Here is a 71,468-nt window from a genome sequence, read left to right as displayed (position 1 = left end):
CATTCACTGTCAGTAAGCATGTGTGACCCTAGGGTACAGGGTTTGCACTGTCATTGTCCACACAAGTATTGATCTCCTGGAAAAGAAGCATCAGTATACTGGAAAGCTTCCTAAGCAAGGGATTTTGGTGTATTCAGTAAAATAAACCTCCTCCCTCTCTCAACATTATGTACGTTGATTAACATATATATATTTCTAAGGATGTGCACATGTGACTGTTTCTTTACTATGTGTGGAAAGAGTAAGCTTCATAGCTTTCTTTACTTCAATATTATACTTTTTTCTCACCTCTTCCCTCCTCTTCCCAAAAGAGACAAATGGCTGATATTAACCAGGCCTTACATTTCCTCTGGAGGGACCCAAGAAGTAGAGAATTCAAAAAAAAAAAAAAAAAAGGAAAAAAAAGGGAGGGGGAAGACCCAACAAACTACTTCAAGAATTAGATTTAAATTAGTATTTGTGGACTGTAAGATAAATCACCCAAAGTCATAATCATCTCTCTCACACACACACAAGCCTCTCCTTCCATCTTCTATTATTTCTTTTAATGAAAAAGAAAAAAAAATGTTCTCTATTCACCCACAAACTCTTTCAACAAATTTAAGTAGAATATATTGAGAAAACAAATGTTTAAAGCACTCATGGGATACAGGAATACAATTGTGTGGGTTTGCATCCCAATTCCTCAAAGCAATCCATGCACAAAAAAACTTAAAACTCATGTGACACTGCAGGTACGATGAAGCTTTTGTCAGCCCAGATCCTCACTGAGAAATTTGGAGGAAAGCCCTAAGTATTCAACATGCCAGACAAAGCTGGACATTGTGCTGTGCTGAATGCTCCACAAATTCCACCAAAGCTACAAATGGGTTTCATCTTGCTGAGAATCCTACCGAGAAACAGAACCCCCTGAGTTTTCTTGCTTGCTCCATCCAGTTCACTTGGCAACTGCTGCCAAGTGCCTAACTACTGACAGAGCTCTGATATGCAGAGTGCCCTCAGCTACAACTCATGTTGCTGAAGGCAGCTGACCTACGTATAAAAAGGCAGTGTTTTCCTACTTGGAAAGTATTTGACTCAGGACCCAGACTTTCTGAAGAAGCACACAGCTGTAAGTAAGGTTTAACTACCAGCCTTTTTCAGCCCAGGTGGCAATAATTGTTCTTTCCTGACTCTTTCTCCATATCCCCTTTACTCCAATACAACATTCCTAAATCTCATACTGACCTAATTGCCGAAACAGGACTCTACACCCATTCACTGAGCTTGCAGCAGAGTTTTAAAGTCAACAGCATTTTCACATATGAAGCATGTCTTTCTGTTGTAACCCAGGGATGAAGGCAATCACCTCAGTATCACGTTTTGCTTAGGCTACTATACAGCAATTTCTAGGAAAGCCAAGCTTAGAGTCCTCTACCAAGATTGTTTCAGACCATATAAACATGCATTTCCACCTGTGAAGTTCTTAGAACCCCTGTAAGGCAAAACAATGGTCAAAGAGCCACACTCCTAATCTGTAAGCGAGGATCCAAGCCTTAAATCCTGTATAAAATGATTCCCTAATTCACAGTATTCATTGAAAGCCAACAGCTATTTCCTATCCCATAAATGTGTTTCATAAGATGCAGAGTGTTGAACAAGTGGAACTTTTACCACACCACCATTAGAAAGTTCAAAACCTCATTTCTGTCCTGTCTGGTGGGTGAATTGGGCGCTCACAGAATGACACTGGCTTTGCCAAAGAACCTGGGCTGGCATTACACATGCCTCGTGAGACAGCTCTGTCTGCCCACCGTTCAAACAAAACCACCAGCCTTCAAGGCTTGCTTGAGCAATGACTTCAAACTGTGGGCCCCCTGGTAGCACGTTCAATTTCTTCAACTCCCAGCAAGAGCAAGGGATAAGGAAGGTGAGCAGCAAAATGCCCCTGGGGAAAGTCAAGCTGTACCGAGTGAACGTAAAATACCAAACTAAACTTGCAGGCTGTTCTTTGGAAGTACAATATACTGAGCTCCTTTAAGCCTGTTAGGCACAAGCAGAGGTCAAGCTGCACCACCAAGTTCTTTGCTATCTCTGACATCATTTAAGGAGCGCATGAAGTGGCATATTCAAAGTTCTTTTCCACTTTTCCTAAAGGTTCTCCCATCTAGCATCTAACATTTGTTCCTCTTTCAGTTGTCAGCAATTTTCCTAGTTCCCATGCTTTGGTGGGAACTGCCCTTTTTATGTTTTGAATGCTATAACAGATGTACTCTAGACCAGTTCCTGCACCTTTAGCTCCCACTCTTTCTGAGTTCTACTGGATTTTAGTATTTCCTATGATATCAAAGCTCTTAAGGATAAAAGTCTGGCACAGCTCTTCCCACAAGCGACAACAGCAGACTTTGGCTCAATTTGGGCAGATTTCTAAAGCTGGTTAGAAAGGATCCACTGGTAGTAGATACATTGTTCACTGTTCTAGGAAATATATTACAGTTCACTGAACTCTGAAGGATATGCAAAAGACTTGAGGGGACCTTCTGAAGCTCCTTCCAGCTCCTTGACTGAAAGACAACAGAACTGGAAATGAACCATCAAAGTGATGCAAGGCACAGAATTATGAAATGCCATCTGGCTGGTACAGGATAAGGAAATGTATCATTTGGGGGGGCTTCCACCTCCACAGAAAATGCAACTGTTTATGCAGCAAAGTGGTTGGAATATGTGGGGAGGTCCTGAAGAAGCCACAAAATATAGATACATATGTATAGAGAGATAAAAAGGTAAATAAGGGACAGAAGATGAATTAGAATAAAGACAGTAAATTTGAAATAATAATGATGATGATAATGCTGAAGGCATAACTAATCACATCCCTCTGCTAGCCTGAAGCAACAATCTGCTTTAATGCCTAATCTGACAAGATTAGAAATTTAAAAAACAAGAAGAGAAAATCCTACTTTTGTAGGTATATCTGTTCAACAAAGGTGCTGCTACTGACACGTGGTGGGTAGACACACAAACAGAACACTAAGATCAATATTGCTGCCTATTTAGGAAATCGCAAGTAAACAAAAGGGGAAACGGCACTACATTGAAAATTGCATCACTTGTTTACAAATCACTGGCAACTTGGAGACAAACCATCTTGGACATTTATGGATCGATGACCCCACATCTAAAGCACAAGGAGAGGGAATATTGACCATTAATACACAGAGCCCAGCAAGCCCAACTAAAAAGGTTGAGAACCTTCCCCCATGCCATGACCCCAAAACTCCTATCCTACAGGACATTAATTTAATGAACTGACACCTAGAAGACAATTCTGCAAATTCTGCAACAGGCTCAGGATTTCTGAAGGTTATAAAACATAAAAATACTGAATTTAACAATGTGGAATTCCTGACTAGACCTCAGCTCGACAGGTAAAGAGAAACTGATCACCAAAATAAAAGATTAGCCACCACTCAGCTACAAGTGATTGTGCCTTGGTTATATTTATTGTGTGCAATCAGAATAAAAACAAGTTCATATGTTATAAAAGCTCCAGTTTCATAAAGCTGGAAAATATCATGAACTCAGACTTGAGGAAAGAATCTCACTTCAAAGATATACATGACTGTTTTTCTAACGAAGACTCTTCTAAAGTCATATACAAACAAGAGGGTCGCAGATCATAAGTAGATGAAAAAGTCAACTAAAACATAATTCTTTCCCTCAGACTACATAAAAACAAATGGTGAAAAGCAGAGGGAAAGCTCAGGGACAGCAATAAACTTAAGTGAAATGCTCCAGGCTGTTCAGTGAAGCAAAAGACATGAGAAACAGTCTTTTCGGCACATTGGGAACAAAAGGAATCCAACTAGTGCAAAGTCCCTTATTTGACAGAAATGCTTCAGCACTGAGAAATCTACAGGAGGCAAAACTGTTCAATACACTGCTCTAACAGCCTTCAATGATATACTGGTACGCAGTGATAAATATTGTCTATTCCACTAATAGCCAACAGTGACAACAACAGCAATTAAGGCTAGCCACCAGGACATGGGATCCAGATAAAGCACACACAGGTCGGTCGCAAGAGAGGAAATCATCCAGAAGAGAGCGTAAAAAACATTAAGGATAGAAAAGTGTGCCTCACAAAGAAAAGCTCTGCATCAACTCGTCTGCTTTAGACAGACAGGTTTGGGGACAATCATATTATAACCACACATTACTCAAATGGGATAGCAGAGGGCTCTCCAGTCTAACAAAGGAACAAGAACCACTACCCTGAAGTTAAGAACAAATCATTTCAGTTACAAAAATGGCATTGAGTTCTAATGGGCTAAGGGGAATTAATTTAACAAGTGAATCGGGCTGCCTCACTGGCAGTGTTTGAAGACAGTAATAAGTTTCATAACAAAATCCACTTTTTATTTAAACAATGTTTACACGCACTTTGACATCCCCAATATGCTCCCTGTACATCTCTATTTTAAAAACAAGTAGAACCTATTCCAGCTTGCAAACCAAGAGACATCTCAGCCTTCACTGTTTCACATGACACCTTGTGCGAAGTAAACTAATCCAGCCTTCCGTTAACTCTTTAATGTACCAGAGAGTCCAAGCAGCTCAGAAACAAAGCCTAAGTACCTACCAGATAGTGTTCGCTACTGCGGATGCTCCGAGCCCTTTTAGAGATCCAGAACTGCCTCCATTGTGTGGTTTATTGAAAGCGGGTTTGATCTCCAGTGCTGCACATCCTGATCTAGGGGAGAGCCGAGTGTCAGAACGCAGCCCAAAACCCAGACGCCCACACAAGAGTAAACTAGACATCTCCGCTAACTTTGCCTGCACTGTTCCTCCACGCTCGCCCCCGCTCTGCAACGCCACGGCATGCGAGACAACTCTGGAGCCACAACTTCATGGCTCCTTGGCTGCCGTCCGTCTGTCTGTCTGTCCGTCAGGCTGTCAGTCAGGCCGAGCGCCAGCACGGGCAGCCCGGGGACACCGGGCGGCAACTCGCCAGCTGCTCCGGGCGCACCGAGATGGAACTTCTTGACTCTCCTTCCCGACTGACGAATCAGGCGAATCTTCCTCCGCCCTGAGGCGACCAAAGCCGCGCACAGGATCCCGGCTTCGCAGCTGGCACAGGGCGGAGGAGGGAAGGACGGGCAGAGGAGAACGTCCGCGCACTCCAACGGCTGTCACCCCCCTGCGGGCCGGGCCGGGCCGGCTGCGGGGGGGCAGCGCGCAGCAGGCCACCTCCAAGCTACCCCCCGGCTCTGCCCCCGCCCTGACTCGCCCCGCTTGCTCACAGCCCGCCGCCCCCGGCAGGCGATAGCCCCCGCCGCGGGGACAGCGCCGGCAGCTCGCCCGCCGCCGCCAGACAAAAGCCAGGGGGGCGGGGCGCGGCAGGCCCACCGCGCCCACCCCGCGGGCGGCGGCGGGGCGGCAGCCCCCGCCTAGCCCGGCAGCCCCCGCCTGGCCCGCCTCGGACTGCCCGCCCCCGCCGGCCAGGGGCCGCCCTTGCCCCGGGGAAGCGAGAGCGCTGCCGCTGCCCCGGCCCCGCCGGGAGAGCGCCTAGCCAGCTCCCCAGGGGCGAGAGCGGGCTTGCGGGGGAACGCCTCCCGGAGGGGTCGCCCTCCCGCCTCCCGGCGCCGAGAGCCCCCTACTCCGCCCGCGCCAGAGCCAGAGCCGGCGGGAGACGCGAGCCCCTACCTGACGGCGCCGCTCCGCCTCGCCCCCTCAGCCCGCGCCGCCTGCCCGCCCGCCCGCTCGCCGCCTTCGCTCATGGCCGCGCCGCCATCTTGCGTTTCACAAACTACGGCACTTCTTTTGGGGCGGGGGGGCGGCGGGTGAGCCGGGAACTCCCAACGCCGCCGGCCGCCCGACCCTCGCCTCGCCGCCGTTCGCAGCACCCACTAGCATCCTCCCGACGCTGCCCCAGGGAGGGTGAGCTGGGAGTCCAGGCAGCCACGACCGCTGCCTCAGCCTCCCCGGCAGGGAGCGGAGGCGGAGCCGTTCCGCCGCCGCCACGCCCGTCAGGCGGCGGACACCAGCCACAGGGCGGCCCGGCCCGGCCCGGCCCCGCCCCGCCGAGGCGGCGTGCGGCTGCCCCCGGGGCCGCAGCGCCTCAGCCGGGAGGCCACCGGCGTCTCCTCGCCTTTCGGGCAGTTGAGGTGCCGGCGCGCAGCGGCGAGGCGAGGGCGGGCGGGAGAAGTCAGGCCGGGAATTCCGTGGTGGCAGCGGCGGCCTGGCAGCCCGCTCCCTCGCCACCAACCTTCGGCTCCGCCCAGAGCCTCCCGCCACGCACCCGCTCGATCTTTAAGGACAGCGGTGTCGTCTCGGGCCCCGGGAAAGGTTTTTCTCCGATGCCAGCCCCGAAGTTTCCCTCAGGCGCGCCGATCTGTCGCCGAGGGAGGGCATCGCCGCAGGGTCCAGACCCCCAAACCAGCACAGAAGTAACGGCTCTTAGGAAAAACCCCACAGACGCCCTCCCTTTTCCTTAGGAACTTTGGAGAAAGGGGATTTAGCCGCTACTTAGCTGTAACTCCGGCCGTGTACTTCTCAGAGATGTGAGTCTACATTCTCTTTTCTTTCATCGCTGTTTGTCTGGGGTTCAGGCTCTAAAATACCGGTGTTTTCCTGAGAAAGAAAGACGTGGGTTCTGGGAACCGTTACAGAGCTAACCGTTAACAGTTGGTCCTGGAAGATTGAAGTTGAATGCATGGTACTAAAATCCCAACAACCTGTAGAGGTACCGATGAGTGGTAGGGAGAGGTTTGAGCAAAGCTTTGAAGGGCAAGTTTTGATTCCTGGAAGGTTCATGGTTCCTCACTGCCACAGTCACTCTGGTTCAGTTTTTCCAACAGTTATGTTGGGGAATGCATCCAACAAACCACCCCCACAGTCCCATCAAAAATCACCGACAGCAGCCAAGGTTAGGGAAAAAATATGTTAATTCCTTTATTTCCAGTGTAATATACAAAAAGCATTCCTGGTCCTCAGGTTGCAGGGGGACCATAAAAAACATATCTTTGACATCAAGAGTTGCCATAATGGGGTGAGCTTGTTTCTGGCTGGATGCTATGAGCTCAGCAGTGTTTGGTACAGCAGCTGTTAATGGGCCTGAATTAGCATTAGGTTTCCAATAGTCTACAGTCAGTGTCCATTTTCTATTTGGTTTACAAACAGGCCACACAGGAGAGTTGAAAGGGGAATGGGTTGGCACTACAATTCCCTGTTCCTTCAATTCCTCCAATACTGGGATCATTCCCTCTTGTGGCCCTAAATGCAACGGATAATGTTTGACATTCATCAATTGCAAAGGAGGAAGTGAAGGTGCAGTATGTAATAGCCATATGTCAATTGATGGGAGACCAAATGTCCATTTTCTCCCCTTATTAGCCATCCATAATTTGCTCTTTAGAACATCAAGTCCCAAAAGGTTAAGTGGAAACAGTCCCACAACTGTTGTTATTGAAGTGGCTGCATCCTCACCAGGTAACCGTAAACCAACAGTAGCCAGTTTTTGTGCTCGGATGTTACCAAGAGCATCTACAACATTGTTTAGACAAGGTGATGCCGCTTTGTATAGCATCTTCTGTTCTAAGTGTGGAAATCTGGGCTCTGGTGTCTACTAAAAATGTTATTAGTACCAATGTAGGTTCTACAAAACAAGTAATCAATAAATCACCTTGGTTTTCAGTGACCCTTCTGAGATATATCCACCCTTTGGCCCCCCACTCACTACAAGGAGGCAAAGGAGCTAGTTTCCCAGCAGCTTGGGAGAGGCGGTTGAATACAATGAAGGAGCACTAGGGGAAGGATTCTCGACCTTAACTTGGAGATTTTTAGGCCATCCTACTATTAACTTTTCCAATTTATCTGTCTGCAACCCATTCATGTGTTCTTGGGGAATGCCTTACTGCCATCCCATGGTCCACAGAACACATTTGTTTCCTACACCTTTGCCACCAGATGGTGTTACAGGGAACGTTTCTTTACTCTGCACAGGGGAAATTTCAATTCTGTGCGACTTGAAACTTTTTAATCTGGTTTGGCATGCCAAGTGGCCACAGGACCATATTTTTTCCATAATTTAATTAATTCTTTTGCGGCCTCTCCCAAGTCCATACTTTCTTTTCGTGAGGTTGATAATTTCTTCTAATATGGTGTCCCTTTTCCCGTGGATCATTGCCTGTATTTTTCCTTGCAATTGAATGCCAATAGGTTTCAGACAATCGGGGAGTTCTCTTATCGTTTGTTCCAGATCAACCGGCATCCTCTCTGGGGATTTGTGTCTTTCTGCAGAAAGAGGTTCCTAAAGGATTTGCTTCTTCTATACCAAAATAAGACTTAAACTTCCATGTAATATGCAATGGATTGTACAGCACCATGGACAAGATTTGGGTTTATTTCTCATTTTTGGACTCTGATCTGATTGGTCATAAATTAATTCTCCTCAGTTGAGTCTGTTTGTCTCATGACAGTAATTGGGGAGTGATCTCTCCCTGCCATTATCTTCACCCAAAACCATTTTATACTATTTTCTCCCCCCTCGGTCTTCTCTGCTCTAGGCTAAAAAATCTCAAGTCTCTCAGCCTCTCTCGGTAAGAGAGAAGTTCTATCCCCCTAATCACTAGCATACAGTTTTTCCAAGTGAAAGATGCTGAAGTTTGTAGTTACCATGGTGGCAAAAGTCAACAGTTGCTAAAGAAAAAATGGAAACACCTTTAGAATAGCACAAAATCCTTTGAATAGGCTCTTTATGCATATTCTCAGAAACTAAACAGTAACAATGCGAGTGAAATCCTGCATTTCCTACTGCTAAATAAAACATGAGTGATCCTTCAGAGAGCAGATTAAATACCTCACAAGATTTGACTGGAGAAAAGGAGCTACTTTTTCATACTTCAGAGAAAAGGCAGGCTAACATTTCATTACACTCTGGCTGTGCCATCAACAATCCTAATTGCAAATCAGCTGTTTCCAGAGCAGCGCGGAATGACACACCACCACTTTGTCACAGAGTTGCTGCCACAGCAAAGCCCCTGTTCCATGTAGCAAGAGAAACTGTTGCTGCAAGGCAGGGTGCTGCAAAACAGATCTTTGGCAGCCAGGCTACAATCTTCTAGATAGGGCCGTGCCAGCTGGAAGCGGAAGCATCCTTGGGTGCTCCCCTTTACCCACTGGCTGAATGTGCATCGTGCCTATAACTCTGCTGGCAGAACATACTGCTCAAGGGTCTGAAGCAGTGCAGGGAGCAAAGTTACATCGGCTGGCTCCTACCTCTAGACTGAAGAGAGGATAAATGAGCAGAGTGACTGCACCTTTGTTCTTTCCAGTCCTTTTCACAGGGAAAGAGAGGAAATAACGATCTTTCCTTTACCCACCTCTTGTTATTGCTCGCCTGTTATTTTCCCCTTTAATTGGACACAACAGTGAGGGGGGGTGTAGAGTTTAGCATCTGAGGGCAGGGAAGGCAAAAGTGCTGTTTCACATCATTAAAGACTAGTTGAGTGTTCAGAAACTGCCGTGTAGCACATTTCTGACCTCCAGAGGGAGCAATTTAGGAGCCACTAAATGTCAGTTGGGCCATGATGGCCAGTGGCTTTCAATGTCAAGCAACCACAGTACTGGAACTTCATAACCATATTGAATGAATGACCTCTGGATTTGTCTCACATTTTGAGGCAAATTAAAATACTCAGTGCCTCTGGCATGAAAGACCAGGCATCAAAAGAAACCTGTTATGTCACAAGACCAGAGAAGCTGTCAGTGAGACCTTCACCAAGAAAGTGTGAGTAAAATGCAACTTGCTGTTGGAGCGAGGTGTACTGGAACATACAGGTGCTGCTGGCATCTTTGTTTTTTCAGTCTCCTTTGGGTCTGTTTTCTTACACCCAGGAACAGACTTCTGCTCTGGCATTACACAGTAGTAAGCTGGAGCATACTTTGAAGAACTACAACCTTGCAGTAAAGAACAGACAGCAAAGGACTGTGTCTTATCTTCTTCCTAAGTTTCTGCAATGTATCCTCCTCCTTTTTCTCCACCTGCTCCATTTCTTCTTCAGTCAGATCTCAAAGCTTTTTACATATACATATATTTATAAAAGAAACACTGCGATTCGCCCAAAACCTGGATTGCCTTTTCATTAAATTTAATTAAAAAGTCTCTAAACACTGTGTGACAGGCAGTCAGGCTGATGCAGAGCCATCTACTGGGAGCACAGAGCTGGAAGAAGCAATGAAAACTGTGTCCCACCGAGATGGGCAGGAATTCTTGCCATAAAGTGGACTTTATTATCAGCACCTCCCAGCTTCCCAAGCTGCTAGCAATCTCCTGATGGTTTCACCTGGAATGGCACATATGGCCATGATCGGTATCATTCGAACTCAGAGAAAGGTGGGTTTCCAGGCAGAAGTGAACCGAACAGCACATACAAACCAGGCCACCTCCATTAACAATGAATGTCACTTACTTTACTAGTTTATAGACAACTTGTGAACCCCATGAGCTTAAAAAGGGAAGAGGTACCTGTGCACATGTTTCTTCTGGTGATGTGATGCCAGCAAACAACACAGACAGGTCCAGCGTATAAACGGGAAACTTCTCCAGGGCATGTATTACTGCAGGTGCCAAATGAGAAGCTTGCCCGTATCCTGGCTCTCCAACTAGTAAGAACTGTGGCCTGAAAGATGTTGGCTGGTAATAAACATTTCTAGAATAAGGAAGAGGAAAGAAGTTTCAGAGTGAAGTGATGAACTAGAGCCAGAGACATCAACGGCTTCTCCCAAACCTCCTTTTTTGGTAAATACTCTCTATGTTCCAAGCACGTAACAAGCTGGTCTGTGATCAGGAAGACTTTCAAAACCCATTCTCTTACAAACTCATACCATACCTCCCCTACAAAATCCCACCAATCCCCAGCATGCCTGCTATTTGCTTAGCTGGGTGAAGGAACAGCTCATAAACCACACAGGGGGACTGTCCAGCTCAAATACACACACACACCAGCTGGCGAGTAACCTGACATGGGGCAGAACAACACTTGCTCAGTACACAGCCGTCCGGATCTCTTCACCACCCATACACCCCAATTTCCAGCACCTAAGAGACCTCTGTGTCTGTCAAGCTTTGCTGAAATTTGCCTATAGTTACTGGAGACAGTGGGAAGGAAGGAGAACATCAGTTGTAAAAAAATAAATTGTGATGAGCACTGAAACATGCTACTTGTACCTGGAGTGCACAATTGGATTGGGTAAATTGCAGCAGTACCCTAAGTACATTAAAGATTTATTTTACTCAAGTCATTCTCATTGTTTCATCTTTGAACTGTGTTTGAATTTCCCAGCAACCATTCTCTACCAGCATGGAACACATTTGTGAAGAGCCTTTCGCTGCCCAGGTGAAGCCAAAGCCCTCTGTGAAGCTGGAGCAATCTTCTGCATGGCCACAAGAAAATCCTTTGCTGCTATTTTAATAGAAGCGACATCGAGCTGCAGTTTCTCGTTACTTCTGTATATCTGAGGATAGCGGCGGCGCAAAGCGCAGAGGGCAGCTTCAGCACATAAGGATTTAATATCAGCACCGCAGTACCCTAAGAAACAAGACAAAAGCCAAAGGGGACATCAGTCTCAGGCAACACACCACTCAAGGCCAAGGTTTCTGAAGTGCAGTGCTGAAAGGCTTTGCATGCAGCCAAAAATCAACAGGCTAACAGAGCACTCCAAGAGGTACAGCACTGAGGAGAAGTTCTGTTACGTAGCTCACAGCCTGCTATCCCACACTTATGAAGGAATCTCCTCAGCGAAGCTTTGCTCCTGAGGAAGATGCACCAAACCCATTCAATGAGAGAATTTGTTCTGAGAGACAAAAAGAATTTTTACGGAAAGAAAAGAAGCACCCAACTGCTCCCATGGCGTGCCAGGTGCCTCGCTGCTGTGCTGTGCAGCAAGGTGCAAGAGCCTGGGTACTGCCAGGTATAAGCTTGGATTCCTTTGGACTCAGCCACACACAGGGGCTCACTTTGTTTTCAAACTTACCAACACATTTGTCAGCTAGCTCTTCCAGAAACAGGCCTGATGGCTTAGGGCTCCAATCTCGTGTGTGAATCTCAAAAATCTCTTTTCTAGCCTGGAAAGAAAATGGTTGTGTTTTGTCCTAAGGTTTCTCTTAAAAAAATACCAAACCCAAACCAACACAAAATCCTCACATTAATACAAATACTTGTCTTATCTGCTTCTAAGTATTTTAAAGTTCAGATAGTATGGTCTCTACTTTTTCTAACTGGAAATGTTATAGTTCTCAATGAAAGATCAAATTGAGACAGCTAGCTAATCGAGACATTCCGTCTTACTGCCACAGTCAGAATCGCAGGTATTTGGTACTCCATCTGTAACAATGGGGTGTCACTTGTGTCCAAGTTGTGCAACTCCGATTTTCACCTTAACCCCTCTGGAATAGCGCGCGGTTACCCTGGGGAGCCATCTACTGGGCATTCCTGTCTAGGTCTAAATTCCCGGTTGTACATCATTTGTAGACACGCTGCCTTCTGCACTTTCTACTAACTGATCACCCCTTCCTAGGATTGCACGGGGATCTGCCCTTTCCAAGCGATTAAGTCCTCCAGCCCAACAGGCTGCCCTCTGGGTTAGGGACCAAGATGTGCAATGGTTGCCAGTGGTTAGAAACACACCAGGCCCCCAGTAGCCCTCAGATTCTTTTTCATTTAACAGTATCTGTTCCCCTCCAGACAATGACACTCTCCAAACGTATTCTGTCTCCGACTCCTTAGGAATACAGCTAAAATCTTTTTTCAATTTAGCTAATTCAGAAGCCGAATATGGAATTTCTTTAGTAGTAACTTGAGGAAATTCATCCCCATCATCCTCGTATTTGAATTCAGTTTGGACCAAGGGTCGCAAAAAACTGGTGGGAACATCCAATTTGTCCAATCTTAGTTTTGCCTCCTCTAATTCCTGATGGGCGTATTCAGTCTTTTTCTCAGGAGGTCTAACATTCTCCTCACCTGTAAGATGTTGTTCTTTCAGAATAGATTGCAAGTAATTTGCCTGAGTTCTCTGCCCTGCCAATTGTTCCTTGCAAGGACTGTACCAAATCCTGTAGAGATTGTATAATCTGTGATTCAGCTGTGCACTGGTGATCTCTAGATTCTACAGCTGCAACCATGCTTGCACCCAGCATGGCACAGATGACTGATTTTCCTTTTCTGGACTGTAACTTGGCATCCTTTTGTAAAGCACTGTTTCGGTCTGTCACACTCTGCAAATTACACCAACTTCTCTGTGCTCAGTACATGCCTGGTACAGAAGGGCAAGCAACATGGTTCTCCAAGAGATTATACAAAACATTTTCACCCAGTTCAAACAAGGCAGAGTGGTCATCTCAGAGAGGTACACATGAAAATTTCCACAAATTAAGTTTCTACAAATTACACAAGCAAGTTTCTACAAAAGGGTCTACTCCTTACATCCCTGAGAGGTACACGGGTAAAGGAAAGTGAGTGAAAATGCGGCACTCTCACTTCAGGCCATCCTGTCCATGATGCCAATTAGATGTTCTGATCCAGAAAGGCATGGTCTGGGGAGATTCACTGTTATTCCCAGAGTGAGATTAAGACACAAACAAGGTCAGATGCCATAAAGAAAAGAAGTTTAGTAGTTATGTCAAAATTTGCAGAGATGCAAGAAAGAGAGAGAAAGACAGGGAAAAAAGAAAAGTAAAGGTGCTATAGCTACCATCACAGTGCTGCGGCATCTTGTCAGTCAGAACTGAATTCACATCAGGTGGGGAATTCCATTTGATGCTGATTGTCACGGATCTTTTCTTGAGGTGCACTGCTCCTCTCCATTCTGTTGAGATAGTGGTCGCTCAAGATAGCGGTAGTAGCAGGAAGTGCAATATTTCAGCAATGCTGAGACAGACATCCATTGGTACAAACATCCACTGGCACAGACATCTGTTGGTCCGTTGGAACAAGCATCCATTGGCACAGACATCCGCTGGTCCGCTGATACAGACATCCATTGAGACAAACATCTGTTGAGGCAGACATCCATTGAGGGACATGGCCCTTCACACAGTGTCAGTGAAGCTGCTCCGGGCGCACCGAGATGGAACTTCTTGACTCTCCTTCCCGACTGACGAATCAGGCGAATCTTCCTCCGCCCTGAGGCGACCAAAGCCGCGCACAGGATCCCGGCTTCGCAGCTGGCACAGGGCGGAGGAGGGAAGGACGGGCAGAGGAGAACGTCCGCGCACTCCAACGGCTGTCACCCCCCTGCGGGCCGGGCCGGGCCGGCTGCGGGGGGGCAGCGCGCAGCAGGCCACCTCCAAGCTACCCCCCGGCTCTGCCCCCGCCCTGACTCGCCCCGCTTGCTCACAGCCCGCCGCCCCCGGCAGGCGATAGTCCCCGCCGCGGGGACAGCGCCGGCAGCTCGCCCGCCGCCGCCAGACAAAAGCCAGGGGGGCGGGGCGCGGCAGGCCCACCGCGCCCACCCCGCGGGCGGCGGCGGGGCGGCAGCCCCCGCCTAGCCCGGCAGCCCCCGCCTGGCCCGCCTCGGACTGCCCGCCCCCGCCGGCCAGGGGCCGCCCTTGCCCCGGGGAAGCGAGAGCGCTGCCGCTGCCCCGGCCCCGCCAGGAGAGCGCCTAGCCAGCTCCCCAGGGGCGTGAGCGGGCTTGCGGGGGAACGCCTCCCGGAGGGGTCGCCCTCCCGCCTCCCGGCGCCGAGAGCCCCCTACTCCGCCCGCGCCAGAGCCAGAGCCGGCGGGAGACGCGAGCCCCTACCTGACGGCGCCGCTCCGCCTCGCCCCCTCAGCCCGCGCCGCCTGCCCGCCCGCCCGCTCGCCGCCTTCGCTCATGGCCGCGCCGCCATCTTGCGTTTCACAAACTACGGCACTTCTTTTGGGGCGGGGGGGCGGCGGGTGAGCCGGGAACTCCCAACGCCGCCGGCCGCCCGACCCTCGCCTCGCCGCCGTTCGCAGCACCCACTAGCATCCTCCCGACGCTGCCCCAGGGAGGGTGAGCTGGGAGTCCAGGCAGCCACGACCGCTGCCTCAGCCTCCCCGGCAGGGAGCGGAGGCGGAGCCGTTCCGCCGCCGCCACGCCCGTCAGGCGGCGGACACCAGCCACAGGGCGGCCCGGCCCGGCCCGGCCCCGCCCCGCCGAGGCGGCGTGCGGCTGCCCCCGGGGCCGCAGCGCCTCAGCCGGGAGGCCACCGGCGTCTCCTCGCCTTTCGGGCAGTTGAGGTGCCGGCGCGCAGCGGCGAGGCGAGGGCGGGCGGGAGAAGTCAGGCCGGGAATTCCGTGGTGGCAGCGGCGGCCTGGCAGCCCGCTCCCTCGCCACCAACCTTCGGCTCCGCCCAGAGCCTCCCGCCACGCACCCGCTCGATCTTTAAGGACAGCGGTGTCGTCTCGGGCCCCGGGAAAGGTTTTTCTCCGATGCCAGCCCCGAAGTTTCCCTCAGGCGCGCCGATCTGTCGCCGAGGGAGGGCATCGCCGCAGGGTCCAGACCCCCAAACCAGCACAGAAGTAACGGCTCTTAGGAAAACCCCCACAGACGCCCTCCCTTTTCCTTAGGAACTTCGGAGAAAGGGGATTTAGCCGCTACTTAGCTGTAACTCCGGCCGTGTACTTCTGAGAGACGTGTCTACATTCCGTTTTCTTGCATTGCTGTTCGCCATCGGGGTTCAGGCACTTAAATATTGGTGTTTTCCTGAGAAAGAAAGATGTGGCTTCTGGGAACCCTTACAGAGCTAACCGTTAACAGTTGGTCCTGGAAGATCCATGGTACTAAAATCCCAACAACCTCTAGGATCCTGATCCAGATGAGTGGTAGGGAGGGTTTGAGAAAAGCTTTGAAGGGCAAAAGTTTTGATTCCTGGAAGGCTTCTGGTTCCTCACTGCCACAGACAATCCAGTCCAGTTTTTCTAAGTTAGGTTGGGGAATGCAGCCATGCATTTGCTGGGACCCCCATGGTCCCATCAAAAATAAGCAACAGCAACCAAGGTTAGGGAAAAATATGTTAATTCCTTTATTTCCAATAAAAAATACATTGAAATGTGAAATTTCCAGCTCTTTTTATTGCTTCTGAGCTTGCCTTTGCTGTATAACCAATACACCAAGAGTAGGACAGGCTGCTCTCACACAGATCTTAGGTTAAAGTTTAAGACTTAGGCAGGTATTAGGCATAAGGTTGTGAACAGTCAAAACTGTTCCATAACTAATTAAAGAGAGCAGGGGGAAAAAAGTGATATTTTTATTAAAACTCATCTATATGATACAGATAAAAGAAAAAAAGAACACACTAACAAAATGTTTGGACAAACACTAGAAAGAGACAAACACCCTCAAACAGAGGCAAGAAACCAGACACACACAGAGGGATGGTACAGTTTGGCATTCAGTGTTGCCAGACCTTGTGTACATGAGGTGACATAACACAATGGCAACGTTTCGTGCCACATACTCCATCATAACTGACAGAACATTTTATTCTCATAAAATAGACTTTGTCTGTGTCATTACCAATGTGAAGAAAAAAACCTTTAAAGTTAACCCATAAGTTTTCTCTGCTGGCTTGAAGAGGCAGACCTTTGCTCTTACTTAAATGTATTTATCAACATACTCATTTTTATGGAATAAATAGATAAAATTTGCTCCAGGTTTACAATTTAATTCATCTACTAGCCACCAAGCTTGCAGCTAAGAATTTGTATTAAAAAGCTGTTCTCCAGTATAAAGATTGCCCTTATTACAAGCGGGATAAAACTTTACCTTAGAAAGTTGCAGTAGTAAATTTTGCTTTGTTTCAAGTTAGTTTTTGACAGGCTAAAATCTGTCATAGCAAAAGTTCTTGGGTTTGTGGAAAGAGTGTTTCTCCGACACTTTCTGTGAATAGCCCTTGAGGTGCTAACATGGAGTAAAAATCCCAACTAAACCCAAACACCTCTACGCTGCAGAAAGAGGTTCCTAAAGGAGTTACTTTTTCTATACCAAATGAGATTTGGTTTTAAACTTCCATGTAATATGCAATGGACTGTACAGCACCATGGACTACTTAAAAAAAAAAAAAACCCTTGTTCCCACAAGCTGGAAAATAATGATGTTTACAAAGTTTTCACAGAACCACAGAATGATAGGGGTTGGAAAGACCCTCTGGAGATGACTAGTCCAATGCTCCTGCCAGAGCAGGATCACCTAGAGCAGGCTGCACAGGCCAGCATCCAGGAGCGTTTTGAGTATCTCCAGAGATGGAGACCCCTCAACTTCTCTGGGCAGCCTGCCCCAGTGCTCTGCCACCCTCACAGTAAAGACATTCCTCCTCATGCTGAGGTGGAACTTCCTGTAGTCAAGTTTCTGCCCATTGCCTTTTGTCCTGTCACTAGGCACCACCGAGGGAGAGAATTCAGGACTAAAGCTGAGCCCTGGAAGAAAAGAGGGATGCAGGATTTTTTTTTAAGGTTTGGGTTTATTTCTTGATTTTGGACTCTAATCTGATTGGTCATAAATTAATTCTCCTCAATTGAATCTGTTTGGCTTGTGACAGTAATTGGGGAATGATCTGCCGTTATCTTCACCACAACCATTTTGTTCTATTTTCTCCCCCTGCCCCGGGTCTTCTCTGCTCTAGGCTAAAAAAAAAAAAATCTCAAGTCCCTCAGCCTTTCTCAGTAAGAGACAAGTTCTAGCCCCCTTAAATCATCTTGGTAACCCTTTGTTGCACCCTTGCCACTACATCCCTGTCGTCACCAGGGCAGAGTAGAGGGGTACACTATCCCTTCCTCCAAGTCCTTGATGACCATCTTGAACAGGGTTGGACCCTGGACTGACCCCTGAGGAACACCACTGGCTGCAGGCCTCCAACTGGACTCTGTGCCACTGATCACAGCCTTCTGAGCTCCGTCTCTCAGCCAAGTTTCAATCCACCCCAGTGTCCATTCCTCTAGCCCACATCTGCTGACCTTGCCTATGAGGATGCTGTGTTCTCTAATTTTAAAGAGAGGTTCTGCAATTCTCTGAGAGATGTTCAGATCTGCAGCATTCCAAAAGCAATCACACCAGTATGTCATATATTAAATATATATTTGATGAAAAAACGAAAAGCAGCTAAAGGACTTTGAGCTTTCCTAATAAATTTTAAGATGTATTTGTTTAATATATGTGGAAGTAACATTTATTGAATTTTGCAGAAAAAACAGCATGCAGCGAGAAGAAAACATCAGAGTGGAAGAATGCTGAAATCAAGTATCACCGCACATGACTGAAGGCTTTAATTTCTTTCTTCATTTCCTAATAAAAAGAAAAGACAAACCATCAGTCTGCATGAACAAAAGCTTCAGAACCCTGTTTATTTCTTCATGAAAGGAATAATCTGTACGTACATGCAACTGTTAGCAATATTTAGCAAATACATGTGCTGCTACCACCACATCTTTCTTTACCCACTAGCTTCAAACACAACCTTCTGTGTCCAAAACAGACAAGAGAGACGGTATGGATGTGTATCAAGGGACTATGGATCTTTATCAACAGATGTTCCAACAGGTAGAAAGAGGAGACAGTTCTGGAAAAGCCCCAACTAAATGCTGGAAAAGCTACCTTCTGCACCCTGAATCATTTCTTGTTAAAGACTTATCTCTTCATACATAGTTTGCTCCTGACTGACTTGCAGTGTCACTCTGAATAGGAGATTATTTTTTTTGTTAAAGCTACAGTAGGAAACGAAGAAATCAAGTCTCTCATAATTTAAGCATTAAAAGTGAAGTCACAAAACCTCACAAGCCCCGGGCAGCAGAAATACGTCCTTTCCCATGCTAAACCACATCATTATACTGGATGAGAGATGGCCCTATTTGTCAGGAATGGCATCCCTGAATCCAAAGAATCCTCAGGGCTGCACAATCAGAACAGAATGTCTGGTCTAATTCTTTATCAGATGTGGAAGAAGGGGTCCAGATGACCAGGGCCAAAGAGAAGAGACTTCCTCTTTTTTAGGCAGGCTGAGAGGTAGAAGGAATTTTCTCTCTTCTTGGGGACAAGCAGCCGAAGGGCAAATGGATTCAAAGATCTTGAATCTGAAGACTCATATCCAACCTATCTAAATTGACTCAGGGCTGTGAAAGCCTGACTGGGACCATGGGTGCCTCTGGACAATTTCTGGTGAGTTCTGACAAGTCAGAAGTCCTCTCTTAGAGGAAGAGATCAAATAATGTGACTATTAAACTATCAGAGGCGGAAACCTCCCACTATGTCAAATTAAAGATGCTCAAAAGGTCCTGGAGAAGGAGTACTGACAGACTGAGGTTAACTGCTGTGGGGGTGGACCCACTGTCTTCCAGTTCAAACTGTTCCCTGTGAAAATTGCCAACGACTATGCCAAGTACAACAGTGGTTTTGCAATACAGATAAATTCCTTCAGAGTGAAATGAGAGAGTCTAACACAGGCAACTAAGCAGTGAAGAGTAATGCTAGGTAAGTGCCATGTCCAGAGCGCACACACATGCAGGCGTAACTCACACGTGCTTAACAGTGATACAAAGTGCTGTAAGACAAAAAGATAATCACCTTCACTAATTGGGTTTTGTTGTAATCCTCCCGATGTCGGTAAATGCACTGACCAAGAACAGCATACAGTTTTTCCAAGTGAAAGACGCTGAAGTTTGTAGTTACCATGGTGGCAAAAGTCAACAGTTGCTGAAGAAAAAATGGAAACACCTTTAGAATAGCACAAAATCCTCTGAATAGGCTCTTTATGCATATTCTCAGAAACAGTAACAATGCAAGTGACATCCTACATTTCCTACTGCTAAATAAAACATGAGTGATCCTTCAGAGAACAGATTAAATACCACACAAGATTTGACTGGAGAAAAGGAGCTACTTTTTCATACTTCAGAGAAAAGGCTAACATTTCAGACAGTATTTCATTACCACTCTGGCTATGCCATCAACAATCCTAACTAAAAATCAGCTGTTTCCAGAGCAGCGCGGAATGACACACCACCACTTTGTCACAGAGTTGCTGCCACAGCAAAGCCCCTGTTCCATGTAGCAAGAGAAACTGTTGCTGCAAGGCAGGGTGCTGCAAAACAGATCTTTGGCAGCCAGGCTACAGATCTTCTAGATAGGGCCATGCACCATGGGTGCTCCCCTTTACCCACTGGCTGAACATGCATCGTGCCTATAACTCTGCTGGCAGAACACACTGCTCAAGGGTCTGAAGCAGTGCAGGGAGCAAAGCAGCAGCAGCACCTTCTTCCACTGCAGCAGCTGTTTAGCGTTGGTGTTGTGTGAGGCTGTGAAGATGGAGTTAAAGGAACAGCCATAGGAAATGAAAACATCACTGCCTCACAACTGCCTGTCATCAAACGCTGCTGCATTCAGATCCACTAGCACCAAAGGTCAGCATTGCCTTCAACTTCATTTCACACAACCTGGAGATAAGGCATACAACCCCCCCACAGCATGCTTTCAGCTGCTGCAGACGGGAAAGGTCAGATATGATCTGGAACAGGCTGCCCAGGGAGGTCATTGAGTTGGGTAGATGAGGTGCTCAGGGATATGGTTTTGTAGAGGACAGGTATGGTTGGACTCGGTCACCTCAAAGGTCTTTTCCAACCTAGTGATTTCTATGAGTCTGTGGTTCTCTGTTAAGTGCTTGATTTAATGTCATCACCACTAGAAATAAGGGGCCTTTTCAGGTTCTTAATACATGGGAAGATGCAAAACCCACACCCCCAAATCCATCATAAAAACTGCTGAAACAGGAATAACCAACAGTACAAGTAGGTTGCCAGTGGGCTATTTTAAACAAGCTCTTTAAAATGAAGAATTAGGAAGAAAAGCCAGTTCCCCCAAAGAACAGCAGCCTACACCATGTGTGGCAACACAACAGACATAGCCCGTTATAGGCTGAAATATTTCACAAACTCTATATCCTTCCCATAAATTGTTTTCACTGGCACAGGTTAACAACAGGCTTAATTTACAGCTGTCCATGTAGCAAGAATATGTCCCACTTCTGTATTAACAAAATTGAGATTCGACTTACTCTGAGTTCATTGCAATCCACAGTCACTGGCTGTGTGTGAACTCCCACTGCGTTACCGACACGAGAACAGCTCGCAGCAGCCGCACGGTGTACCAACACATCTGGAACAACACATATTGCTTAAGTTGGCATTCTGTTTATCTGGACTACAGTGTCAGTGGAGTATCCTGTACCTGGAATACAGTCTCTCTGCAGGGCCAGAGACAGAACTGCTACCAGTTACTTCTTCACTAACAAGCACTGGACTTTTACTTTCTTTCTGGCAAAAGTCACTGCTCCATCAAAATGATGAACTTGGGCACACATGAAAAGCACTAGAGAAAAAGGCAGGGAAAACCAGAGGAAAAATAGCCTCGCGTTGCCATGACAGTCCTGCAGGGTAACACTCCCAAGTCATGTAGGTTAGGAAACACCCCGTACACTGCAAGCATGAGGATGCAAGTCTTCTGTTCCACAGGTGACTCTGGGGCCACACTGCTTGAAGTACAGCTTTTTAACTTACGCTGCTCATAACTGGGAAGATACTCATACAATAAAAGGAAGTCAAAGGCTGTTTTCCCATTAGATGCCACTTGAAAAACAACCTGCAGGATCAAAAAAACAGCATCTGCAGAAAGACACGACTTGGCCTTTCAGTAGCCACAGGGGCAGCATCCTTATGCAAGAAACACCGTGTGCCAACCATAGAGAGGTATTACAGGAAGAATGGAGCCAAAGAAGGCTGATAAATAGTGTAATCCAAGAGCAACTGAAATGATCCGTTTGGCCTTTCACTTACCACTTGAATCTCTGTCTTCAGAACCTTGTGCTCTTTGGCAACCCCGCATTTCACTCCTCCTCAAGCGTGAACGTTCAGGAAGCACGACACTCTCCTTCTCAGAAGCAGATTTAGCCACCAGAACTTTCTCCCTTTCATTTTCTGCCCCAGATTTAGTTTCTTTACCATTTTTCTGTCGTTCCTGAAGTACAGTCTCATTTTCTTCCATAGAAGAATCCTGAGCGGATTTAACTGCAGTGTGATCCATGTTAGAAAAACATTCTTGTGGAAACTCTTCATCACTGTCCACTTCTTCCGGAATTTGGTTCTCCTTATTGAAGTGACAGTTCCTCCTCTTTGCTGGGATACCTGAAGAGCCTTTGTTCTTGCGTTTTCTGTTTAACTTATCTACAAAGAGGTATCACAAAATGTAATCGAAACATTACCAAAACAGTTCTTCCTTCAAAACCCAGCATCCTTCGTCTTACTGAACTTATAAGAAAAATGATTGCAGCAGCTCAAGTACCATCATCTGTCTCCCTATACGTGTCTAAAGCTCATGAGGTCAATTTGCAATTAGATTTTAAAAACCCAGCTATGGAATTTCATTCCTAAAATCACCAGCTGCAAGATTTTATGAACAGAACATTCTTTCTTTACACAGGAAGTATTACCTCAATGGAGGGTTAGTAACTTAAGTTGCTCACTGTCTTATTATGTGGAGTAAGACAGAGGAACGACAGAGAAGTGTTTGGAGACGAGCCCTTCTTCAACTTTCTCGTGAAGCTGTAAAGTTCAAAAGCTAAACACGCACTGGGTAAAGTTAGACATGATTTGGAGGGAATGTTTGCTGGAGAAAACATTGTCCATGAAGAGTTACCTGATCCAGTTAACCTTGTTTGAAACCAACTTTGCATTTTTACCTCCAAGAAAAACCCACCGTTCCTTTTAATCGTGGAGTACAGTGCAGAGAACATGGGGGAAGTCAGGGACAAACTTCCCAGTCATGCCAGGGAGACCAGGAAACTTCACACCATGTCATGCGTGGTAAAGGAAAGACTTAAAAAGAGAGAGAACAAGCCCCTTTGTTCTTTCCAGTCCTTTTCACAGGGAAAGAGAGGAAATAATGATCTTTCCTTTACCCACCTCTTGTTATTGCTCGCCTGTTATTTTCCCCTTTAATTGGACACGACAGTGAGGGGTGGTGTAGAGTTTAGCATCTGAGGGCAGGGAAGGCAAAAGTGCTGTTTCACATCACTAAAGACTAGTTGAGTGTTCAGAAACTGCCGTGTAGCACACTTCTGACCTCCAGAGGGAGCAATTTAGGAGCCACTAAATGTCAGTTGGGCCATGATGGCCAGTGGCTTTCAATGTCAAGCAACCACAGTACTGGAACTTCATAACCATATTGAATGAATGACCTCTGGATTTGTCTCACATTTTGAGGCAAATTAAAATACTCAGTGCCTCTGGCATGAAAGACCAGGCATCAAAAGAAACCTGTTATGTCACAAGACCAGAGAAGCTGTCAGTGAGACCTTCACCAAGAAAGTGTGAGTAAAATGCAACTTGCCGTTGGACCGAGGTGTACTGGAACATACAGGTGCTGCTGGCATCTTTGTTTTTTCAGTCTCCTTTGGGTCTGTTTTCTTACACCCAGGAACAGACTTCTGCTCTGGCATTACACAGTAGTAAGCTGGAGCGTACTTTGAAGAACTACAACCTTGCAATAAAGAACAGACAGCAAAGGACTGTGTCTTGTCTTGTTGCTTACAAGTCTGAGACAAGTCTTAAAATCCTTAGTGTCAAAAAAACATACCTCTTTTCTGACGAGATTCTTTAATTTCTTCACACTGCTGCTCAAATTCTTCATCCATTTCTTCCCTCACCATCGCATACGCAGTATCTCTTAACATACAAGCTCTGTGCCTCATGACACGATCTGCAATTTTACAGTCAGAACTGAGTATTTTCTAACAGCTGATGAAATCCTTAACTTTGATTACTTAGAAAGATTCTACTCTTTTTCTAGGTATGTTCTGGAAGGTTATCTCGGTGACTATTTTCAGCCCAGGAAGATAAAAGTTAATTGTCAAAGCAAAGGCTGCCTGGCAAGAAATGCTCGCTCTGGATTTTTAGAAGGAACTAATCCCAAGTCCATGGACAATATTTACAAATGTACTGATTTAAATTTTTTTCCAAATTAGGGATAAAAATGCATCCTCACCTCCAGGGTCTTTATCGGGGTTGTACTCTAAGGCATTACTGCAGATCAGATCGATGTCTTTTAGAAAATCTCGTGCAGTTAGGTACTGGTGTGAGTCAATCTTAGAAAGAACTACTGACAGGTCCATGGGCTGTTTAATAACTGCTTCATAATCAGGTACCTACAAATGAAATGCAGGACATTTGAGAAGGAATCTGGGACTTTCAGTGAACACTCAAAGAACAGACATGTGAGAGCCTCAGGAAGCCAGCAAAGTAAATGCGAACATCACTTCCTGCTTCCTTGAAAATCAGAATAGTATGGCCCTGGAAACAAAGACAAACCTTCCTAATAAAGAGCACACAAACACTGAGAAATACAACTGCACAAAAAATGCTGAACACACAGAGACCAACACTAGCTTACCTCCTCTGGGTCAACAGGCTTTGTAAATGCTTTGAAACGCCTATCAGTGGCAAGTCTGTGAGTCACGTCCCTTAAGAAAATCCTAAGTTCCCGCAATGTATCCTCCTCCTTTTCCTCCAGCTGTTCCATTTCTGCCTCACTCAGTTCTCGAGGCTTCGGTGGCGGTGCTACAGGCAGTACTTCCAATGGCCGCAAGGCTTAAATGAATCAGAAACTCTTATTCAATTCATGTTACTCCAAGACAAGCCTGTGAAAAGTTATTGATAGAAAAACACCACAACGCAAAAACTCTACTACAGTAGCTGCATTTAATATGTAGACTATCCTCACCTGCATTGTTCTTTGATGCAGGAGGTTTGGCAGCCTGATTTACAATTAGGTCTTCAAAAAACCTTCTTCTTTCTCCCTCATCAGGCAACTGGACTTTGAAAACTTCATCAACATCAATAAACAGTTCTTGTATCTACAGCATGAAGAGAAAAGGTATTTCAGATACAAGGCCACACACACTCATACTCTATTCCAAACAGATGAGTGCCTTTCTCAATCCTAAATTATCATCTGACTTAAGAGAAAAGGTGAGAAGCTTTCCCAGTCCCATTTCAAGCACTGTATATTCTTGACTAATATTCATACCTAACCATCTTGAACTCACAGGAGTTCTCGTCCAAAGTAAATGGACACATCTGCCAAATAAGCACAAGCGTGTGAGAAGGGGGAAAAAGTAGTTGGGTCAAAGTCAAGCCCTTTGCTCAGAAAACACTACAGACAAATGCTTTCAGCATTTTTTTATCTAAGCAGATTTTAAGAGATCTGGCTAGGGTGCCCGAGTAATAACAGGATGCATTTGTTTAAGTACTCCAGTGCCTCGAGGAGGCACATGAGAGCAGAAAATTGAATAGAGAAAGTATTGACAGCAATACCTCTTTTGGGAGATCCGTGTAACACACGTCAGATGTTGCGAGCAGCAGAACTGGAGCAAACGTTGGGATGTTCTGCAGTAGTGTTGTAAAAGTCGTTTTCAGCGTAGCTCCAACAGCTTCCCACCACAAATGGATGTGTGGGATATAAATTATACTTGGTGCTGTTCTTTGAGCTTCTCGCATCAACTGGTAAAATGAAAGCTTAGGTAAGAAGACTGAGCCATTTGGAACAGGCTTATAAGTAAAGAGGGATCAGTCAGACTCTCCTACTAAATAGGAGTACACAAAAGCCAAAACACAAAACCAAACCACCAAGAGAACAACTCTCCAGCCCGAAGGTAGGTGCAACTGTAACATAACACAAGAGGAATTGTGCCTTTTACGTGACAAAGGAGTATCCAGTCATGTAAACTTGCATAGCTCTCAAATGCTACTACCAAAACGTCAAGCTAGTTTAATACAGTGATGCCCAGCAACAAAATGGATCTCCTGCCTAGAAGGAAAACAGCATGAAATCTGCTTCTGTTTAATTTGCTCAGTTAAGAAAATCATACCAGTGTACCAGTCGAAGTGTTTGGTGAATGTCAAGGCTTTTACTGCATATACTACAGCAGTAGGAGCTGTTAAAAAAAGAAACACTGCAATCTCCCCAAAACCTTGATTGCCTTCTCATTAAATTTAATTAAAAAGGCTCTAAAGACAGCAAGACAGGCAGTCAGGCTGATGCAGAGCCATCTACTGGGAGCACAGAGCTGGAAGAAGCAATGAAAACTGTCTGTGTCCCACCGAGATGGGCAGGATTTCTTGCCATAAAGAGGACTTTATTAGCAGCACCTCCCAGCTTCCCAAGCTGCTAGCAATCTCCTGATGGTTTCACCTGGAATGGCACATATGGCCATGATCAGTATCATTCGATCTCAGGGAAAGGTGGATTTCCAGGTAGAAGTGAACCGAACAGCACATACAAACCAGGCCACCTCCATTAACAATGAATGTCACTTACTTTACTAGTTTATAGACAGCTTGTGAACCCTATGAGCTTAAAAAGAGAAGAGGTACCTGTGCACATGTTTCTTCTGGTGATGTGATGCCAGCAAACAACACAGACAGGTCCAGCGTATAAACGGGAAACTTCTCCAGGGCATGTATTACTGCAGGTGCCAAATGAGAAGCTTGCCCGTATCCTGGCTCTCCAACTAGTAAGAACCGTGGCCTGAAAGATGTTGGCTGGTAATAAACATTTCTAGAATAAGGAAGAGGAAAGAAGTTTCAGAGTGAAGTGATGAACTAGAGCCAGAGACATCAACGGCTTCTCCCAAACCTCCTTTTTTGGTAAATATTCTCTATGTTCCAAGCACGTAACAAGCTGGTCTGTGATCAGGAAGACTTTCAAAACCCATTCTCTTACAAACTCATACCATACCTCCCCTACAAAATCCCACCAATCCCCAGCATGCCTGCTATTTGCTTGGCTGGGTGAAGGAACAGCTCATAAACCACACAGGGGGACTGTCCAGCTCAAATACACACACACACACACCAGCTGGCGAGTAACCTGACATGGGGCAGAACAACACTTGCTCAGTACACGCCTGTCTGGATCTCTTCACCACCCATACACCCCAATTTCCAGCACCTAAGAGACCTCTGTATCTGTCAAGCTTTGCTGAAATTTGCCTATAGTTACTGGAGACAGTAGGAAGGAAGGAGAACATCAGTTGTAAAAAAATAAATTGTGATGAGCACTGAAACATGCTACTTGTACCTGGAGTGCACAATTGGATTGGGTAAATTGCAGCAGTACCTTCGTACATGTAAGATTTATTTTACTCAAGTCATTCTCATTGTTTCATCTTTGAACTGTGTTTGAATTTCCCAGCAACCATTCTGCACCAGCATGGAACACATTTGTGAAGAGCATTTGTTGTGCACAATACTGTCCAAGATGCCAGAGACAGAACCAAGCTCAGCAGGTCAGATTCTTCTGGACAGTACAGCAACAGAAACTGAGAAAAAGAACTGACCCAACAGTAGCAACAACAACAAACTTAATCAACTATTGGCTTATACAACCTCCACATTAAAGTGTCGGAAGATGAGCATAAACATTTACCTGCTAAGACAGAGCAACTGTCTCTCTTCTCTTCTGGGCATTTTATGCCTTGTCATGTCTTCAAAGATTGATGGTGATTCCTCATCACTGTCAACTCCATAATTTCTTAAAACAAGATTTAACCCGTCTGAAAGACAAGGGAAGTTCATTAACTTTCCTGAATAGCCCCTACAGAAGGGAAATTCAGTTACCAATCCCCTAGCCCCTCTATTCTTATTCTGCTGGTGGATTTCTGCCTCCATTCTATCAATGCAAACCCATCTCCCAGATCTACTCTACTTTTCCAGAGATTAGCATAAATTGTTAACAAATCTCCATTGCTCCGGAGTGGAGCAAGTTTACAGACTCTCACCAACTAAAAGACTAAAGCTGCTCAGGGCTGAGGCAGTCACAGGCAGGAGCTCACATCTGCTGGGCAAGCTGAGCCCCAACGCATATACTGCTAAACCATCTGATCTCACGTACACATGTACAGTGTAATCCAGTGTCAGGTTCAAACCCTAGGGTTAAAAATCACGACAGCTAAACCAGCATTTAGCTTAAACCACTTATGTGTGTCTTTTGGTCCTAATATTCTTCAGAGAGGTGTTAGAATCCTTCCTGTAAAAATACCCTTCTCCCCCTAGTTAAATGTTTTGAAAGAGGTACCTTGTACATGAAATCTTAGATCCATATTTACAACTGAGAAATATGATGTTAGCTACTGTCAGAAACAGGATGCTCAAGTGGAGAAGACTGTTCTCAACCACATATTGTGAGTCATTCACAGCTCCTACCCCGCACTTCAGTTTAGAATCCAGAATAAAAACTGGGCACGATATTCCTGAAATAAAGGTGTGCCTGTGCCTATTATAAAATTCTGCTGCCATTACACTGGAGAGGTTGGTGTATGTTGATTGCACAAATGAGCAGCTTTTGCTTTGGCAGAATTTTAAAGAAGTGAATGCTACTGTTGTACCTTGTTGTTGGTCCTTCCGTAGTGCAAACTCTGTGTGGGGAAATACTCTCTCCAAGGCCTGTAAAATCCTTGCTAGGGAGTTTTCAAGCAGTGGTTTTGAAATAGAGGATAGTGCCCGCCCAGGTGAAGCCAAAGCCCTCTGTGAAGCTGGAGCAATCTTCTGCATGGCCACAAGAAAATCCTTTGCTGCTATTTTAATAGAAGCGACATCGAGCTGCAGTTTCTCGTTACTTCTGTATATCTGAGGATAGCGGCGGCGCAAAGCGCAGAGGGCAGCTTCAGCACATAAGGATTTAATATCAGCACCGCAGTACCCTAAGAAACAAGACAAAAGCCAAAGGGGACATCAGTCTCAGGCAACACACCACTCAAGGCCAAGGTTTCTGAAGTGCAGTGCTGTCCTGGTTTTGGTCAGGATGGAGTTAAATTAATTTGTAACAGCGGATGGAATACTGTGTTTGGGCGTTAAAATGGGAGTAGTGCTGATAACACCCTGATGTTTCTAGTTGCTGTCAGACAGTCAAGGACTTTCTCAGCTCTTCATGAGAGAGGAGGGGCAAAGCCAGGACAGGTGACCCAACTGACCAAAGAGAGTATTCCACGCCAGTTACGTCCTGCCCAGGATATCAGGGGCTGATGGGAGGAAGGCCGAGGGCGGCTCCGGGACGTGCGGTTCTTGGGGGACAGTTGGGTTCTGGGACGGCTCTGGGTGGCACGGCCTGAGTTGTGTGGTTTGGTGAGAAACTGCATTGTGTATCAACAGCTTCATATATTTTTGCTCTAGAGTCCTATTAGCATTGTTACATTGTATCTTTCTGTTATCTTCGTAAACTATCCTTATCCCAACCCACGGGCCTCTTAATTTCTTGGTTTTGGGGTTATTTGCCCCTTCCTTTTCCCTTCCCTTACCTCTTCCCCCCTGCCCTTCCCTTTCCCCTGCTCTTTTCCTTTAAGGAGCAGGCAGCTGCGTGGATCTCGGCTCTCAGCAGGGGTGAAACTACAACAGTCTTTTTGGCGCCCAACCTGGGGCCCGAAAGGTTGGGATAACGGTAGATCTGACCCTGACCCGATTGTAATTAAGTCAAAGTTGTGATAAGTACTTTGGTTTAAGCAGTCTCTGGTCACAATGCTCTGGTATTTACTGATATCGATGATCGTGAACTTGTGCCAGTACTTGTATAAGATTTTGCTGCCCTGTCCATTCTTTGGACAGGGAGGAGTTAATAATGGCAGCTGGTATGGTGGGACTACAGAAAGAAATATCTACGCTGCTTTCTCTTCCTTTGGGCTAAATACAACAGCTCTGGTAACAGTTTTTGAAAACTTCCAATATCCCTGGGATATTCGAACTAGCATTTTGCTGTTGTTATGTTTGGTGAATATGGTTCTGCTTTTGTTCAATATTAAGCAAAGGTTTATGAATACCACTCAAGAGTTTTCTGCCAGGCCAGATAATCACGAGTGGCAGGGTACGTGGCAGAGTATGGGCAACTACCTAGGCACTTTCTCACGTCCGATGTTTTGGAGTTTCACCCCTGAACAGTTACAGGACCCTGATAAAATGACTGCATATCTGAAAAGAAATTGCCATAAGTTTCCCAGAGATGCACAGCTTACTGCACTGTGCTGGGCCCTGGCCCCTATTTACCAAACACTGCTTGATAGCAGGCAGCACTGTCAGAGGGAAAGGGAGGAAAACAGACCAGCAGAGACTGCAGCTGCTGCAACCCCTATGACCAATACTGCAGCTACTGCTACCCCTACAGCAGATACTGCCGGTAAAACAAAAAAAAACCACATCAGTGTCTGTTGCTCCCGTACGAAAGAGGAAATACACAAGGAAAGTTGTTCCTGTAGTGAAGGAGGAGGAGGATGAGGATGAAAGTGAAGCGGGGCCATCTGATGAATGGCAGGATAAAGCTGGGTCTTCTGATGAATGTCAGGATGAAGCAGGGCCATCCAAACCATCTCAGAGTAAGGCAGGGCCATCTCAACCATCTCAGGATGAGGTTGTTGTCACACAATCCCTGTCCCTGAGTGAGCTACGTGAGATTCGGAAAGATTTCAGCCGCCGCCCAAGTGAGCACATCATCACTTGGTTGCTCTGATGCTGGGATCACAGGGCCAGTAGTCTGGAATTAGATGGCAGGGAGGCCAAGCAGTTGGCATCCCTAGCTAGAGAAGGAGGCATTGATAAGGCAATTGGGAAAAAGCCTGAAATCCTCAGCCTCTGGAGGCGACTATTGTCAAGTGTGAGGGAAAGGTATCCGATAAAGGAATACATTACATGTCAATCACCCAAGTGTAACAACATTGAGGCAGTTATCCAGCACCTGAGAGAGTTAGCTGTACAGGAGGTAATTTATTATGATCTGGACAACCCGCAGTTTCCCTCTGAAACTGGCTTTGCATGCAGCCAAAAATCAACAGGCTAACAGAGCACTCCAAGAGGTACAGCACTGAGGAGAAGTTCTGTTACGTAGCTCACAGCCTGCTATCCCACACTTAGGAAGGGATCTCCTCAGCGAAGCTTTGCTCCTGAGGAAGATGCACCAAACCCATTCAATGAGAGAATTTGTTCTGAGAGACAAAAAGAATTTTTACTGAAAGAAAAGAAGCACCCAACTGCTCCCATGGCGTGCCAGGTGCCTCACTGCCGTGCGGTGCAAGAGCCTGGGTACTGCCAGATATAAGCTCAGATTCCTTTGGACTCAGCCACACACAGGGGCTCACTTTGTTTTCAAACTTACCAACACATTTGTCAGCTAGCTCTTCCAGAAACAGGCCTGATGGCTTAGGGCTCCAATCTCGTGTGTGAATCTCAAAAATCTCTTTTCTAGCCTGGAAAGAAAATGGTTGTGTTTTGTCCTAAGATTTCTCTTAAAAAATACCAAACCCAAACCAACACAAAATCCTTGCATTAATACAAATACTTGTCTTATCTGCTTCTAAGTATTTTAAAGTTCAGATAGTATGGTCTCTACTTTTTCTAACTGGAAATGTTATAGTTCTCAGTTAAAGATCAAACTTTTTCTGAGGGCCTGCAGTGAAATAAAAGGCATTGGTGGCTTCCAGTAGGAGTTTCCACAGGTATGAGACCTAAAGGATCTTGAGGAAGAACTTGGAGTCAAACAATTTATCTGCAAACAGAGATTTTTTCAAAGAAAACACTGACAAATTTAGCAAAATTACATGGTGACAGTCTCATTGGTTCATCACATTGACTTTTCTGCCAGTTCATTCAAGAATAACAGCTCCAGCATTACCCTTTAAAGAACAACAACAATTATGCCCCAAACGATTGTCACTTTGTCCAGCTCCCTGTTAAGAAGTACCAGTAAGAACGCCAGATCCCACCATCCAAGATTCTTATAAGTACTTCCCAGGGTACCCGGTCTGAGAACCGTCCAACACAGGTCCAACCACTGTCCATTCATAAACTGAGAACTGAGAGCAGAAGCCCTTCAGGAGAAAGTGTCTGGGTGGATACAGTACATAAACAAACAGGAACTGCTCTGGGAATTAAAACAGTTTAATTCTCTGTGCACCAGCCTTGGTAAAAGTTTTTCCTTTTCTTGTGTGCACATTCCTTTCAAGACAAGATAGCAGTCACTTACAGCTAATGGAGACATTTGCTCTTACTGTCACAGTCAGAATCACAGATATTCAGTACCCCATCTGTAACAATGGGGTGGCACTTGTGTCCAAGTTGTCCAATACCGATTTTCACCTTAACCCCTCTGGAATAGCGCACAGTTACCCTGGTTCTGATATCAAGAAGGACTTTGTCACATTAACACTAAGGTTGAGTTTAAGTTCTGACCTCTTTATCTGGCAAGCTGAAGAGGAACTCTCGATCAAAGCGTCCAGGTCTTCGTAAAGCAGGATCTATAGAATCCAGCCTGTTGGTGGCTCCGATTACCACAATCTCCCCTCTGTTGTCAAAGCCATCCATAAGGGACAGAAGAGTTGATACAATAGAGCTAATGGAAAAAAATACAAGTTTCATTCACTGGTTTAGAACATTTTGTGACATCCTACATGGTCTTCTCCAATGCTGACTCAAAAAGAACAAGCTTTTAGCGATGAGACACTGATTAGCTAAACACTCAATTGAAGACATTAAAAAAATAAATCAATAAGCCAGCACAGGCCCTGTGCTCCTATCAAGCTGAGCGAGTTGCTTTCAATTCTTGTTGAAACAAAGACTGCATTACCTATGAATTTGGTCTTGTTTAGCGGACCGCACAGGGGCGAGGCCGTCTATCTCATCAAAGAAAATAATCGAAGGTCGCATGTGGTAGGCCTAGAATGAAAACACAGGAACACTGAGATAAATAAGCCAGCACTATTTTAAGGAGAAAATGCATGCAAAATTCTGCAGTTGGGAAGTCACGGGAATGAGATTTTTCAGACTAGCATGAGGGATCTCTGTTAATGGAGCTAATGGAGCAAAGGGCACGAGTGGCAGAAGACAGCAGTCTGCGTCAACCCACTGAGACTGGGTGACAGGCAACAACTCCCAGCATGAATTTTTACTGCTATTTCACAATCACTCAGAACAGAGCTGTTACTTACTTCAATTACAGGTTCTGGAAGCAAGCTTCCACTATTAATTTAAACAACTCTGCTTTCAGACCACATCTCTTTCCCTCTGATCTAAAGCCACCATCCACCTCTTGCCTCTTGCAGCCTTTTTTGTGGCTGGTTCTTGCTCTTTTTTTTTGGGGGGGGGGGGGCTGGTGGGGAGTTTCGTGCCTGTAACAGAGGTTTGTTTTGCAAGGTTTTCCCATTTGTTTTATTTATCTTTCCCAATACATGCCAAGATATCATGCCCCTAAATAACCCAGGGAAAAAAGAAACACTGAGAAACCTATTTCAGTTGAAGAAACTGATAAAACACCAAAAAGCAGGGAGTTCTTCCTAAAAATACCAACCACAGAAGATTACAGTTACCACTTGGACAGAACATATGGCACATTTCATCCTCACCTGATCAAACAACAAACGAAGCTGTCGTTCAGATTCCCCCACCCATTTATTCAGGCAGTCAGCACCTTTTCTCATAAAAAAGGCTATTCTCCTGTCACCTCTGCTACATTCATTAGCAAGCGCACGAGCAACCAGTGTCTTCCCAGTTCCTGGTGGACCATAGAACAGACAGCCTCTGCAAAGAAAACAAACAAAAAAAATAACCCCACAAAAAACCCCATTAAATTCACATATGAAAAGAACCCTAGTGGAAAAAGTACCTATTACAACCCCCATCCCTAAATCACACGCTTCTTCTCAAACCAAAACTTTTCATGTATAAGATGTTGGCAACAGCTGAAGAGTGAGAAGGTAAAAGGAGATGGAAGTTCTGGGTTCTGACACAATTTAACAAGGCAGTAAGTGCAATTTATAAAGAGGAGAATGGAGATGTACAAACCTCGAGAACAGATCATAGCATCCCAAAAGGACACTTCCAAAACTGCTGACAAACTAACAGGGGAGGTTACAGCACAGCGGTGCCAAACAAGAACAAACCTTAGCACAAAATCTGAGACTGGGATAATTTAGGAATCACCAGTTCCTTCTTCAGTGACACGCTGCAGAGAAATGCTTGTTTTCACAGAAGGCAAGATCTGACAGTAAAGCATTGCCTTCTCTCTTAAAAAGCTCTAAGTTACCGGATTTGGTCTCCCAGACCATGCACTGCTGATGCTAACAAGGCGCAAGTCTAAGGCTGGGACAGCAATCTGCATTTCCAGATAAATACAGACTTCAATGATAACAGACGGTATGTTGCTGTTTCAAAAAGCATTTTAGTGAATAAAGAAGCCAAATCCTGGAAGGCTTTCTTTCTATTATTTGTAATAAATTCAACGTGACAAAGCAAAGAATTTGAAGTCGTATTTCACTATATTTAGCAGTGTAAAAAGTGTACAGACTCTTATTTTACCCCAAGCACAACCAACACTGCAATGCTGTAGCTGCAGTTCTCAAAGTCATACTTGATCACTTGCAACAAAAGACTCTTTAGAGAGACAAACGGACTTCCAAGCAATGAATTACAGTTGACTACCAGTATAGGATTCCTTCCTGCTTCTAAACTAATCAAGTTGACTTGTATCTAGAACTCAAAACAAAACCACCCCAAGCCCACCTTTTAAAGGTAAGACACTGTCAAAGTATGCTCTTGCCACACAGCTACCTGGATTCTGGACTCTACCCATTTTAAATAAATTCCTTTTTACTACTGCTACAAAAACCCATCAATATTGCTGAAGATTTTGAAGCACGGAAACATACTGATAGCTCAGCTGAATATTCTCCAGAAAATGGGTTAATTAGAATATATAGTTTTTAAACAGCATCTGTTACCTTGGAGGTTGAATTTTGAATCTCTCAAAGACTTCTGGGTAAAGCAGTGGAAAAACGACCATCTCCTTTAATGCTGAAATGTGGTCAGAAAGACCACCCACACCATCAAATCGTACCTAAAGAGGGAGTCAACAGAGCACATTTCACACACTACAGAAAGCTGCAACCTTGACAAGGTTCCATCAGAAATTCTTTGTCAGCACAAAGAAAAGGTCTGGGCAATTTTCAAATTGCTTGAGAGTAAAACTGTAAACCAAGGTACCTGTACACAGCACATTACTGAAAGGTTTCAGAAACACTGGAACCGCCTCGCTGGCACACTGATCTAGCATTACTTACTGAACGATCTATTTGCATCGGATCAATATCAGCCAGGCTTGCTCCAATTTTCATTCGATCCCTGTGAATTCCCGTCAAGGCATCTTTCTGGAAGTTTAGTGGAAGACACCTGATTTGAATTAAGGAGAGAAAGAGGAAGGCATTTGCTAACTTAACATGCAGCTAGAAGATTTTTACTTTTATAATGACAGCAGGTGAATGCAGAAGACCTTATAAATGAGATCAACTTCCTGAAGAGTTAAATATTTGCTCAAACTCGTTTACATTTAATGTCCAAGAGTAAGCAAAGGAAAATGGTCACTCCAGACATGAAGCCAGGTTCACTGACAACTCTTAGCACTTACAAATATCCATAGCAGACCACACAGCACACAGACGAATGCAAGCTTTGAACAAGTAGTTCCACAGATGGAGACTGTTGAACTGGACATGATTTGTGTGATGGAAGAAACCCACCCCCCAAGCACACTGCCATCTGTAAGAGATTTTTTTTCCTCTTCTCCTTGCAAAAAAAGTCACACCCCCAGGGGATACTTATTTCAGAGTGGATTAATAGCCATAAAGGCTGCCCACCACTGCTGGTCCTTCCCAAGTACTTAAGGATCTGTGTGCCAAAAGACACATGTGTCTGAAAGATTCTGGGATGAAAACTTATTTATTAGATTGTTACTGAAATATTTTTTACAAACTCTACAAGGTGAAGCAGATGACACTTCACAGTTAGGTGGATGCACATTCCTCCCAAGCAGATTTCTATTTTCCAGTGTCACTAACCTTAAACTCCTGTTATGGCTGTACTTCCTACGCTGCTCAAAACTCTGTTCATCGTCGTCAGAGGATGTGGAATCACAGCTGTGAACTGCATGTCTCCGTCTGCAAACATTTAAACAAACAAGGAAAACTTTCAAGTACACACTAAGCAATATCACAATTTAAATGAATTCCATCTCAGAATTTACTTTGAGACCTATTAGTTTCCAGATGATTGTACTCCTGATGAATCTCATTTCGAAGCCATTGAATGATTTTCCTTGTGACAGTAAAATTTCTTGTTTCTTAGAAAGATTAAAATGTTTAACTATTTTGCAAAGAAACGGCATAAACAAATGATTCATTTTGGCCAATCTCTCTCACACACATAGAAACTTTCACCTAGTGTTACATCTCCACTCTGTGAAGAGAGAAACCTTCTAAACTGGTTTAAAAAGACAGTTTCATGAACTCCTCCTTCTGTAACTGTCTGCTGTTGGGGATGCTGAACAGAGTACTCTTATCTAGCGAGAGACAGAGTGTTCCATGCTCTTGCTGCTCACAGGATACAAACTCCCTTTGTCATTACTCTGGTAATTTTGAATTTCTTATTTCATTTAGTGTTTTTCTTGTTGAAGGATAATTTCCTACACAAACATTAACTGATTCTAAAGAGAAACCAAAATCAGTATTTGAGTTATTAAACCTTTTTCCAATGAAACATCCACACAGGGTCTCTCTCTAAATTATTTTTAGTTTTAAGAAAGTAACTGGTATCTTCCAAGGTGAGTCTGAGAGCAAAATGTTTTTTCAGAGGGACATTCTGGCTTCAAGTCCAGAAGAAAAGAATTTCAGTTACATCATCTCAGCCCCACCCTCCATAAGCACCTCATCAATGACCACAAATGCTGCATTTGAAATAATTAATGGCTAAAAAAAAGTATGGCCTCCCCCCTCAATACTTGTTTTCCTTCTACCCTTGGACTACCACAGCAGTAACTGTAACATTAATCTGTAATTACCACCAATCCAAAAACCTCTGGAAGCATATTCAGTACCGTGGCCAACAGCACTATCGAGGAACAAGGACCATCACCAAGCATTCACGAACCTGTTAGTTCTTTTGCAGCAGGAGTCTTGTGACTGAGGACTTCTAAATGGGGATCTCTGTCTGGCAAGTGAAGACTGGCCTGAAAATTTGATCTTACTTTGCTTTGGTTCTGTTGAAAGCAAAGGAGTTAGAATAACATTACAAACGAATCTAAGAGAAAGCAAGATAGCAAAGGAGGCAGAAAGTTTCAGGGGAAGCGTCACATGATTTGAAGGGAAGTATTTTTTTTCTCAAACAGTGAATAGTAGAGGTGAAAGAATCACACACCTGCCTTTTAAGAACTGAAACACACAAGAGTAACATTATGAAGACTGTTCAATTAAGGTTCTTTCAAGGATACACAGTCATTTTTTTTTTTTGTTGAAAACCAACAGCAAGTAGGCCAAATGGCAAAGAAAGAAAATGTGCACAGGACTCATGCACTTAAGAAAATTTACTTGCAGAGTGAACATAAATTTAAATAGAAGTTGAGTGTGTGTATATATTTTCATTCCAAAAAATCTCACAGGAATGAAGTCAGCTCTTAAGAGAATCCGTGCATATAGCCTACTTTTCAGTGGGGGTTGATAGCGCTCAACAGGTTTCCTCTCTCGAAGGTAGTAACGCTTCTGATTATCTTCTTCTTCTTCATCCTCCTCCTCCTCCTCCTCCTCCTCCTCCTCCTCCTCCTCACTTTCTTCTGATGAAGCTATTGTACATTGACATAACATTAAACTTAAGTACTGTTGTAAATGAAATTCAAAGTGCACTACACAGAGGTCTATAGCTTTTACTGCTACCTTCGTGTTAGTGCCACAATAGATCTGAAAACCTGCCAAACCTTAAGACCCATTCCAGAAATTACAAAGCACTGACAGGAACATATCTAGGTATCGTTCTGTGCTCGCTGAGATCACTGGGTGACTTCTCAGCAGTCTTAGTAACACCAGTTCTGTCACCTTGTTTAGCTAAGGTGCAGCTCCAATGAAAACCACTATTTCAGAAACTCATATCGTCTTCTTTTGAGAAAGCGTCTCAAGAAAATGTTTTTAATACTCTACAGTGTTTAAGAATAAGCACTGTAAACTAGCTTCAGGTCCTAGCTCTGCCACAGATCACATGAGCAATAACGGGCAAGCCACAAGATTGAACCTCTCCAATCATAAAATAGTGTCAGAAGCACATTGTCAATGCCACTGGCTTCTGGAAAGTAACGTGAAGTTTCTCCCTGTAAGATGGTAAGAACTCCAAACCCAGAGAATAATTACGCTGCAGGTTCCTAGTAATACCCTCCTGCATTGAGAGCAGGGCACTGGGTGAGGAATGCACATGCCCGCACTGCGCACCTCCCAGCTCCCTAAAATTAAGTAGATTTTATGCCTTGGAAAGCACTCTGCTTGCTTTCTTCCCCCCAGAAGGTTGCATTGCTTTCTGAATCCAAGATAAGTCACACAAGACATACAGACAGCACATGGAAAACAGAAGAATTATTTTGGCATGGCCGCAATCCCCAGTCCTTGGTACTTTGTGACTCCTGTCACAAAGGCTTGAATTTCTCTGCTTTTCTGCTCCCCAAGTCCTTCCCCTTGCTCTGCAGGGAGAGCCCTGGGAGGGGCCCAGGTGGCTGTTCCTCCTACCGCTGTGTCTGTGAGCTCCACTCTGGGGGTGCAGAGTAGGTCCATCACAAAACCTGGCACTGGTTGGCTCAAATACCACCACATCCTTTTCTGTCCTTAAGTATCCTCTTGCCTCATTCTGTCCCATCCAGAAATCTCCTACAAGGATTGCTGGACTAGCTGCCCTAATCACAATTATCATTCTCATTAAACCATAACATTTTCTGCCTTGCTTCAAACATAAAGTCAACATGGCCTTTCACAATTTTACCAAATAACCTGATTGCTCATTTGATTGCCCACTGAGCACCGAGATGACAGCTCCTAATTACAGGCCTGGACAGCTTCCTCCAATCACCAGCTAAACACAAAAAGGAACAACACACTCTTCTCCACTGCAGATCTTCACACCCCTAAGGAGCTTTCTATACACATCCAGCAGCCTGCCTTACTTCCTGAAAATTCTCTCTGCTGCTCACAACCAGGAAAACTGGCATGTTCCTGTTGTAGTGGGATCGCTCTTCCTCATTCTGAGGAATAACTTCCCTTTGTATTCCCACCTGTGCACAGCCACGTGTTGTCTTTTATCTTGTAAGCATTGTGGAATAGCCCAATTATTATTGTCTTCTCTGAATACCTGTTCTGAGCTCTCTCCAGTACAGCCATGACTATAGCTTGCAATGGCAATAGCAATTTTATTTTTTTTAAGATATTAAAAATACCCAGCAGTTCAGCTTGTCTCAAGTGTTTAGGACAAGGCTTTTGGCTGGAGCAAAGGAAAGAAAACTTAAACCAGAACTAACCTACAATGCCATCTTGCTCATCAGTTATTTCTTTATCAGCTCTTTGGACTTTTTTCTTTCTCTGGGAGGTCCTGTTGACGTTCTCCTAAATAAAAAAAACAAACCAACAAACTCCAGAAAGATCAGTCACAGCCATGCAGAAAACCTGACATGCATATTCCATCAAGTGCCTCTGTAGTAACATTGTGTATATGGAGTGCTGTGATAAAAGGAGAGAACAGGTACATCATTCTGGCACCCAGGAGCAGTAACAAGAGTTTCTGCTCTAACAAAGGGCTTTGTACATATGACAGTTAAATACAAAACCAAGTCTATCAATTAATCACAGATTAATAATCCAAGAACCCAGGCAGAACCTAGGAAGAACAATTTCTAGCAGATAAAAAAATTCATACGTGCATTTGAGAGATGATATACTCTCTGATCCTTATGGGTCCCTTCTATCCCAGTATCCTGTATGATTCTGTGAAACTACGTACAATTCTGCTTTCATTAAAAACAAAAAATTAACTTCTAAACATAAAACTGTGAAAGCAGGCTATGAGGATGTTTAAAAAACAAAGTGCCCCTCTTTCAAAAGGACAGTAGAACCTAAATTCATAGAGCAAAGATAAGACAGAGAAAACATGATTGCTATATATAATTTTAACTTGAGTTCCTCCAGGGATAAAGAACTACTTAAGCTCCAAGGCAAGGCTGGCATAAGAACAAATAGAGATAAATCAGAGACCAATGTTTTTGGTAAGATTTGAAGTGAAAACCCAAGCCCTGAAACAGTTGTTCGCAAACAGCATGCATTCAAAAATCATAGGGCAATTCAGAATGCGTAGTAAAAGCTGTATTCAGCGTAAGACTGCAATTTCATGCCTCCTGAAGAAGAGTCTTCCACCACCCACCCTTAAGACTATCTGTAGCCCCAACCATAACAGTAAGATGTTAAATTCTAATTAGGGAGCAAAACCTAATGTTATTTTAGAGTACAGCATTTTTTGGAACCAGTTATTTCAGCTAAATTAGAATAACAACTAATTAATTTCCCTGTGTGGACTACACCAGTTATACAAAAATAATAAAACATATTAGCAACTCCCACACTGTGGAATACCCCAAGGTCTTCTATCAGTTGTCGTCTGCGCATCTTCTCCATGTCATCCATTTTCTGCAAAACTGCTTCTGCAGTACTGAGATAAAAAGTTGATGTTAGAGCAAGGATAGGCAAGTACAAACCAAAATATGTGAAACAGTACACAAAATCAACATTTTAACATAGCATGCACAAGCCAAGAGTCACTGGCAGAATGGAAGACAGGCAGAAACTCTAAGACCACTTTTTGGCTCATATCCAACTTTCCTCAGTATCTCAACTCAACTGAGCATTATAAAGATATTCATAAGTATGGAAGAAAAGTTAATTCAAAATGAAGGCACTCCTAATGCTAAGAAAATTGATTTAGAGGGCAAGTTACACCTACCAGAAGTCACAAGATAAAGCGGTTGTTTTGATTCATAAGGCAACACAGAAACCCACCCAACACATACAGAAGACACTCTAGGATGAGGATCTTTCTGTAACTGGCAATCCCAAAATGAAAACACCAGGGGCCAATGTAAACACCAGCTGTACCCAAATTCTCTACACATGATGCATCTGTCCAGATATATTCTCCTTAAACAGCCACCAGCACCTATTACTTTTTCTCTTGTCAACAGGAGGAGAAAGTCCACAGCCAATATTCTGCCACATCACAAAGGCTTCCTAACAAGGCTTCTTTTAGTAGTTTTGCAAGATTATTAAAAAACCCTCCACTTACTTTGTTATAAGTTTGTCAAATAAAACAGACTCATTTGTAGTGATGTAACGGCTTTGCCGAAGCCTGCAGCTCCGTCGGACCACCAAATCCCCATTCTTTTCATGGACTTGTTCTTCACCTTTTGCCTCAGCTATGGCCTTCTGTGTTCTCTTGACTAAAATGCATTAAGAAAAACAGAAATCTGAGACAGAAAATATGTTATTCCCTTTATTTCACTATTGTTCAATTAAAATGCAAAACCAGTCTGCAGTGGAATTGGGTTTTTTTTCTTCAACTACTGAATTAGAAGCGATTGTCATGACCACAGCATTCAACTGAAATCACTTATGGTTACCTACTGAAAAGCATGACTTGTAGAGCAATTTTTTTCATCAGACTGGGAAAGCCAGTCTGATGAAAATAAACACACAATTGTTGGTCCATGCAGGAGGCAAGGTTATTTCAAGTCCTCCTTTCTGGAAAAGTGAAAACAACAAATACCTCTCTCAAAGGTGTTTTCACTCCATTCATGGAAAACTGTCTCTAAGAGTATTTTTAAAAAAATTGTGAGAATTCTCTTGTTAAGATGCATGTTTTTAGAACACTGTTTCAAAGCTCTGGAAGTTCAGAAACGTCTCCAGCTAAACTCCCAAATGCCAAAAAGCTCAATCACTTGCTGCTTTAACAAAAGATCTGCCCAGTACTTACCACACAGCATCCTCTGTCACTGCTTCTCTACTTTCACGGTATATGGGGCTTGCATGGCAAAGTTTTGGTGGGGGGGGCACAGGAGGGAGCTACAGGGGAACTCAGACTTGAGCAGCCTGCTCCTCAAGGCCTACACCCTGTGGAAGGGACCCACACTGGAGCAGTTCATGAAGAACAGCAGCCCATGGGAAGGACTCACACTGGACAAGTCCATGGAGGACTGTCTCCTGTGGGAGGAACCCCACACTGGAGCAGGGTAAGAGTGTGAGGAAACCTCCCCCTGATAAAGAAGAAGCAGCAGAGACCACGTGTGATAAACTGACCACAGCCCCCATGCCCCATGCCCCTGTGCTGCTGTGAGGGGGAGGAAGGAGAGAATTCAGGAGCAAAGCTGAGCCTTGGAAGAAGGAAGGGGTGGGAGGATGTACTTTTAAGATTTGATTTCTCAATTTTTTTACTCTGATTTGAGTGGTAGTAATCTAAATTAATTAAATTAGTTGAGTCTGGTTTGCCCATGACAGTAATTGGTGAGTGATCTCTCCCTGCCATTACCTTGACCTGCAAGCCTTTTGTTATCTTTTCTGAGCCCTGTCCAGGTGAGGATGGACAGACATACCCTCTAGTCAGGGTCAACCCACCACATACTATCCTTATACACAATTCAGAGAGGCTAATGAGAAAACAGCACACAATTAGAACCTGAATTACTAGAGATGAAGGGTATTTCAGGCCCCTTCCCATGTTCATCCCATGGCTGGTCAGGACACTGCCTGGGAGTGATGTATTTTCCCAGCTGCCAGCAAGCGGCTTACGGCACCAAGTCTGGTTTTGTACTCAGCACGGCAGTTTGCTCCCCAGGCAAACTGCTGAACTCCAGTGACACCTTCTCCACGTTGTTGGGTTTGAGCATCTCATGAGAGAATTATGTTGTAACTCACATATAATTCTGCAATATTCTCCCCTATATGCACAAATTATTTCCAATTTATTTGTGTCCTGCAGATATGGGCTACACGTGCAGACTGGGGGATGAGATGCTGGAGGCCAGCCATGCTGAGAGGGATTTGGGAGGTGTTGGTCAACAGCATTTTGGCTGATAAGAAGTTTTGAGGCCAAGTTAAATAGTGTGATCAAATGCAATCCTTTCAGAAAAAAAACAATAGGCTAACAAAGAATTGTAGGGAATTACCACTACTTACCTGGTTCATATTCTTGCATTTTATTGTCTGACTGTGGCTTTGCCAAATGCCTACATTAAGAAAGAGAACAGAGGAAAGAAGAAAAGAACTGTTGTATTACATCATAACGTGCTGCATTGTACAGTACCCCCCTCAAGACTGGAAAACTTCAAGTTTATAACCCAGTGCTCCACATCATGCAAAGAAAAGCCTGTGGACCACAAGGAGGATTCAGATCCCAAGTCTGCTGTATATCATACGCACGCAGTCCTATAGGGACAGACATTTCCTAACCTGCTACTCTTGAAGTCTCAACAGGACAGATAGCATCTCTGTATTTGAAGTGGAGGAGAGGTCTCAAAGGTGTTGGGAAAGGATGGCACACTTTTTATACAGGCTTTTACTAAGAAGAGGGATTCTAGTTCTAAAATATCAGCACTGATATTAACCTAATCATAACCCCCTGCGGATTTTCACCTGTAAATTTATCATGACGTGACTCGTTATGCATACTTTCAGTTTCCCTTTTCATTCTGTAAATTGAACAGAGACCAAACACCTGGAAATACAATACCTTCTAAAGTGTCTTCTATTGACATTCTCACTTAATATTTCCATGCTTTTGTCAGAACTAGAGTTTGAACAGGGCGTCACACTTTTTCTCATTGATCTTAAACAGTGTCCATTGAAACATTCAATTTTGCCAGAGGAAAATTTCTAGGAAAAGAAGGAAATAAGAACATATTTATGTGAACTACATATGTTGAGCTAAGAAGGAACTTCTGTTTCATTTAGTTAAGTTTATTCTGTAACTCTCCTGATTGGACAGCGGTGCAAATAACGGTAGGTAAGCCCTGAACCCCTTGTACACCAAGAAGTAGCTCTCAGAAATAACACCTTTCAAAGGTAACAGTCCCCTCTGCCATACTCTTCCTGTAGACATCTTCAGCTTAATAGCCTTTGAGAGAGTTAATGAGGAAAAACCTTTCGTATAAACTTGGTCTTTAATTTAAAAAAAACAACAACCAACAAACCAAAAAACAACCCAAAACCCACAACAACCACCTTTTATTTCAAAATTGGTTCAGAAGAGGAGTCAAGCTTGATCTTGCATGTCCTGGGATTAAAATCCAGTTAGGAGAGTTTCTCTCCTATCTCTGTTCCACTTATAACTGCATTCAGAGGCACATTGAAAGATTTCCTTCAGGAACAGCATTTACCTACAAAACCAAAGGGAACTCCAGCTAAACATTTTATGGCTGTTGATCCTGTTCATTTTGGTATTTCTGCAAGGAGGATGAGTACTATCACCTTTACTACGTGAGGAAAGCTGGGATGACAAGAGGGGTCTTGTTCAGTTTACAAACTAAAGTTTCCTTAGGAGTACGCCAAGCTAAGGTGCATACTGAAAAGGGCAGACAACAGAGCAGATTCTTTCACTTCTTTGTGCTCACTTCACCAAGAGGTATTTCCGTTAGTAGTTGGAGGTGATAACAGAAGCGTAAAGAATGTTGCAATGAGGGCAATGGCACAGGCCCTGGCAGGGCCCCGCAGTGAGAACTGCAGCCACCCGCTGCTGAAGGACAAGCCTTGAGCCACGGAGCTGGGCAATCCTGATGGACTCTCCAGACATCCCTGAGCAAGTCACCCCCAACGTCCACTTGACAACATGTCTTCATGAGACAGGCCTTTTGCCAAGGACAATTTCTATCACCTTTTCTTTATCATTTGTGTTAATGAGCACCTCCCTCCCTGCAGTTCTCCAGGCTGGTGGAAAAAGGCCTCACAAGATGCTTCCCATAGATGGCTCTAAGTTGGGGCATCTGAGATGAATCCCTTAAAAATGCTTTCTGTTTCTCAGATCCAGAGTAGATAGATGTGACAAGACCTAAAGCTTAATGAGAGGCAATCTGGTCTGTCAGTCACATTTAACAATTTTCTTCTTAAAGGTTTAAGAGAGACATTGTAACAGAAAGCCTTTCAATTATTCTTAATTTGATGAAGGCAGCTTTTGTGCATGCTCACACACAGGAGCATATAAAGACTTACACCAATACTTTCAGCATTCATCTCAGAGATGTCTAGAAAAAGATAATCCCTAGACCAAGAGATAATCTCACCTGCAAATGCACTCATACTGTTCCTACAGCTGGTATGCCTACAGTTTATATATTGTCCTACTAAATTTATAGGCATACCTGGGAACTACCTGTAATGTTAGGTTATTAAAGGCTAGGTTGTGCCTCTGTTTTGTTACTAGGTTATTAATGTCAGGTTCCTAAAGGCTAGTCTGTATCAACAAAAGGCATCAGGGAAGCACCAGTGGACACAGACACCCCAGTAACACAGTGCCAGGGGAGCAGCCCAGCCCTGCTCCAAGCAATGACATCCCTCAGGCCAAGGCCTGGTTCCAGGCTGAGGGACCCCTGAGGGGCCCAAGTAGGAGAGGCTTTGAGGCATCACCTAACAGTCCAAGCAAGTGCCTCTGCCTGGAACAGGTCTCACTGGGGGATGCTGATCACTAGTCTGTCCTGCCTTATTTATGTAATGGCTCTTCTGAGTCCTGCCACACAGAGGCCCAAGTGGCAGCAACAGGAGAAGGGGCTGCAGCCCCTCAGAGCCTGTGCCATCGCTAAGACTTGTAGATGACAAGTAGCTTAATTTTTGGGAACCAGGAAAGGCTGTGAGCCTGGGCCAGGTACAGGAGAGTCTGGGGAGCTCTGAGCCAAGTGCTGGGCTGGTGGGCAGAAGGGACAGCTACTGGAGAGGCCATAGGCCTGGGACCCATCTCTGTCTGCACATGAAGTAACCAGGAGGACAGATCATTCAGGACCAGTTAGTGGCTTGACTGAACATCTAAGGGCAGTGAGAGGGATATACATAACACACACACATGTGTGCACACACATAGGATCTAAATACCAACAACCACCTCTGGGGAGAGCAGGGCTACTGCAGACTGGTGCCCAAGACCAAATAATACAGACATCCATGTTGCACATACACATCTGTGTGTGCACTTTCCCACTTAACGGGTTTTACCCCCATAGCCAGAGAGGCAAGAAACATTAGGCCATTTGAACTGTCCACAACGTTCAGCTGGTCAGAACATACAGCACTTTCAAATAAGGATATGGTAAGTAAGAGACTTCTTTTCTAAATACAGGATCACTATTCACCTATAAGTAAATATTCCTCAGGAGAAGTCTTAAAGCTTTGCCGTATCAGTTAAAACATGACAGCAATAACAGGCTTCACAGATCTCAGGGCCATAGCCGAGACCGAAAGAAGAACAAACAGAGAATGTCAGCACATTTAGGAAAACAACAAACTGCACAGTGACTGGGGCAATTGTATACTTTTGCATTTGTTTGCATTTAAAAGATTACTTAATTATTTAAAAATTAAATCATTGAATGCAGTGTTTGTAATACAATACTTGTGATATTCATTCTACTCTGGATTTTTACATTCATCATGGCTCAAGTTAGGACACAGGCAAAGCAGCAACAGTTTATATTGCTAACTCTGTCCGTACTCCATTCATGGGAAAGCATCCCAGTTCAGAGCGATGGCAGACACCAAGACCATCGGGTTAACTCCAGTGAACTGCCAGCAGAGCAAGAGTAACTAGCTCTTATCAATGCTATCAGGCTGAAAAAACACATTCAGGAGTGAAATGCAGTAGCAGCAAACTGCTGACCTAGAAAAATAAGGCAACTGGGTGAAAAAACTTTTGTAAGGGCTTTCAAGTTTTTAAAGCATTTAATACTTGGTTACTTTTCTCATGGTACAGGAACTAGTGAGGACTTGTTTCCAAAAAGTCTTTTATAAAAAAGTCCTGTTTTGCTATCTGGTATCTCTGAGGAAGTCACTCTATGTTGAAGTGCTACCAGAACAGATAAACGTGTTTAGGCAACACAGCTATGAGTTCTGATGCCGAGGTCACAACAAAGATAAGTCATGACGCACTTTTCAGCCTAGAAGAGTGCCAGTTTCCCCTCTGACCAGGCAAAAAAGGAATTCAGGAGCACAGATGTCTCAAGTACAGGTCACAAAATCTTGTTCAGCCTCAGGAACTTCACCAATGTTATAGATCCGCAACTTCCAAAGAGACAGTAACCGCTCTGTATCTGCCACAGGGCAGAGAACTCAAAGAGGATAAAGCCATCAGATGTCAGTTTACCTTAGACATTCTGCTACATGCCCCTTATTATCTATGAATGAATTAAGCTAAACAACTAGGAGATGAACCACTTGCTGGTATAATAAAAAAAACCTGCAAAAGCTGTGACCACCAAGTCCTTGCACATCAACAGGCTAGGGAAGCAGCATTTGGCCCTGAACACACAGCTACCACCAGGACCACAGTCTTCATCTCAGGTGTTGCAGCATTGTCTCTGCAGTTAGAAAGCTCTAGCAAAGTCCAGCCATCCTAAACACGAACCAAGAACAACTCCATGCCTCAAAGCATGGGAAAGGTCTGCAAAAAGGGGGGAGGAAGAAGTAAAGAAACCAAAACAAAGAACCACCTTACAGCCAGTTTTAAGAATGATAATTCTGCTTTGGTTTCAATTAAAAGTTTACATTTAGCTTCCTCATTCCTGTTCTCCACACTGAGAACATGTTCCAGCTGTTTCATCTGCCTAACTTTGCTCAGCCTTCCCCTGCATGCAACAGGCGGCTGAATTCTCTGTAGCCTTTAACAACCACTTCTAGTGTGGACTGAAGAAGGAAAGCAGTGTTCTTTTAAGCAGATTCCACATCTATTTGCAAAGAAAAGAACACCCCACAAAACAACCAAACAAAAAAACCCACCCCATGGGTTTTTTGCTTCTCAGTTCAGGAGTCTTGAAAATTAAAATAGTATCTAATGAAAGTAATAATGAATACAATAGTATATAATGAAAAATAGTAAACCAAGAAACTGAAAATCCCAAGAGAGTTCTGTGGGAAGGAAACTACAAGCCCTGCTTCAAGGCAGGGCTCCCCTGGAGAGGGTTCCCACTTCTGAGCTTGGTTTGGTGTGCCTGCACTTGTCACAGAAACGCAGGACACCCTGGGGAGAAAAGCCCGAGCTGAAAAGAGCGGACAAGAGTTTTAGCTTTTTGATGGCTACATTAAAAACACAACAACTATCCTTTATAATCGTTTCAGGTGCCTCTTTTCTACTGGGTTTTTTCCTAAAATAACAAAAAGCTTCTGTAAAGTGTTCACTGTTTTGGGTCACACACACAAGTGTCACAGAATTGTAGGGGTTGGAAGGGACCTCAAGAGATCATCGTGTCCAACCCCCCTGCCAAAGCAGCTCCCTAGGACAGGTCGCACAGGTCGGCGTCCAGCTGGGTCTTGAATATCTCCAGAGAAGGAGACTCCACAACCCCCTGGGCAGCCTGTCCCAGTGCTCTGTCACCCTCACTGCAACAAGTACAAAACAGCAGCCCTGATTTCTAAACAGAACTTTGTTTCTGAAGCTTCCAAAGCATCCCCTATATCACCTCGAGCACCCCCTACATAACCGAGCATCCCCTGTATCACCTCGAGCACCCCCGGTATCACCCTGCCTGGGCGCCGCCTGACCGGCGGCTCGGGCCGGCCGGCCGCAGCCACGGGTCACGCACCCTGCGTCGTGAGCCGGCTCTGGTGCGCTCCTGACATCCAAACAGCCGCGCGCTCCCCACGAGCGTCACCACAACTAACGCCGAGCGGTCCCTGAGATCTGCCTCGAGATAACTCATCAGGCAATTCGATTCATAAAACTCAGCGGGGAAGGGGAAAACCGGGTGGCTACACCGGACCCCCGGGCAGGGCGCGGGCGCCCCGTCGCTGCCTGCCAGGACGCGGTCGCCGTGCCCCGGAGCGGAGGCTGTGCCAAGCCGCCCCTCAGGCGCAGGGCGGCCCGCGGCGGCGGCGGGGCTGGCGACGCGCACCCGCCCGGCTGCGGAGCGCGACCCCGGCTGCTCCTTCACAGGCGAGCGGCCGCAGCTGCAGGCGCTGACCCCGCACGCCCCCTTCGCGCCTGCTTTTTCATCTGCGCGACGTCCACCGCTGGCGCTTTAGCGCGGGGACGCGGCTCTCCCGGCTCCCGCCATGGGCCGCTTCAGGCTTTCGGCCGGCGACGGCTTCCCCGCCGCGCGGCGCGACTCCCCGCGGAGCCGGGGCAGGGCTGGGAGGGACCGGCCACCCCGCGCCGCCCGTTCCTGGCCCCGCTACTCACGCCCTCGTCGGCTCCCCTGGTCTTCCTGGTTTCCGCGGTCCTGGCGGCGGCCGCAGCGGCGCCAGAGCGCGTCCTGATGCGACGGCTGCTGAACGAAGAGGACTCCAAGGAGATGAACTCGGAGCTGGAGTCCATGAAGTCGAAGGGGTGCCGGCGGCACCGGCCGCCGCGGGCCGGCGTGCTGGGCGAGTGGGCAGCGCTGCCCCGCATGACTACCATGGCCGAGCGGGGAGCGGACGCTCCAGCCCCGCGTCCGGTCCGGCCCAGCCGCCGCAGCCCGCGCGCCACTGGGTCGCCGCCTCTTCCCGGGATCTCTCCGCCTCGCCGGCTTCCTGCCCGCCCTCCGCCCGCCCTGGCGAAGGCAGGCGGCGCGCGCCTCGGCTCGCGCTCGCCTTCTCCTCGCGGTAGCGAGTCCCAGCTCGGCCCGCGGAAGGACACGAGCTGTGCAGGGACGTTCGATATTTTTGGCGCGTAAAAGTTGGAGCGGGTTATCCCGCCAGCGCGTGATTGGCTCCGCGGCGTGCGCCGCACGCGCCCGCCCGCCCGCGCCACCGCTTCCTGCCGGCAGGGGGCGGAGCCGCCTCTTAAAGGGGCAGCTTCCCGCGCAGGGGCGGCTCTGGAGTTCTCCCGCAGCCTGCCCGAGGGACCCGGGGGCGAGGGGCGGCCGCTCCTCCCGCGGTGCCCGGGAAGCGCCTGAGGCGGAGCCGCCATGGCGGCCTCGCCGCGCGGTTTCTCAGGGAAGGTATAGCCGGTGGCTCTCGCCACGCTCGGCGCTGCCCGTCCCCCCACCGAGGCCGGCAATGGCGCGGCCGGCGGCCGCCTATGACTTGGCGGTGCCGCCCCGCCCCGCCTGCGCCTACACCAGCTGCTACTGGTAAGGGCCGCGGGAGCTGCCAGGCGATAACCGCGCGCTGTGCCGGCCCGGAGGCTTATCTTCGGCAGCCGTGCGGCCTGGCGGGCCTCGGGCCGCAGGTGGGGGGCGGCTTCTGTGCGCTGGAGATGGAGCCGGGGTGGGAGGAAAAAAAAACCCCTTAAATTTCCTCTCGTTTTGCAGCGAAGAAAACGTTTGGCAGCTCTGTGACTACATCAGGAGCCGGGGCCGGCACCCTCTGGAAGAATTTTACGCCGTTTTCATATCCAATGACAGGAGGATGGTGAGTCAGTGAGATGCGATGCAGGTTCAGGCCTTCTGACTGCAGCCCGGCGTAGCTGGAGATGCCGGCTCAGGTCTGTTAATCCAGCATAAGTGAGAGGCAGTGCCAGGCAACAGCCCAACTCGTAAGTGGGACGTGGTCCAAAACCCTCTTGCTTTGGCTCTCCCTTTGGCTCGGTGGTGTGCAAACTGCGCCATGTGAGGGCTTTCAGTTGTGCTCTGAGGACCACGGGGGAAGGTACAGTGTCCCTGTGAGCTGGGGTGGGGGGTTCTTCCCTGTAATCTGCCAGTTTGAGGGAATGTTTATATTATGTGGTCTAGAAGAGCATCTCCAACTTCATGCCCCTGAAAGAAAGTAGTGAAAATGTTCTGACTGTAGCACAGATATAAGTTGAAATGGATGGGTTAGGAAAGAACCAGTTAATCCAAAATAATCTGTTAATCTAAAAGGTTTTACTCCAGATTCATTCACTTACAACTTTCAGATTCCTCTCTGGAAGCAGCAGTCAGGACATGCAGATGAGCCTGTGGTCTGGGTAAGGCATTCTGTTCTCTCAGTCATTTCAGAGTGTGTGCTTTTGTAGTTGATAGCTGCAGGATCAGATATGGGCAGTATCAGCTGTCTTTACTGTAACAAAGTATTCCATCCAAACTGAAAACCCTCTTTGCTTACTTACTTAGGGTGATAGAGCACTGGGGCAGGTTTCCCTGGGAGGTTGTGGAGTGGCCATCCTTGGAGGTGTTCAGAAGCTATCTGGGCTTGTCCCCTGTCAGCTGCTCTGGGTGTCTCTGCTTGTCCTGGCTGGGCTGGATGACCCCCAGAGGTCCTTTCCAACCTCAACAGTTCTACAGTTCTGTATTTACTGTTCTCTTACAACAAGCTTATGAAGAGCCTAAATCTGGTGCTCCTTTTTTTCCTCCCTGCTGGACAGGGGAGGAAATATATGAGAAATTTATGGGTCAAGGTAAGGACAGGGAGAGATCATTCCACAATCAGTGTCATAGACAAAACAGGCTCAACATGGAATAAAACACATGTAATTTGTTACCCAGTGACAACAGAGCAGGATAATGAGAAATAAAACTACATCTTAAGAGCAGTGAGACAGCCAGAAAAAATGGCAGGTGATAAACCTCAACACTGTTAAGAGTACATAACAGCTTTGTGAAAACTATTGTCTGGAAATTGTTGAGGCTACCAGAATTTGAAGTAGATGTCTGTATTTTTAATTACATGGATGAAAATATCCACATGGGGCTGACAGAGAATAGAAAAATATAAGTAATATTCATGTATTCAGGTGTCAGCAATGAAAATGATCCATAAAAGGTGGCTTTGGAGTGTCATTTGATCGATGAATGTAATTCAGTAATTGGCACTACAGGAGTATTTGAATTATTCTAAAATATGTGTCATTACAGTGTTCTTTCAGTTATCTGGTATGGAAAATCCTGAATTTCCTATGGCAATTTCTGTGTCTGAAATTCTGTGACATCAACTACAAACTAGTGAAGTTCTGTGATTTTTTTGAATCATTCACTCTCTGCCAAAATGCTGGTGTATTTATATTGCAAAAAGAAAGATTTTCTCTAAAAAGAGACCCAGATGTTCTGAAGGTGATCTTAGAAGGAACAGCAGAGTCAGGAAAGGTCTCTGCAGAATGGGGACTTCCCATAAAAATACATGGATTAGAAGGTGGTTTAGTTTTGAAGTTTCAGTGAAGTGTAGGTTATGTAAAGTTTGTAGTTAATTTTTTTCTTGTACTCAGGAAAAATCCTTCTCAGTATTGTTGGTCATTGAGCTGTATGTTGGGCTGGCACAACAGCTGGCCTAAGATCTTTTTCATTCCAATCCTGTTGTGGTTGGGGCTGTATAATGAAAGTGTGAGAAGACAGTGCTTTAAACTCTTTTTTGTGGGTGGATTAATGTAAGCTTTAGTAAGCTTTTAACACCTGCCTTCAATTTGATTTCAGAAAACAGCAGTGTAGGTGCCTAATGCCAAACCTAAGTAACTGGGATTTCTCCAAAGCTCCACCACACCCGTGTTCCTTACAAAGTTAAGGAATAAAACTCCACCTCAGACCAAAAGTGTCAAGGCAAAATGGTTATCTTGAAATGTGATTTAGTACCTGTTGGAGTTCTGTCCCAGCTTCAAGAGCTACTGCAGGAATTTGCCTTTCTCCTGAGGTCCTCTTGACCTGAGCCATTTGCTGCCTTTTCATTGCATGCTCCTTTTCCAGCTGCTTCTCGCAGCGAAACACTTGGTGCTCAAATTCACAGACCCTGTCCCTGCAACAGGGGCAGCATCTCTTACTAGAAGAGATCACTAGATAATTTTCATGCTAAGCTGTCATCATAGGTTGTGAGCTTTCATTTAGGACTCTGTCTGAGTCCATGGTTTTGTGTGGGTCATGAAAGAGATTTGCTGTTTAGCATAAACTTTAGTTTAGCTGTCCAAGCTTCCACCAAAGGAGATTGCAAAGGGAAAGTATCAGGGTGTCTTGAAAATCACGAAGGGCAGGTCGGGCATTAGGAAATCTCTTCTGTTGCCAGTGTGGTGGTTTCACCCTGGCTAGAGGCCAGATGCCCACCAAAGTTGTTCTATCACTCCCATCCCCTACTGGACAGGGGAGGAAATATATGAGAGACTTATGGGTCATGGTAAGGACAGGGAGAGATCATTCCACAATCAGTGTCACAGGCAAAACAGGCTCAACATGGAATAAAATCATCTAACATTACCCAGTGACAACAGAGCAGGATAATGAGAAATAAAACTACATCTTAAAACACCTCCCCCTCCTTCTTCCCAGGCTGAACTTTACTCATGATTTATCTCCCTCCTCTCCCTGAGTGGCACAGGGGGATGGGGCGTGGGGGCTGTGGTCATTTCATCACAGGTTGTCTCTGCTGCTCCTTCCTCCTCAGCAGGTCTTCTCACACTCTTCCCCTGCTCCAGACTAGGGTCCCACCCACAGGACACAGTCCTCCATGGACTTGCCTAACGTGAGTCCCTCCCACGGGCTTCAGTTCTTCATGAACTGCTCCACTCTGCGTCCCTCCCACGGGTTGCAGACCTTCGGGCGCAGGCTGCTCCCCCACAGGGGCATAGTCTCCCCAGCAAACCTGCTCTGGCATGAGCATCTCTTTCCACGGGCTGTGGGTCCTACCAGGAGCTTGCTTCAATGCTGGCTTCCCACTGGGTCACAGCATCCTAAAAGTACCTCCACCTGCTCCAGCATGGGGCCCTCCATGGGCTGCAGGTGGGATCTCTGCTCCCCACCATCTTCCACGGGCTGCAGGGGGACAGCCTGCTTCACCATGGTCTTCTCCACAGGCTGCAGGGGAATCTCTCTCCGGCACCTGGGGTGTCTCCTCCCTCCCATTCCTCACTGCCCTTGGTGCCTGCACAGTTTCTTCCCTCTCACTCCCTCCTCTGGGGGCAAAAAGCAGCTGCTTGTGCCTTTTTCTCTGAGATGTGATTCCCAGAGGCGCTGTGACCATCACTGATGGGCTCTGCCTTGGCCGGCGGCAGGTCCCTCCTTCAGCCCAGCTGGTGTGTACTCAGGCTGACCTGTGGGAAGCTTCTGGCTGCTTCTTGCAGGAGCTGCCCCTGCAGCCTCCCCACTACCAAAACCTTGCCACACAAACCCAAAACCACCAGAAATGTTACAGGCTTAGTACTTCAAAGACAGAAAGCAGGATTTAAAGAAAAGGGTTTGTAGAGTCTGCGTTTAGGAAGCATTTTTTAATTCCCTTTGCTGTTTTTTTGCTCCCTTTGCCAGTTTCTCACTAACAGGTGTTTAACTAATGGCAATTACCCTTCTTCCCAGGACTACCATGTTATTCTACTTCATGTTTCCAGTGGGGGGCAGAACTTCATTTATGATCTTGACACAGTGTTGCCGTTTCCATGTCCTTTTGACCTGTACAGTGTGGAGGCCTTCAGGCTGGATGACCACCTGCATCCAGAATTTCACAGGTGATGATGTAAAATGTAAAGACCATTAATGTTTTTTTTTCATGAAATCAAAGGTTTAAGTTCTCCTTGTGGATACATAGTGACAGAAGTATTTTGCTATACTCCAGAAAAAATAAATGCTCCAAGTTAATTTTTCTAAAACTGCCCCAAAGTGGGAAAAGGATCCTAGTGCAGGAGTTGGCAGGGCTTGTGGGGAGGGCTTTAGGCTACACTGGAAGGAAGTAAAACCAGGCTGGCTAGAAATGAGCTGGGGGCAGCATGTCAGTGTCAGGTGTGGGACCAAAAGTCCAACTATAGTGTCCCCTCATGGCTGGTGGTGATAAAATACATGCACGTAGCATGAGGAACAAGCAGGAAGAGCCAGAAGGCCTGGCTTGGTCCCAGAGGTATGACATTGTTGGCTGAAGCAAAACCTGGTGGGAAGAGTCCTGTGGCTGGTCTGTAGGCATGGATGGTTACAGGCTCTTCAGAAGAGACAGGCAGGGCAGGAGGGGTGGTGCTGGTAGCCAGTCACTAGTGGGATTCACCAGGGTTCTATTTTAGGCCCATCTCTTTTTAACATTTTATTAAATAACCTGGACACAGGACTAGAGGGTGTTTTAAGTAAATTTGCAGATGACACTGTGACGGAAAGACACTGAACCACAGGCTTTTAAAATAGAATTAATAGTAATTTATTCTAAAAAAAAAACCCAGAATGCAGATTCAGTACGTCACTTGCAGGTTATTGTTGGATACAATGGGGAATTCACTATTGCAGTTTGGAAGTATGACCACACTGATTACAATCACAAAAGATCCACAAAATACTCTTACTACAACCACTGTGGCTTCCCTAAAACATAGGATCACAGCTCACAAGCACACAAAATATTACAATCACAAAGATCCACAAAATACTCTGCTGCCAACACACAATAAAATGATCTACAACAGTCACAAACCCCACGGTTACACTCGCCGTAGGCAATTAGCTTCCCTACGATCACAAAGATCCACAAAATACTCTTATTACAACCACTGTGGCTTCCCTAAAACATAGGATCACAGCTCACAAGCACACAAAATATTACCCATACGTTAGTCACCCAGAACGACACACTTAAAACATATCAAATAGCCACTTACCCCGTCTCTCAGGTAAGGGCTCCCAATACATTACCTCAGCCAGCCGCCCGGCTAAGGGGGAAGGGTCTCCTCCTAAGGTTGGAGGAACGGCTCCCAATATTAGCTCGAATGCCAGGGCTTTTATTTGGTTCATTTTGCTGATGTGTGTGACAGGATGCAGGGCTGGGCCTGACACCTCCGGCCCTATCTCTTGCATATTCCCATTGTCTTGGCCCATCGAAACCAAATGCGGACCCTTAGGGCTTGTCAAACAGTTTGAGTAGTGGTTTGATTGGGACTCAGGACATATGTTTGTGGAAGGAAGCCAAGGCTTAGCAAGGCTCCATACAAGTTTTTCAGGTTTTGTGAAGTGCCCGCTTCAGTCTGTTTACAACACAACTCAAGTCGGAGCCATCTACACAGCTCCCCGTGAGGTGTCTCCGCAGACAAAGAGCTTAAAAGCAGCCCAAGACTGAGTTGTGTATTACAACTCCCCGTAGGCCGCCTGCTCTGTTTAGGCACTATTGGAACCTGTGTGTATAGCTCAGCCTTACAGACACCAAATTGTGAGGAGCTGTTGGCTCCGTTGAGGGTGGAGAAGCCTTGCAGGGGGACCTGGACAGATTAGAGAGCTGGGCAATCACCTACAGCATGAAGTTAAACAAGCGCCAGACTCTGCACCTGGGAAAGGGCAACCCTGGCTACACATACAGACTGAGGCACTGGAGGCCAGCCATGCTGAGAGGGATTTGGGGGTCTTGGTCAACAGCAAGTTAAACGTGAGCCAGCAGTGTGCACAGGCAGCCAGGAGGGCCAACTGTACCCTGGGGTGCATCAGGCATAGCATGGCCAGCCAGGCCAGGGAGGGGACTGTCCCACTCTGCACTGCACTGGTGCAGCCTCATCTTGAGTACTCTGTGTGGCTTTGGGCACCACAGTACAAGAGGGACACAGAACTACTGGAGAGTGTCCAGAGGAGGGCAGTGAGGGTGGGGAAGGGTCTGGAGGAGAAGTCTTATGAGGAGAGGCTGAAGTCCCTTGGTTTCTTCAGCCTGGAGAAAAGGAAACTGAGGGGAGACCTCATCATGGTCTGTGGCTTCCTGGCCAGGGGGAGCGAAGGGGCAGGCACCAATCTCTTTGGTGACCAGTGACAGAACCCAAGGGCATGGCATGAAGCTGCAACAGGGGAGGTTTAGGTTGGATATTAGGAAGAGGCTCTTTACTGAGAGGGTGGTTGGGCATTGGCACAGGCTCCCCAGGGAAGGGATCACAGCACCAAGCTTGAATGAGTTCAAGAAGCATCTGGATGATGCCCTCAGTCCCATGCTCTGACTTGGTTGCCCCTGTGTGGAGCCAGGAGTTGGACTTGATGATCTTCATGGGTCTCTTCCAACTCAGGATATTCTAAGATTCTTTATCTTAGTCATCAGAAGTCTTCTTCTGTCCTACTGTAGCATCTTGTTAATGCTTGGCATAATACTGATGATTTATGTATTTAATGAAATTAATACTCTTTGATGGTAGGAAAGAGCTTTTGTTCTAAGTAACAGTGTTGTACACAGGCATCCTTTGATAGAATTTTGCATTATTATTTAGGAAAATCAGAATGATTCGAGCAGACTTGTACTTGAAGACATTTGCTTCAGACAGATCACATATGAAAGATGCAAATGGGAAGTGGCAGAAACCTCCTCCTTCATACCCTTGCATTGAAACTGCAGGTGAGCTCCCAGAGTTCCTTTTTCTTGCTTACATTGTTGAATCACATAGTCCAAGATGCACACAGAGGTAAATGTGGTTCTATAGCATGTGTCTGGAGGCTCATCCAGCTAAATTATTTCCTGTGGGGGGGAAAAATGTATGGCTGTGAAGCATTTGGCACATCTGGCATTGCCCCCTGGCATTACCATTATCAAACATTAATTACTGATCCTCATGAATTGAGCAGAGAATGAGAGGTAAGCATTAACTGTTCTTATTACAGCAGGGAACTGAAGCAAAGGGGCCAAATAACCTGCTCAGGTGTCACAAAGGGACTTTTGAACTTGCTGATTACACTGCTCTTCAGTTGGCAGGTCCCATCCTGCCAAAGCAGGTTGTTTTGACAGGACCAAGTTTTCAGGCTTTGCTCAGTGTGCTGGTTTTTGGGTTTGCCTGCAGGAAATGTTTGAGTTTTCTCTACCAGGTGAATGGACCTGAGAACATTTTAAGGCAAACTGGCAAGTCAGCAAATTTTTCCCCAAGCCTTGAGTGTCTTTTAAGTGATAGTCTAGATAACAGCCTCTGGGCCAAGCAGAGAGAAAAGTAAAGGCTTGCCAACTCTTCTGTTGTGTAGAGCTGCTTAAAAAGTTCTTACCACACAGCATTTCAGCTTATTTAATCATGTGATTGGCACGCCAGCCAACATTCATCATGTGTTTGTTCTCTTATTTTCTTTCTGGATGGAGAAAAGTGTGGTGAAGTTTTGCTTTGAAAAAGTTGTCATGCTGCTGTTCTGCATGTTTGGTTTTGTTGGTTTTTTAATTATTGCTATATGGCTGTGTGTTTATTTGTTAGAGAAGGCAGGGCCAGAGAAACATGTTTTGTGTTTAGGTCCAAGTTTGTTGTAGTTTTGAGTTTAAGAAGCATTGGCTTCTAAGGAAGCTTGGTGTTTTATGCTACAGTAGAAATCAATTATGTGAGCAGGAGCACAGATGTAGTCTTCCTTATGAAGATTTAGGTGTTTTCTAGACAATCCAGGTTATGGAACATGTTAAATTCTATTTCTTGGTCCTTACCTCCAGTAAAATTGTAAACAAAGGTAGTGTAGCAAATGGAGAATGCTTGGGCTTCAGTGGATGGCTCACTGTTGGCTGGAGCCTCTGAAGTGCTGAGGATTTTCCATGTGGAAACCTTATTCTTGTGATAGTTGGGAGCTAATGGGAAAGGTGAGGACCATAGATCAGAGCAGGAAGGTGGAAACTTCTATTCTAATCAAAAGAGTAGAAAATATTATTTATGGATAGTAAGTTTTGGAATGACTTACACAGTGCCAGGTGCATACATGTTCACTCCAGCTGCAGTGAACAGCTCCAAAGCTGCACACCCCCTGACTGTCCCCTTACCTGTCTTGCTTGGCTGAGATTCATCTCACTGATGTGCAGCAGCCACGGGGTCTCAACCAGCCTCCAGACTGTCTGTGTGATGCCAATAGGTAATGAAAGATACACAGATCTCCATTCCTCCTGTGCTTTATTTCTTTGCTCTCTACTTTGCCACACTGAAGGAAAGGTCCATAGGTCATCCAGCTCAAAACAGGGGTTCCTAAGGGCTCTGTCCAGTTTCACCTTGAACACTGTTCTGGTTTGGCTAAGATTAATTTTCACAAGGAGCCATCTCAGGTGAGCTGAGCTGGCCAAGGGTGGTGTCCATACCTTGTGATGTCATGCTGCTGATACAAGTGGGGTAGTCAGGGAGGGGCAGCACCGTGTGTGGGGGGTGAGTGAGCATCTGTGTGATGCTTGGTTGTCAGCTGGGGCTAAACCATGACAAACACCTCCAGGGATAGAAATTCTACCTATCCCTCTGCACAATCTTCCAATATTTGACCACTGTTTGTGCTTAAGTATATATATATAAATGTATATATATATAATTTTTCTGTGTATCAGAATTTCCCATGTTCCAACTCACATTCTTTGCTTCTTGTCCTGTTGCCAAACTCCTCCAAGAAGGCTCTGGCTCCATCTTCTCTGTGTCCTCTGCTCAGGTAGTTGTAGGCAGCACTAAGATCTCCCCTTTGTCTTCTGTTTAAGACTGAACAGGCCTAGTTCTCTCAGCCTTCCCTTGCATATCATGTTCTCCCACCCCAAACAACTTGGCATTCCTCTTCTAGGCTCTCTGCAGTATGTCAGTACTTTTGGGGGTGGTTTTGGTACTGAAAAGGCCCACTCAGTGGATAGTACTGCAGCTCTGTGCTGATGGCCTCCCATCTCCTGGTCAGTTACTGAATGTTACAGGTGAAAGTAGCTGGTTACCCTGCACCTACTGACAGCAGATTATTCACTAGGCAGCTTCAAGGTCTGAGTTAGAACAAGAATAGAATCAGATCTCAGGTGTCTGGCTGAGATTGCCTTTCATTCAGTACCAGCTTCTGAGGTTGGTTTTGTCTTCCTGAGATACCTTGTAAAGCTGTGTGCTTCAGTCTGTGTACAGGGCTGTAAGTCAGCAGGGAGCCAGGGTTTAACTGTTGGGGAGCTCTCAGCTGAATCCTGTGCTTCAGTGATGCGGTTCTGTAGGTGAGCACCTGGCATGCAGGACAACATACAGGTGGAGAAAGCATTGCTGTCAACAAGGGAACTGGTAATTCTCTTCCTTTAGAGACTGGTAATGTCACAGCAGCTTTATCAGGTGTAAAAGTGCCTTATTTTAAACCTGATGGAAAAAGGGGTGACAGACCTTTTGTTATCATAGAAGAGCATGGGGTATTAATGCAATTCCATTGCAGATAACTGTTTTCCCCCTACTGTTTCACTTAGATAGAGCAGTCTGCTTTCCATGTTAATTTGGTTTTGCACAAGATTAAATTATTTATGCATTACATGTTAGAGGTAACTGCAATTTTATGTCTGACAGAATTGACCATATACTGTTTCAGTATCAGTTAATTTGAGGCACATTTAGATCATAGCATTGTATTTTTTATTACTGTTATTTTGCTGTCATCAGAATAGCCAAATTCCTACGCTCTTGGGAAGATCATTTAAAAAAGCATACAAGGTTCTTAGATGTCTTCTCTGTGCTAGATGTCGTCTTTGATGTTGAACATACGCTTGAAGACTGCAAAAGTACAATAAACATGTATCAATACATGAACCTATGAACACTGTGCTGTTACATGGGCTCATGAAGTCTGTGTATTTAAAGGTAATCAGCACTCCAGTACTATTCTGTTGATACAATTTGTTATGTTAGAGCCTATTACATCTATATACACTGCCTCTGTTACTCTACTGCATTTTGAAGTTTATTAAAGACTTAGACAACAGTGTGTGCATGTGGTACTAAAGTATTGCCCCTTCCAGAGCAGAGCACCTGCTAAGCCTGAATACAGCACGTTGGAAAAGGAAATTCTGTAGTATCTAAGTCTAGTGTAAGCTAAATAGGACCATCAGTAGGATAATGTAGTTACCTGGTGTGGAGCTAGGACAGGATACTGGGACCAGTGATCCTTTTTTGTGAAGTGTACCAGGAAATGTTTAATGACCATGAAATACCTTTTGGAATTGAATCCAGGAATCTCCTATCAGTAACCAATTCAGCATTTTTTTCCCTGCTAATAATTCAGAGGGACTATTTCTTATTTATGCTGCTTGTGGTGTTGCACAATAACCTTTATAAAATAAGCTTGACTCATAAATTCCACTCCATACTTAAAAAATTGAAGATGAGAGGAAGTGAACCTTTTTATTTATTTAAAGAACCTACTTTGTTGTTGTTGTGGTTTTGTTTGGTTTTTTTTAAAGCAACCCCAGTTGGACCAGGTAAACAGAACCCCCTCAAACTCTTTAATATCCCTTCAGAGCTTGCATGCTAAGCACTAGCCTTCTGCTACTGGCTCTGCTCTAGCTGTTCCCCAGAGCTAGGCCTTCATTCCTTACTGGTGTTGCTCTGGCCTCTGCTCTGTTGCTGTGCATGCCAGGAGAAGCTGGCTAACCCAGCTGGGTGCACAGTGCTTCCCCAGCCAGCCTTGTCCTCAAAGCAGCTTGGCTGGAATATGCATACCTGAGCCATGGCAAATTCCCCTGGTTCCAGCTGGTTGCCAGTGGCCTCCTGCTGAGAGAAAACGAGGGGTGAGCCTGGCATTTTGTTCAAATAACGAGAATTAAGAAGATAGAATTTGGAGCACAGATTCATCATTCTAGGGCTGACAAGCTCAGCCTGGGGTTTGCTTTTAAATCTTCTCTCTACTAATTAATAAGGTCAGATTGTGCTTAGTTTGGGTCCTGAGGAGATCATCTCTCCTTACTGCACACCTGTGTAAAACACAGCTTGCTTGGTGCATTTCAAAATCACTGGGAACAGATGGTCTTGCTGCTTAGATACAACTGTTAGCATCAGCTCTTGAAAAGCATTGGTTTGGATTACAGTTCTCCTTTGGTGTCTGGTAGCACAGTGGCAGCACTGATTTGTAAAGGCTTTTTGTTCCTTTTATTAAAATTCCTGGTAGTCATAAATGATGGGGTTTATCTGGGACTTTTTGTTGTTGATTTGAAGAATGTGAGTGGAACAGCTGAGGGACTCTGGAGGCACTGTGTACTCTGTAACAGGCTAGCTGCCAGGCAGTTTCTTTCCACATCTCTGGCCTGAGGTGGTGGTTGGCTTCTAGGAAAGCAAAAAAGAAAACACTGATCTGGATGCACTTCATGGGACCCTTCTGCTCCTCTCATTTGAGGCAAAACCCCTCAAATTTGTCAAGAATAGGTCCTTATTTCATGAGCTTTTGTGTGAGTAAAGAATCAAGTTAGAGTAGAGAAAATAAAGGTACAACTAAGGGGAGAAGTATTTAAATACCAGGAATGGCTTATTGAAGTTACATGACTCTGTGAAAGGTAATGTAAGGTCACTGGCTTTGGTGCATACTGGTATGGAGAAGGATGGTTTGCACGGTGGGTTGTGGCTCAGCTGTGGGGCCAGCACCCTTCAGCTGAGTGTGGTAACATCCTTTCCAACTCTCCCTGCAAAACCACTTCTCTTCCTGCTCAGGCAAGAGGGGGAGATCTGACAAGAACTCTGGAGATCTACACAAGTCTGTGAAGAGCCCAACTTGCCAAGTGGTTTAGGTACCAGCAAGGTTAGGCAGCAGCAGAGCTGATCTTGGAGGCTTTGTTTCAGACCTGCTCACCTCCAGCAGCCATTAGGCATCACTCAGACTTAGTCCAACAAGGTCTGTGAGCCAAGCCAAGGCCTGGCTGAAGCATTTCTTTCTAACTACTGTTGGCAGAAGCTGCAAGTGTCCTGGCTGACAATGCCATCTGATAGTGTGTGGCCTTTTATTTCCTCTCTGCTTGGAGCAAAAGTGTCAGGCTTGATTAAAAAAATAAAATGATGCAAGAATCCCAGAGTGCAGCTGCTAGCTTAGGCCTCATTGATGGGAAGGGTGGGTCTGTTGGAGAGGAAGCATTGGCTCTGGGCATACACAAAAGCAACCTGGTGTGGTAGCCACAGCACATGGGGAGGACTGAGTGTAACAAATCATTTTTTAAAAAAATAAAAATTCTGCTGCTTTTGACCTTCCATAGCCATTACTCAGAGCATACTCCTCCTTGCTTTTGTGGAGAATTCCTCTCAGTCTGTCAGCTCTAACATCCACGTGTCTCTTGTGAATTCTGCTGTTGGTCACTCTTCATCTGCTGTGGGAGGAGGACTCTGCACTTTTGCTGTGCTGTTTCCTAAGGCTGTAAACATGAAAATAACATGCCTGGCATTCAGATGCATCACATGAGAAAGAAGAGTGGCACAGAGAGGCTGTTTTGTTCTCAGTTGAATGAAGTGGGAGAGGTTGTGGAGCCAGGAGTTGGGCTTGATGATCGGGATGTCCTTTCCAACCCAGGATGTTCTGATTCTGGGTCTCACCGTACTTTGCCTGTGGGGAGCTCTCGAGCTGCTCCAGTGCCATCTAGTGCCCGGCTCTTAGACCACCTGCTCTTCACAGGAATGTTCTTGTTTGCTTCGTTAAAGCAGTTTTTCCTTCATTAAACTTCTCTGATGGGACTGTTTTACACTCTGCCACAATCCTGAATTTATGAGAGTATTTCACTCCTTACAGACATGGGGACAAGTTCTGAGCTGCTGGCAGCAGCAGCAGCTGTGTCTGTAACTGTTGGAACGATCCCCTTTGGGCTTCTTTACATTCACAGAACAGTTGTATGAAATTATTACTCTACTGTGCACATAAAGCAGAGGATTATGTATCTTCCAAATCTCAAACTACATGATGAATTCCATTACTTTTAAAAGAAACGTGTCTGGGAGGGAAAGGCAAATTGGGAATTGTAAAACAGACTTACCAGTCTATCAGGAAGCCAGAGCTGCTGGCTGTGCTAATTGTTCTTGAGCTGCAACAGCAAACTGCTGGGCTTGTGCCACATAGGCAGAGGCTGGCCCTGTCCTGCCAGACCCTTCAGCAGTAAGAAGATGCTTGGCTGAATGTGAGGATTTTCAGTGTGCAGAGCCTAAACAGGTTAACAGGAAAAAAGGGGCCAGACCTCGGAAGTGGTGAAAGCTGGGATTAGGCAGACTGCAAAACTGTGCCAAGGTGCTAGTGTGGTGCAAATAGAGGGCTTCAGGGGCTGGATTATGGCTTGGACTCCTGGTTCTGGGCTTCCCAAACACTGTTTTCCTTTCCTTGCTTACACCATCACTAATGGTAAGCCTAACTACACAAACTCTTTGCAGATGAAGCTAATTCCATCCTGTTCATTATAGCCTACTCTTATACTCTTTACTCATTATAGCCTAATCTGTTCATTAGAGCCTACTCTTGCTTGGTTCTTAATCCTTAAATGCACACATGAATCACCCATGTTGAAATAAACACTTAAATGTGGCAGGAAAGTGATAACAGTAAATACAGTGCCTCTCCCATTCTGTTCTTTAAACTCATTCTCCTCCATTTATTTTTTATGGGCATTAAAAAAGACTTTGTGCAGGTCCTCAGTGCAAACAGAACCCAACAAGCCCAAGGATGGTTGCAGACAGAGCTGACTGGGCTCAGGAATCAGAAACCTCTGATCAATGTGGTTCTGAGTTGGTGAAGCTTGTACCAGGCCAGCTCCAGGAAAAGGATGTGTAAAGCCCCCAAAACTGCACAGCAGCACGTTGCACTGAGCTCTCTGGGGATCCACAGAGCGTTGGACAGGGTCAGGCTGGGTTATGTTAGGTGTTTCCTCTGGACTGCATATTCTGGCCTTGCAGTGGGCTGGTGGTGTGCAGTAAGGACAAAGCTCAGGGCTGGAGAGGAAGCAAATAGAGAGTAAATACTGTAGCCTGGGGAGTAAGAATTGTAGGCTTGCCAAGGGGCTAATAGTCTGTGAGAGATAGTAAGCTCCTTCCAATTCTGACTGCTGCTCTGATACAGTTCCTCTTCAGAGCAAAAGCTGAGGGAATAGCATCCCCCCTGCCTCTGAGTAGTCAGATTTGTGTGAATGCAGGAGGACAATAGGCACCTGTTGCATTGCAGTTCCCTCTGTTGGTTGGTATCTGCACTCTAGATGTCTGAGGTTATTCAACCCTTCTAGGCTGCTGGTGCAGGGATTAATATTTCTCTTTCCTACACACACAGGTTTCTAATGACTAAGGATGTTTACTGATCTTGATAATGTGATGATTGCCCTGGGAAGAGAGAGAGTTTGGGGCAAAGCAACATTTCAGACACTAGAAATAGATGTTTCCATAGTGCTGTCTGTTTTTCACAGTCTTTCTAGGCTGCTGCTCAGCACGTGTGTTATTTGGAACTGACCTGTCCAAGAGGGAGGTTTGGGGTGTTTCCTTGATAGATTTATACTTCTGCTGTAAAAGTTGTATCATTTAAGTATTTTCCTTTCCTGGTCTCTTTTCAGATTCCAAGATGAACTTGGATGATTTCATCAGTATGAACCCCAAAGTGGGATGGGGCTCAGTGTTCTCCCTTATGGATTTTGTGCACCAGTTTGGCAGACTGACTGATCATGGCTGTTCCTTGGAAGGACAGTGAAGTGAACAATGTTCTCCCTGCTTCTGTTTTGAGAAGGGTGTGTTTTGTTTTGCTGCTCTTAAATCATATTTATTGTTTAAATTTCTTTACATGGGATAAGTATTTGGGTAAGTAGAATACCCAATCAGAAATGCCATGAACTGAATAAAAAGCTTTTATTTTGATTATGTAAGGATGAACTTGGTTTTAATATGTCAAGTCAAAGGTACATATCCCTCCTGTAAGCCTATTCCTTTTCCATCTCCTGTGCCCGAATTGCAAAGAGCATTTACATGCTGTAAGATAAGCTTTTGGAAAAATAGATGTATAAATTACTTAACAATGTAGCTCAGATTGCTAAGTGTTGCCACTTCTGGGGTGAGATACAGTATATTTTATGTTATAATTTCTAGCACTTACAGAAACAGATGGTGTATCTCAGTTTAGTCCCTGCCTTTATCAATTAGGCCTTCTTTAGCAGAAGCCTAAAGGTCAGAGCCCAAAGGAAACATAAATTTAGTGGTAGGATCTCAAACTCCCAAGCACTATGTAAAAGCAGATGAGTACCTAAGCAGCCTTCCTGTGCTGTACCAGGGGAGAATGAAATGCCTGCCACTGTGGTTAAACTGTTCCAGTGCTGATGGTTGCTGGAAGATGCAGTTGCTTTTCCTTCTTACACTGGCTGCACGTTCTCACCTGCCCCCATGTGCTTCCACTTGGCATTTGCCTGGCCCCAAGGTAATCCAGGGTAGGAAGCTAAACTGACAGAAAGAAGTAAAGTTCCTGCCTCTTAGCTCTGCTCCTTGACCTGGCTTGCCATGAGGTCAGACAGTTGCTCTTGCTGATGTAAGGAAATGAGCAGTGGCATGTGGCTGGGGGGAAGGGATTAAGAAAGCCTCTCCCATACTGGGTCACTTGCTGCTGAATTTCCTTGGAGGTAAAGCTGCATCCTCTCAGGGAACTCAGTGAAGCCATCACATTGACTGGGGTCTGGAACAGTCTCCCATGTCTTTGAGAGTGCCCTAAACAGATTACAGAAATGGGCTAAGATGGGGTTGGGACCTGTTCTACTTTACATACCAGCATGTTGTAGTAGCACAGGTAGCAGAATAATTCAGGTTAGAAGGGTCAGGCAGTTCATAGAGTCACAGAAAGCGTTAAGCTGGAAGGGACCTTTAAAAGTCATCTAGTCCAACCCTCCTGCAGTAACCAGGGACATCTTTAACTAGATCATGTTGCTCAGAGCCCCATCAGGCCTGATCTTGAATGCCTCCAGGGATGGGGCATCTACCACTGCTCTGGGTAACCTGTTCCAATTGTAGTAGTTGTAGCCTCATGTCCAGGCTGCTCAGGCAGGTCTTGGAAACCTATTGGGTTGGACTGGTGATGGACTTGAGACTTGATGAGGAAAAGCCCAGTAAGGATTTGAAGTATTAAGGGATCATTTTATTTTTAAGTACAGAAAAATGTGAAAACTTCAAAGATATTTCTATGTAAATTGCTACTAATTAAGAGTTTTGTTACAGGCAGATTCTGTTACTGTCGCTCGTATCAGTTCTAAGAGACTTTAGTTAGAATCATAGGATACTAAGTTGGAAGGGACCCATGAGGATCAGTGAGTCCAACTCCTGGCTCCACACAGAGCCAGCCAAGTCAGAGCATGGGACTGAGGGCATTGTCCAGATGCTTCTTGAACTCAGTCACTCTCGATGCTGTGACCACTTCCCTGGGGAGCCTGTTCCAGCACCTGACCACCCTCTCAGTAAAGAACCTCTTCCTAATATCCAACCTAAACCTCCCCTGTTGCAGCTTCATACTGTTCCCTCAGGTTCTATCACTGGTCATCAGAGGAGATCAGCTCCCCGTCATGAGGAAGCCACAGACCGGGATGAGGTCTCCCATCAATCTCCTTTTCTCCAGGCTGAAGAGGATCACAAGGTTGGAAAAGACCTTTGAGATCAAGTCCAACCTTCCCATCCTAAGCTAAACCATAGCCCTAAGTACCTCATCTACCCTTTTTTAAACACATCCAGGGATGGTGACTCAACCCCCTCCCTGGGCAGCCTGTTCCAGGCCCTGACAACTCTTTCAGTAAAAAATTTTTTCCTAACATCTGATCTGACCCGGCCCTGGCACAGCTCTGTGCCATTTCCCCTTGTCCTCTCTCCTGTCACCTGGCTGAAGAGACCATCACCCACCTCTCTACAACCTCCTTTCAGGTAGGTGTAGGTGGTGATAAGGTCTCCCCTCAGCCTCCTTCAGGCTAAAACAAACAAGGGACTTGAGGCTTTCCTTGTAAGGCTTCAGACCCTTCCCCACCCTCATTGCCCTAGATGTTAACTTAGCATGTTAACAGCAGAGACAGGCATTGGAACAACTGTGGATTTTATTCTCTTCAGCCATCTCTTCTTCTGTGTCATAAGAGCTGGCTGAATGTAGAAACTTACAGTCTGTTGCCAGATGCAGCACAGCTGGTTGGATGTCCAGATAGGCTGCTGCCACACGGATTCCCTGGGTGCCTGCATGGACTGTGGGTAGGAGGCCAGTTGTTGGGGCACTCATCTGCAGAGTGGGAGAGTTGATCTGTAGTTTCTGTCACTGAACCAGCTTCTTCAGAAGAGATGGGGATGATGGAACTCAGAATTCCTGGTGAACTGGTGCTTACAGCTCTCCTAGGATGGGGCAGCTGCAGATTTATCCAGAGACACCTGTGTAAAAGGGCTCGTTTGTCACTGGGTGAAATGGCAGCTCTCTCTGCGTGACACTGATGTGGCAAGTGTGCTTTGAGCCAGAGAAGATGCTGTTCCTTACTGGTTTTGAGTGATGTCAAGACTGGCTGTGAATGTGCAGGGCAGCAGAAATCTTCCTGCACGGCCCTATGCAGGTGCTACCCCAGTGCCCACAGCACTGCACCCATTGTCCAAGTTAGACAGTAGCAGAACTGAGAATTGAAAGATCCACATTTCAGCACTTCTTATCCTTCAAATAAGTGAATCTTGTATACACAGAGGTCATGTGCATTGCTCAGCAGACCATGTAACATGCAGAACAATGGGTTCTCATCCCTCCCTACTTGAGCATGTCACTCGATTTAAATATTGAGCTGCCATCCTCAGCTGGTTTCCAGTGCCTGAAATCCCTGACACCTCCCTCTAGTGAGGGTCAGGCACAAGAATTTGCCTTGTTTAATGTAGTTTCAGGACTGAATCTGTTAAGGAGAACAGTTGCAACCATCATTCAGCATATACAAGTTATAAAAAAGACAACTGATGTGAAGAGACAGCCCTTTTTCTCTCAGATCATTCTGAGCAGATGCTTGATTTTACATGTAGCAGGCTGTGTGTGTGTGTGTGATGATAGGTTTTCTATAATTAGCAATCTTTTTGTAGCTCTTGTAAAAAGTTGTCATTCCAGAGGAATAGGTAAAAGCCAGGGAATGATTTCATTCAGTGCTGAGGATGTTAATATTGTAGCCTGGTGGCCTCTCCATTGCCATTTCAGAAGGTGTGCAGTCAGAAAGACAGGATTCAGGAATACACTCCTGAAGTGCTCCTTCAGGGCCTCAGGTGAGGAGGGGCTACTTGCTTCATCATAATTAGCACAGACCAGCCCTTTTTCTAATGCTCATTAGCCCTGATGTCCCATCAGATGACTGAGTGAATTAATTCCCTCCCGTCATTGCTCCTTTTTCTCCCCAACTAACCTTTGTCCTGACTGTTTTGGGGGACTTGCTGTGCTTAACCTTTCTGCTCTCACCCCAGACTGACGTGTGAGGTGGCCCCACCACCGTGGTTTACTCCCTGAGTGTTGTAGTAAGTTGCAGACAGAAAAGCAAAGTTTGTTGAGAGCCACTTTGTGCAGAGACTGCAGAAGCAGCATGTCAGGAGTGATTTCTTAGTGCACCTTAGTTTTCAGTTCCCTTTCAGTCTTCTTCACCTTGTCCTTTCCCGCAGTGGTTATTCCACTGTCCAGTTATTACAGTATTTATGTGCCAAGAGCCCCTAAATGATTGGGGTTTTTTTGCACTAGGTCACCCTTCAATCAAGCATTGAACTAACCAAAAAGAGACCCCACTCACCCCCCAGGACAGTCAAAATCCCATGGTCTCCAACTTCTGTATTCTGTTGTTGGTCACTGGAAATTCTCCAACAGTTTTATTTGCAGACATCGTAGGGCAGGACTCTGACAGCCTTAAAATGGGGTGATTCCTATCTCATGGGGAGTCCCTCTCACCTCCAGTAGGCTATTAATGCAGTGAGCTGCAGCACGAGATGGGACACCCGTATCTCTCCTGCCTTTTTCTCTTCACTGTTGCTTTTTTAGTTAAGAATACAACTTACTTGATAACTAACCTCTTTTATTCACCTGTTTGGGATGTTGGGGGGAAAAAAAAAGGCTGGTTTTTTTCTGCCACATATTTGCTTGGTCAGTACATTTTTGCACAATTACACATGACCGGATCTGTCAAGAAAATGCCATTTTTCAGTTGGCCACCAGAGAGAGCAGTCAGCATTCGGTGGGTGTGCGGGCTGGGACGCTTGGCCAGAGACGCCATCCTGCCCGCTCAGCCCTGCCAGCAGCTGCTACAGCAAAAAACCTCATTCTGACAGCAGCGCAGAGGGGACTGTACCCTGCCAGGCTGCTGCTAATGGGTTACGTGTTGCCCAGGTCTCTGCTGCATGCCAGAGTCATCAAAACCATCGACTGATTTGGGGGGATCTGTTCAGCCTTCACAGTCCCTACTGAAATGGGTGCGTGACACCGTAGAATATCAGACTATGGATGTATGGACTTCAGAGGCTAAATTTAGGTACCTGGGATGCTGCAATCTGATCCGTGTCATTAAGGAGGCAGAGAGGGACCAGGATGCTTTTGTATGAATGAGATTCCAGGGCAAGAGCCCCGGTCTGGACATTTTACCCTGCGTGGCCTCCTCCATCATCCATCCAGAGACTCAAGGGTGCTGTGAAGCATTGTTGCTCTCAAAACACCTACTGTAAAACAGCCATCTCTGGGGTCCATTTTTCTTTTGTTAGAGTGACTTCAGTCTGGATTTCCTTGGGATTTATAGGGTTTTTTCCCCCTGCCTTTTCAGGAAACACAGGTTGTAGACTGAAGGACCTGAGAAAGCTATACCAAAGAATAAGAAGGAGGTGTGAAAAGTTACCTTTCCACCAGGTGCTCTGCAGAACCATTACAGAGAGGCTGTCCATCACCCCAGGTGGTGACTGTCCCCTGTGACTGGCACAAGCCATAGCCAGGCAGCCAGGGAGGACCTGCAGAGCATCACTTCACGCATCAGCTGGCTGAGCAGATGGCTCCAGGTTTGGTTGGGGTTGCCCTCCTACGGCACTTTGGATCCCCAGGCTTGGAGGATCTCATCTCCTCCTGAAGTGAAACCTGTCTGGACATCTGTCTCTCTGGGTAATTACCTACTCAGAACTTTGAGAGAAGGAATGCCAGTCATCATCTCCCTTCTGCCTTCCTCCTCATGCAGGTGGCCCAGTTGAGGCCAAGGTTAATGAAGCATATCCAGAGAGTGAGTGTCCGGAGACACCTGCTCAGGTTTGCTCAGCAGCTGTGTGCAGCCCTGCCCGTGGAGCTCAGCTCTCAGCGAAGGTTTTCATTTGTGATCATGCAGTCAGAAGTGAATCACGCTGTACAAATGCAGCCTTTCAGCAAGTTAAGTGCAGCTGCAGTAGTGGTTCTGGAAAATCTCTCCAGTTTGACCTAAGATAAACAAATATGGTTGCTTAAGTATCCTCAATGTTTCCTTATACTTACAGTAGGAAATACCTTCGATACTGAGGGCAGCTAAGCCAAATCTTACTTAGTTATCTAAGGCCTCTGGCGAGTCCCTGAGTTTCTGGGTGAGCAAAGCCACTTCCTAGGCAGGAGACATACTGATCTTTGTTTAAAAGCCATAAAAATAAGCATTCAAAAGACCTGAGCTGTGAACTGTCGCTCACAAAGTCCAAGTAAAGTGGCATTATACACCTGAAGTTCACGTTGAGTGTCCGGTGCTGGTGCTGAGGGAGACGAGGAGGGTGTTTCCGACAAGCTGGATTCCTGACATTACATTACTTAAGAGCAGGAAATGCTCATTTGGCCTGGTTCTGTGTCATACCGGCCTTCCCAGGCAAGACTATATCTGGAACCCAAACACTGCAATAAGGCAGGAATCATTATATGTTATTTTTGTTTAAACAGCCTACACAGTAGGAAGATG

General features: G+C 45.7%; 2 protein-coding genes and 1 long non-coding RNA gene across 3 annotated transcripts; 1 reads left to right on the top strand and 2 right to left on the bottom strand.

Moving 5' to 3' along the window:
• Positions 1-11,487: 11,487 nt before the first annotated feature.
• On the bottom strand, positions 11,488-14,150 carry LOC311205646. The gene is made up of 3 exons (XR_014618166.1): positions 13,732-14,150; positions 12,016-12,106; positions 11,488-11,570 (listed from the first exon to the last, which is right to left on the bottom strand). It is a non-coding gene; the product is annotated as an uncharacterized lncRNA (long non-coding RNA).
• Positions 14,151-18,065: 3,915 nt separating this feature from the next.
• ATAD2 (ATPase family AAA domain containing 2) lies at positions 18,066-49,503 on the bottom strand (the record flags this gene model as incomplete). Its single annotated transcript, XM_084280257.1, is given in 28 exon segments — positions 18,066-18,283; positions 19,559-19,687; positions 21,045-21,145; positions 21,823-22,196; positions 23,371-23,524; positions 23,621-23,743; positions 24,029-24,188; positions 24,434-24,630; positions 24,764-24,896; positions 25,357-25,542; positions 26,416-26,599; positions 27,470-27,596; positions 28,428-28,742; positions 31,178-31,268; positions 32,251-32,410; positions 32,645-32,733; positions 33,420-33,594; positions 34,794-34,909; positions 35,133-35,240; positions 35,906-36,005; positions 36,994-37,102; positions 37,544-37,681; positions 39,392-39,476; positions 40,497-40,572; positions 41,203-41,356; positions 43,089-43,138; positions 43,642-43,784; positions 49,285-49,503. Coding segments are annotated over 28 exon segments (4,038 nt in total). The 3' UTR covers positions 18,066-18,241.
• Positions 49,504-49,855: 352 nt separating this feature from the next.
• NTAQ1 (N-terminal glutamine amidase 1) lies at positions 49,856-65,427 on the top strand. Its single transcript, XM_084279881.1, has 6 exons — positions 49,856-50,158; positions 50,339-50,438; positions 50,923-50,973; positions 54,272-54,420; positions 57,124-57,248; positions 65,127-65,427. The coding sequence occupies exons 1-6, from the start codon at positions 50,085-50,087 to the stop codon at positions 65,258-65,260; spliced, it is 633 nt and encodes a 210-aa protein (XP_084136007.1). The 5' UTR covers positions 49,856-50,084; the 3' UTR covers positions 65,261-65,427.
• The last annotated feature ends 6,041 nt before the right edge of the window (positions 65,428-71,468 follow it).

This window comes from Gallinula chloropus, assembly GCF_964237585.1.
Source record: "Gallinula chloropus genome assembly, chromosome: 2".
NCBI lineage: Eukaryota > Metazoa > Chordata > Aves > Gruiformes > Rallidae > Gallinula > Gallinula chloropus.
Note: the sequence above shows the minus strand (reverse complement) of the source record. Positions and strands in the feature narration are given on the sequence as shown.

Excerpts from the sequence above, each read along its gene's own strand:
- NTAQ1 (XM_084279881.1), top strand. The coding sequence starts at position 50,085 with ATGGCGCGGCCGGCGGCCGCCTATGACTTGGCGGTGCCGCCCCGCCCC. Across the intron at positions 50,439-50,922 it reads TATCCAATGACAGGAGGATG|ATTCCTCTCTGGAAGCAGCA; the intron begins GTGAGTCAGTGA and ends TACAACTTTCAG. Across the intron at positions 54,421-57,123 it reads CTGCATCCAGAATTTCACAG|GAAAATCAGAATGATTCGAG; the intron begins GTGATGATGTAA and ends ATTATTATTTAG.